Genomic DNA, 72089 nt, shown 5'->3' on the forward strand with positions numbered 1-72089 from the left:
TCAGGAGGGCCACTAAACCATATATAAGGTCCTCTGCAGGCACATATTGACTTAGAAAACCACAAATGAGCAACATCCATGTTGTATTATATCTCTATTTATTTTATTAAATTTACCTAATTGCTCTTTAATCTAGTTTAGGGCCCTACTCAGGAGTATTGGGGTTTTTAATATGTCCTATAGGCCATGTGTTTGACACCTCTGCTCTAGAGGAAGATCTGTAATGCTGAAAACATCTGTTTGCTTTTCCAGAATGATCAGACTAGCTCATAGTCCCACCAACAGTGCATTAAAGTAGCTGTGCCTTTTATTCCCTAGCCACATCAGCACCATGGTGAAGCTTGGGTAGGCTACTGAAAATCAAGATGAGCCAAAGAAAATTAGAAGGCAGTGAAAATGGGTGAATGTCAGAAGATGAAAAAGAAAGTAGTGAGGAAGAAGCTGTGTTCCCTCAGAATAAAAGGGCAGAAAGGCTGTAGCTATACCAACAAAGAAGATACAATCAGTCAAAAAAGCTGTTGTTGCCACAACACATACCAAGAAAGTACTCATGACTCCTGGTAAGAAGGTTTCCATGGCCTCCGTCAAGAAAGTAGCCACTCTAGCAAAAGCTGTCATCATTATAAGCAAGAAGGGAGCCATTCCAGTTAAAGCAGCACATCCTTTCTCCCACCAAAACGGGCAAATATTGGAATGAATGTCAAGAAAGATGACAGTGAATATGAAGAAGAGGACAGTGAAGATAAGGAAGATGAAAAAGCCACTCAAAGCCACAAAAATGGGACCCTCTCCAGTCAACCAAACTCTAAAGATGAACAGGAAGAGGAAGGGGAAGAAGTCAATAGTGATGAGGATAAAGAACATGAAAAGGTCTCTGAAGAAGAAGAAATAGATACCATACCTGGCAAAAGGAAGGCTGTTTCTGTGAAAGTTGCCCTTAGGAAAGCTGGGAAACCCAAGGATTCCAAGAAGGAAGAGGAAGATGAAAATGAAGAGGGGCAAGATGAAGAGGAGAAGGAAGTTATCTGTCAAAGAAGCACCAGGAAAGAGGAAAAAGGAAAGGGACAAACAGAAAGTGTCAGCTAGATGACTTAGAGGATAGGAATGTTGGACCTGAAGTCAGGAAGACCTGAATTCAAACCCATCCTCAGACAGTAACTGTGTGACCCTGAGCACATCATTTAACTTCCATTTGCCTTAATCCACTGGAGAAGGAAATGGCAAGTCACTCCAGTATCTTTCCCAAGAAAACCTCACAGACAGTATGGCCCATGAGGTCATGAAGAGCCAAATACAACTGAATTGACTCAACAACAACAGCAATAACAATCCCAAACAGAAAGCCCCCAGCACCAAGAAGCAGAAACTGGAAGCTGATGCTTCTACAAAGTTTTGACAAAACTACTTCTGAACTACAAACTGGCATCAGGCAAAAAAGAACCTTTGTTTGTATTGCAGACCTCTTCAATGGCACCACCAGAAAGTTTGGCTATGTGGAATTTGGATCAGCTGAAGACATAGAAGAGGCTCTTTAATTCAGGGGCTCCAAAGTGCTTCAACCTGAAACTAAGATGGTAAAGTCAAAAGAGAACAACCAAGATCAAGACATAAAGATACTCTTTGCCAATAATCTAATGTAGAAAGTAACTCAAGAGGAGTACAAAGAAGTTTTGAAAGACACTATTAAGGTAAGACCAATCTGCACCAAAGATGGGATTCTAAAAGTAATTGCCTACATTGAATTTAAGACAGAAGCAGGCATGGTAGAGAAACAGGGAGCCAACGTTGATGGTCAGGCACTCATTCTGTACTACACAGAGGAGAAAAGTACAAGATAATTTGGAAGGAGGAAAGAACAATTCTTAGAGTGAGAAGAAGCCAATGGACTCAAAGACACTGGTGCTGAATAATTTGCCTACAACGCCACTGAAGAAAGTCTGCAGGAAGTGCTTGAGAAGACAATGTCTATCAGCTTGCCCCAGAGTGACCAACGCCAATCTAAAGGGTTGAATTCATTGAATATGTCTTTGTGGGAAATGGAAAGGAAGCTTTGAATTCTTATAAAAATATAGAAATTGAAGGCAGAGTCATATGGCTGGAGCTAAAGGGACAGAAGACAGCTGATGCCACACCAAGGAGCCAGTTCTATGAAACTTTGTTCTCACATGGTCTATCCAAAGACATGACAGAAGGAACACTTAAAGATCTATTTCAGGGCTCTGTAGGTGCCAGGACAGTCACAGAGAAACCAGGTCATCTAAAGCAGTGCTTCTTAAACTGTGGGTCATGACCCCATATGGGGTTTTGAAAAAAATTTGCCACAGTAAAAGGTTTCCAAATGTGTAATGGCCAAAAACTAATTAAAATCAAACACATAATGAATCCAAGGTTTTTCTGGCAGCCTTTGCCTATGTTGCATTTCAAGACTTCACTGCAGCCTTGGTTCTGAACACACGGCTTACCCACTTTGCACTTTGCATGCTTTCAGGCCATTCAATACCCATAAATGCTGCCAAAAGGTTAAAAGGGGTCAGGAGTGGAAAAAGTTTGAGAAGCCCTGATCTAAAGGATTTGGTTTAGGGAACTTTAACTCAGAAGAAACGGTTAAGCATGTGAAAGTAGTCATGGAAAACAGGGAGATTGATTGAAAAAAAGCAATTCTAGACTGGGCTAAGCACAGTGACTTTGGAGGCCAGGGGATGGTGGTTGCGGCTTTAGTAGCGTAAGAAGCAGTGGGGGAGGCCAAGGGAGCTTTGGTGGCAGAAACTGAAGAAACTTTGGAGGTGGGAGTGGTTTTTGAGGAGGTCAAGGAAGAGGAAACAACAAGTCACAAAGAAAGAAAATGAAGTTTGCAATATCTTCTCTCCATTTTCTTCCCCCTGATATTTGAATGGACTCTGCAAATTTCATCCTGTTGTCTGATCATTTAAAGATCTTTCTCTGGACATTCCAAGACAAATGTGCATTCTGGAGGTAGCTTTGAAAAAATCTGGATCACATTTCAAAGGAGAAAGCATGTTGGCTTTGATAGGATATATGTTCAATATAAATTTTTTGCAGTGATAGGTGATGGATGTGTTAGGTAACCATTTTGTCTATGTGTTGTTGAGTTTTTAATGTTAAGCCCCATGTACAAAACCATTTTTCTACCAAAAAAAAGATAAGAGAAGCACAGCTACCCATATATCAGAGCCCACACAGTAGATATCTGACAGACTAACATATTTAAAATCATTAAGAGGTTGGGCACACTGAGGCAAAGAGACGGGGAGAAGAGCAAATTTTTAAAAATATCACACCAAATATTTTAGTGCTTCAAGTAAACAGGGACCCATCAAGTGTAATAATTTTTATTAAAATCCTATAGGGAAGAAAGTACTAAGCATCATGTTGCAATTTGCCAGATGTTTCCATATTATTTTTCCTCTTCCCATCACAGTGGAATTAATCACTTCCAATGGGTCAAACTGTAATGAAAGGGAAAGTAACTTATGGATATAGGAGCTTTGCAATTAATAATAATAGTACAAACTTTTAAAATAAAATCATTCTTATTAAGGAATATTAACTATGAAGGAGTCATTGAATATATGAATTAGTCATATAAATGAAGAGGAACTCAAATCTCCTACACACTTTCATAGTATTTCCCTCCTACTTAAATTAGCATGCATTATGGTTTCTTAATTGGCAAAGTACAGGCATATGCATGGGTGCACAAAGGGACAATGATAGCTAATCAGCAAGCACTCATATGAAGGTAATGTAAAACATATTTGGCACATCTACCTTATGTTACTATCAACGCGACGGATGTAAAAGTAGCTTTATTGTATTCCATCTCCCTGTTATCCCTCCTGCCAATTCCTTTAAATGCAGGGGGTGGGGGATTTGATTCTTGAGTTGACAGGGGTTTCTACCTTTGCTCAATGAACAGCCACTTTACATTTTTTGCTAAATTTACAAGGCTTTCTGACAGGGGTGGACAGTGGTGTCTCACAGGAGGATATTGAGAATACAAATTAGGATAAGGTGTTTGGAATTGCTTCCTCTCATGCTCCCTTTCTGTTGGGAATCTCTGAGAAATACAGACATGGGGCCATGTCAATAGCAACTGACTTAGAGAACCCCCAATTAACTAGGCTCAAATTCTATATACATATCATGATCAGCTGATTGGGTAGTCTTGGGTTATGCTAGTTGAAACCGAGCCAAGGGTATGATCCATGGCAGAAGACAGAATCTTTCACTATATGGAAAGCAAAAGTCAACTTTGAGTTCAGTGCCCAATCATTTGCAGTAAGACCTATTTTTTCTCATTTGTTGAAGCCAGAAAGAAATTGACTTATGCTGGAAGTGGGACTTCACACAAGTAGAAGAGGGAGGACAACTGCATTACAAATCAATAATAGTCAAATGCATTCAAGAATCAGCCAATGAAGGGAAAGGCAGAGCAAAGACATCCTCCACCCCTGCAGCACACGTATACACACAGAATTTTCCTCTCATCTCAAATCACTGAGCAAGAGAAATATTTCACTGAACTCTAACCAGCATGAGCTCATACATTCTTCCCAAGTTTAAGAGACCTTCTTGATGTAGCTCTGATTTTATTTCTTTCCTTTTTTCTGGAAGAAGACCAAATCCTGGAATGTCCATTTTCTTTCAGAGACATCTAGATTCTGACAAGAAATAAATTTGAATGGTTCATCTCAAAGGGACATGTAGTTTCTTCATAAAGGTATAAGGTAGAGATAAGTACTTGCCTTTTCATGAATTTCTTTGAACACCTTGGATGACATGCCAACCCATTGTCAATGTTTGATTATTTACCTATCTGATTTTATGGCCTTAAGAAAATGCCTATTGAGATTTCATACCATATTTTCCCAAAAAGGATTATAATCCAAAATTATTTAATAAAAGAAAAAGAAAAATTCTCTTCTCAGGTGAGAAATTGCCTTATGGAAGGATACTTGGCAATTTTATCTTACTCTTGCCTTCAAGTTACAAAGCTGACTTTTCCTCTTGAATTCTTTTAATGATAGAACTAACAATGTTGTAAGTGGAGTTAGGGAATTGGTAAATTACAACCCTCTTGAGGACATTCACTGCCTCTTCCTCATTTTCAGTCTCTCCCTTAGTAATGACTTCTACCTTTCTGCTGCAAACATGTGCTATTTTCTCTTGATCCTGCTGGCTTTAGACACTGCTGAATAGCCAGCCCCTGCATCTTGACATTGAGTCCTCCCTTGATTTCCATGACACCACTGCCTCCTGGCTCACCTTCTATGGTGATCACCCTATTCTATTGTCACTACTTCTCCATCTTCTTTGTTAGTTTAATTTCTTCAATACATAGCTAACTGTCCCTCCTATCCCCCAGACAAACTATCCTTAGTCCTCTTTCCTTCTCTCACAGTTCTTTTTTTTATTTAAATAGTATTTTATTTTTCCCTGATTACATATCAAGGAAATGTTTTAAACATTCATTTTTTCATGATTTTGAGTTCCAAAGTTTTCTTCCTCCTTCCTTCCCCTCTTCTAAAAATGGTAGGCAGTTTGATATAGTTTATACATGTGCTATCATGTAAAACATATGTTAACGGCTACACTAGGGGGAGGGGCCAAGTCAAGAACCAATCGGCCCTGGTCGTTCAGGCGGTGCTTGATGATGTCAAAAACTCTATAAGAGGGGAGAGGACAGCTTGAAGATCCTCTTTTCCTTTTCCGGTTGGAGCCAGAGACAGTTACAGCGACAGTTACAGCGACAGTTACAGCGACAGTTACAGCTACAGTTACAGCCACAGCCACAGCTGAAGCAGGAGCTGCCAGTAGCAGAGCTGACCTACGGGAGGAAGCTGAACAAAGACTTCAGTCCAGTGGGTAATCTTATTACCATAGAGGGGGAAACATGATTTTGCTTTACGCAATCATGCTTCTCTGTAGCCTCCTGGTTACTCTTTCAAGGCGTACTTATTGGGCCTGGAAGCTTTTGATCAATATATCAAAATGGGGTTGCTGGTTCATGGGTTGGTTACTGTGGAGCCTAAATAAATGTTTTGATTCTTCTGCCTTCTACTTTGAGAGTTTCTTATATCTGGCGGTTCCGAACCTTTCAGACATGTTTATGATCCTCTTTGAGATTATAAACTCTGCCCTCCTAATACATTTGGCGACGAGGATGGGATCGCTAGGTATAAGATCTCTATTTAGAAGCAGAACAATTCCAGAGGAAGAGATGAATATCCCAGGATGGGAGGATCCATTTTATTCCTCCCTAGCAAAAGAATTGGCTAAAAAAGCTGGACCCTGTGAAAACTGGGAACCAAGGCTACGGAGAGGAGATCCTAGGGATTTGGAAAAGTGTTTACGAGAAGTTGGGATTCAGTCAGGGGCATCACTATCTAGGCAAAGCTGGATAGTGTTATCAGCCTACCGGCTAGTATACGAAAGATTGAGATTAAGTGAAAGACATGGGGGCACTCCTACCCCACAGGAAGAAGGGGAATCTCAGATAGCAGGAGACCAAACTGACTCAAATGAGAACTTTTCTATTAATGTGGCTAAGAGCAACAGGAGACCAAAAAAGCCCAGAGTGCATTTCAACCCAGCCCAGAAAGAGCCTGACTGCCTGCTTCGTCCTAGCCATGGTGGCAGAGGAAGTGAGTGGGGAGAGAATGAGACAATGTTAGGGGCTGAGGCACAAAACACTACTGGGGTTCAGGATGTGCCTCACACAGAGAATAGGAGATGGTTAAATGATCAGACAAGGGCTTGACCCATACAAAGGAGGAAGACAGAAACCCGAGGTGAAGATTCAGTTACAAGGGAAATTCAGGAAGATTTCTCACCGCAAGAGGTCACAGATATTTTGAGTAGATTCAGCCAAAGAATAGGAGAACCATTGATATCTTGGATGGTAAGACTCAGTGATCAAGGGGCCAGTGGAATATCAGTAGATAGGACAGACTGCATGAGATTCATAGGTATCAGCCATGATCCTCTAGTTCAACAAGCTTTTAGGGAACATCATCAGCAAGGAGATGGTGATAGCAGGACTACTCTGTTGGCATTAGCCGCTGTGGGATGCAATAAGAGATATGCTACTGATTCTATGTGGCCCACTGAGCACAGACCCTGGTATTCACTTAGAGATTGTATCATGAGACTAAAGGAGGAGGTAATGAAGACTGCCATTATGATAGGAACTGCAGACAAATATTACAATGATCCAATGGAACTGCCTCATAGGAATTTAATAATTAGGACAGCTCCCCCTGCTTATAAACAACTAATTTTGAATTTATTACTTGGAGAAGTAGGGAGCCGTCTTACAACAGTGATAAATAAGATTTTACAGTTACATGACTTAGGTGACTGGGGAAGTGATAGATCTCCTCGAGAGAGAAGGGTGAATAACCAGCAAACTTGGCGCCAAAGGAGAGTAACAAGGAAAGAAATGTTTACTGCTTTATTGAGAGCAGGGGTAGGTTTTGAAATGATAGATGGAATTCCAACCAATGAATTATATAGAATGTACAGAGATAAAGGCCTTGATAACAGGAGAGATAGGGAAATAAGAACTGCTCCTGCAAATACTACAGATGTTGAACCTTCAAACCCAAGTGAATCATATGAAAGGGAATACTAGGGAACAGGCCGAGCCCCAGTCCAAATTAAGGAAATACACAGGCTGGATTGTAGACCTCACATTAACTTGACCATATATTGGAAAAATGGGTCAAGTACGGTAACTGAGGCATTAATAGATACTGGGGCCGAGGCCACCCTTATTTATGGAAATCCAGACAAGTTCAGCCATGGAACTCCTATTACCATCACAGGACTAGGAGGGACTGAAATATCAGCCAGACAAGTTAAATTGATGATGAAAATTGGACAGTTGCCCAAGAAAGAATATAGTGTGGTTATTGTGCCTATTCCTGAATACATCATTGGAATAGACATTTTGAAGGGTATGACCTTAATTTACCTGAAGGGAAATACCAATTTGCTGTGAGGAAAATAGGCATTAATGCAGTCTTAGTGGGGAAAATCAAGATGGATCCAATCACTTTGCCCGAACCTTCTGAAGTAATTACTTTGAGGCAATATCGTGTGCCAGGTGGGCAAGATGAAATTGCCAACACTATAAGAGAATGTGTTGAGGCAGGAGTGTTAGTCCCTACAACTACTCAATGGAACAACCCTGTCTGGCCAGTCCGAAAGTCAGATGGGACATGGAGGATGACAGTAGATTATAGACAGCTGAACAAAGTGACTCCTCCCTTGTATGCTGCTGTCCCAGACACGGTTACTTTAATAGAGAGAATACAAAAACGTGAAGGGACTTGGTATGCAGTTATTGATTTGGCCAATGCCTTCTTTACAATCCCAATAGACCCCAAGCAATGGAATCAGTTTGCTTTTACTTGGCAAGGCCGACAGTATACATTTACACGCCTGCCGCAAGGATATATTCATAGCCCAACTATTTGCCACAGGATTGTAGCTGAACATTTGGATGAATTAAAGTTACCTGGTGTACAGCTTACACATTACATAGATGACATCATGATACAGGGAAAGAATATAAAGGAGGTGGAGGAGAGTTTAGTATTATTAATTGACCATATGAAAAGCAAAGGATGGGAAATCAACCCCGCAAAGGTTCAAGGGCCAGCTCAAACTGTAAAATTCTTGGGGATACAGTGGAATAGAGGACTGCGAGAAATTCTCCCACAAGCTCGACAAAAAATCCAGGATTTTCCCACCCCTACCAATAAGAAAGAGGCCCAAAAGTTCATAGGGCTGTTTGGTTATTGGAGACACCACATCCCACATTTGGGACAGATTTTAAAACCCTTGTATAAAGTCACCAGAAAGAAATATGAATTTGACTGGGGACTTGAACAAAGTAGAGCTTTTAAGGAAGCAAAGGCTGCTATTCAATTAGCTCTAGACTTATGGCCTATGCAAAATGGGCCAGTGGAGTTACAAGTGACTGTACAAGATGACTATGCAAATTGGAGTCTGTGGCAAAAACAACAAAGCCGAAGTGTACCTTTAGGCTTTTGGTCAAGGAAACTGCCCTCATCTGGAGTGCAATATACACCTTTTGAGAAGCAGCTGTTAGCTGCATATTGGGCTTTAGTAGAAACTGAGCAACTAACTCTGGGTCATGAAGTGGTATTAAGGCCTGGAATTCCAATTATGACTTGGGTAATGAGTACCCCAGCTTCTCACAGAATTGGACATGCACAAGAGGCAAGCATAATCAAATGGAAGTGGTATATTCAGAATAGGTCCAGAGCAGGCAAAAATGGAGTTTCTGCTCTACATGAATCTGTGGCGAACATTGATACTGAGAGCAATGAAAAGCCCCTTGAATCTAAGCAACAGATGGTACCATCCTTAGTGAAATGGAATAATGGATATGACGGACTAAATGAAGAACAGAAGAAACATGCTTGGTTTACTGATGGGACAGCAAAATATTTAGGACAGAAGAGACATTGGAAAGCAGTAGCCTATAACCCCTGTACAAGGAGAACTCTGGAAAGTTCTGGGATAGGTGGAAGTAGCCAATATGCTGAACTGATGGCAGTGCATCAGGCCATCAGAGCAGAGAAAGGAGGACAGTGTCATATATTTACTGACTCGTGGGCGGTAGCTAATGGATTAGCTACGTGGATGCCTATATGGAGGAATCAGAATTGGGAGATTCATGGCAAACAAGTTTGGGGTAAAGAGTTATGGGAAAATATATGGGACATGTCTTTGGTTACAGATCTGTCAGTTTTTCATGTTGATGCTCATGCAACCCTGACCACACCAGAACGTGAGTACAATGCACATGCGGATCGACTAGCAAAGATTGCTACTGAATGTATTGTCCCTACTCCGACTCCAACTGATGACCCAGCCTTAGCAAGATGGGTCCACCAGACTGCTGGCCATTTAGGGGTCCAGGCCACCCATCGATGGGCACAGGATCGAGGTATCAGTATTTCTCATGCGTTGTTAAAACAAATAACAGAGGAGTGTTGTATATGCCAATTAGAAAAAGAACGAACTCTTCCTAGGATAGTTACTGGAGAAATAGCAAGGGGAAAAGTTCCAGCCCAAATTTGGCTGGAATATCGATTATATTGGCCCACTACCCCAGGATAAAGGATGTAAATATGTATGTACGTGTGTTGACACCTATTCAGGTGTACTAGTGGCTTGTCCTTATAAAGACGCAACTCAGAAAAACACCTGTAAAACTCTAGATATTGTAAGTTTATATTATGGAACCCCAATGCAGATTCAAAGTGACAATGGGTCACATTTCAAGGGCAAAGAAGTGAAAAGATATTGTGTGTTGAATAATATAGAATGGATATATCATATTCCATATTACCCACAAGCATCTGGGCTAATTGAAAGAATGAATGGATTGTTGAAAGAACAGCTGAGAAAATTAAGCTCAAATAATTCATATCGACATTGGAAGGATAATTTGTCTATTGCCTTACGTAATTTGAATAATAGGCCCTTAGGGGGAAGTACACCTCTAGCCAGAATGATGACCCCAAATCTGCAGATCAGAGAACAGCAAACATGTGAGATCCAAAACATTGAATTTTGGACTGTGAGGGAAGATGTCCCACTACCAAGTCCAGGAACACCTGGTTCAGCAGGATATGATTTACATTGTATAGAGAATTTTAGGTTAAATAGGAAAGAGATAAGAAAAACCCCTACTGGAGTATGTATGAGAATCCCCAAGAATCATCTTGGACGGATATTACCTAAACCAGGATTAGCGGCTCAAGGAATACATGTATTGGCTGGAGTGATAGATTCTAATTATCAAAAAGAAATTGTTGTGACACTCCAGAATATGGGTAAAAAACCTGTACAATTTTGTAGAAATGATAGGATGGTTCAAGTCATTATTATCCCCTGTGAAAAAATACCCTTTGTGAAAACTGACCCTCCTCCCAAAATAACTACTAGAGGGGCAAAAGGGTCTTGCTCCATTGATAGAATAAAGTCAGGAGCTAAGGTATGGGTAAAACGGAAGCCAGATGATATTCCAAAGGCTGCAGAAGTTATAGCCCATGGGAAGGACAACACTGTAACAGTTGTCTATTCAGGGGAAAATAATTACCAAATCGTACCCCTGAACCATATATTTTACCGTGAATAGGTTATAATAATAGATTCACAGACTCCACAGGTATGGCTGATGCTGGTAAATGCCATAAGCCACTCAGAGGAAAGGTAACTTTGTGTGATTAACGGATGAAAACTTGTACATTTGGGGAAAGGCTGGGAGGACAATCCTAGTCTCTGTCTAGGATGGGATCCTCTTGGCTTCCTCATTATGTTCCTTTTGAAAAGAAACATTTCCCACCTGAGTTTGGCTCTGATGTTGGATCTTTGCATAACTGAAATCTCAACCAAACTTGAGATGATTTTATTTGAAGAATTATAGTCCATACTTGTCTATTCTTTTTGTCCTTTGTTTTGGCTAACCTTGTTGCTAGTTTTGTTTCCTTCAGGCTTAAGCACCCTGCACTTTCCGGTGACTGCCTAAGCATGTAGCATTCTTGGAATTCCTGCCAGCTCGTTAAAGAAATGACCTCTGAAATGGGACTTTTTGGGGGCAGGGCCATCTCTACATCCAATTTCAGCATGAAGAAGCTATGGAAAATGAGACCTTCACCCCTCACCCCAAGATTTTGAGCCCCAATCGTTCAAGGGGGGTGGAAATGATGATAGTGTTCTGTTTACTTATTTTGTGTTATCCTTGCTGTGTTGTTTTATTGTTATGATATTATTGATCCTATGTAATGGATACAAGGATTTAGGGGTGGACATTTGAATTATTAATAATTATTTTGGGGATGATTGATTGAAGAGATTATCTTGCTGGGACCTAGGGGTGGATCACATTTGAATCGTAAACCAATATTTAGGAATGTCACCAAATGATATGTTTTGCTTTATAATGAATGATATGTTTTAGTTTCCTTTGTAATTGGATCACAATGTATGTTCTAGGATACATGGCTGATTAGATTATGTATCCTATAACAAGGGGTGGAGTGTAGCCAGAATGGCCTTTGTTTTCTTTGAATGACTCAGCTTACCTCATTGAGCCTCTGGACACTGTGGCTTGCTCTTCCGGGGCAGGAAGCCCAAAGAGCATTCCAGGAAGCAGACAACTTCCTGTGTGATGAGTCATGGGGCTGGCTGAGGGGAGGTGTTAACGGCTACGCTAGGGGGAGGGGCCAAGTCAAGAACCAATCGGCCCTGGTCGTTCAGGCGGTGCTTGATGATGTCAAAAACTCTATAAGAGGGGAGAGGACAGCTTGAAGATCCTCTTTTCCTTTTCCGGTTGGAGCCAGAGACAGTTACAGCGACAGTTACAGCGACAGTTACAGCTACAGTTACAGCCACAGCCACAGCTGAAGCAGGAGCTGCCAGTAGCAGAGCTGACCTACGGGAGGAAGCTGAACAAAGACTTCAGTCCAGTGGGTAATCTTATTACCATAGAGGGGGAAACATGATTTTGCTTTACGCAATCATGCTTCTCTGTAGCCTCCTGGTTACTCTTTCAAGGCGTACTTATTGGGCCTGGAAGCTTTTGATCAATATATCAAAATGGGGTTGCTGGTTCATGGGTTGGTTACTGTGGAGCCTAAATAAATGTTTTGATTCTTCTGCCTTCTACTTTGAGAGTTTCTTATATCCGGCGGTTCCGAACCTTTCAGACATGTTTATGATCCTCTTTGAGATTATAAACTCTGCCCTCCTAATACAACATATTTCCATATTTATCACAGTTGTGGCAAAAGAAACATATCAGAAGGAAATAAAACCGCAAAAAAGAATAAAGTAAGTGAAAAAAATATGCTTCAATCTTCATTCTGAGTTCATCAGTTCTTTATCTGGATATAGATAACATTTTCTTTCATGAGTCCCTTGTACTTGTCTTGTGTTGGACCATTGTGTTGCTGAGAAGAACTGAGTCATCCACAGTCAATCATTATATGCTGTTGCCAATACTTTGTACAATGTTTTTCTGGTTCTGCTCATTTCACTTTACATCAGTTTGTACAAGTGTTTCTAGTTTTTCCTAAAATGTGCCTGTACATAATTTCTTATTGCATAATAGTATTTCACTACATTCATATACCACAGTTTGTTCATCGATTTACCAGTGATGGGCATTGCCTCAATTTCTAATATTTTTCCAACATGGAAAGGGCTACTATAAATATTTTTGCACATGTAGGTACTTTCTCCACCTTTTTGTGATCTATTTTGGATACAGACTTAATAGTGGTATTGATGGATCAAAGGGTATGGACAATTTGGTTTCCCTTTGTCATAGTTCTAAATTGCTGTCCAGAATGCTTGAATCAGTTCACCCCTCTACCTGAAAAGCATTAGTGTTCCAATTTTCCCAAATCCTCTTCAACATTTATCATTTTCCTTCTTTTGTCATATTAGCCAATCTGACTTTTGCGCAGTGGTTTTTCAAAGTTGTTTTAATTTGCATTTCTCTAATCAAAAATGATTTGTCACTTCTTCACATGCCTATAGATATCTTAGATTTCTTTATCTAAAAACTGCTGTTCACATATTTTGAATATTTAGCATTTGGGGAATGGCTTGTATTCTCATAAATTTGACTCAGTTCCATAGACACTTGCTGTAAAGATTGTTTCTCAGCATTCTGCTTTCCTTCTAATCTTGGTTGCATTGGTTTTGTTTGTACAAAAGCTTTTCAATTTAATATGATCGAAATTATCTATTCTACATTTTGTAATGCTCTCTATCTCTTGTTCAGTCATGAATTTTTCCCCTCCCTATAGATCTGACAGGTAGGCTAATCCTTGCTCTTTTAATTTGATTGCTTCTTTATTTATCGTTCCTTTTAGCAAGATGTGGTTTCATTCCTTATCTCTTTTAATTAGTCTGATTTTACTTCTACTTTGTCTAAGATCAGAATTATTACCCCTTGACTTTTTTTTCACTTCCACTGAGACCTAAAGTATTCTGCTCCAGCCCCTTACCTTTGCTCTGTCTGTGTCTTTTGACTACAAGTGTGTTTCTTGCAAGCAACATATTGTAGGATTCTGTTTTTTTTTTTTTTATCTCTGGTGTCTGCTTCTGTTTTGTGGGAGAAGTAATCTCTTTCACATTCACAGTTATGATTACTACCTGTATATTTCCCTCTATCCTATTCTTCCTCCTGTTTGCCCTCTCTCTCCTTTCACCCTTCCCCTTCTCACCAGTGCTTTGCTTCTATCTACCACTTCACCTGATCTACCCCACTCTGTCAGTCTCCCCCTTTACTTAATCTCCTCCCTTCATTCTTCCCTTTTGGGTAAGATTGTAGTATTAATGTGATCAAAGATCTTCCCCACCCATTCAATAGGCCTCAGGTGGGGCTAGGTGGGAAAGCTTGATTATACCTTTGTTTATAAGTAGGCCTAAAGCCTCTACTTAGCAGGTACTAAGCTGATTTGGGTGTGAAGCCCTCAGGGTCCTAAAGGGAGTTGCTAAGATCAGAGCCAATGGTATGTGCACTGAGTTCTAGTCAATCATGAATTCAGCGAATCAGACACCTGAGTTCTAGCCAATCAGACACCAGCTAGGACTGTGAGGGAACCAGAATTGAAGTGGGACAGAATTGAAGAGAAGCAGAGCTTAAGGGAAGAAGAATTGTGAAGCAGCCATCACGAAGATATTGAAGCAGCAGATATCAACAGGGTGCTGAAGAGTAGAAATTGAGAGAGTTGACAGAGCTGCAGAAGAGAGTGGTGATCAGAGATTCATGAGTGATTGTTTACAGGAAGGACCTAGTAGAGGGAAAGGTTACAGGATGACTTGATTCCTTGTTATAATTCTATGTTATAATTTCCTTGTTGCTACCTCAAGGTGGGTTTACTGGTTTTGGAATAGAATTACTGCTATATCGAATTGGAGTAGTTGGTCCTGGGATTGGATCCTCTGGTGTCTAAATAAATGTTATAATTCCTCTGCCTTCTAACTAGAGAGTTTTTCATACTTTGTGATTCTGAACCATTCAGGCATGTTCACAGTCATCCTCAAGGTTATGAATCTTACCTTACTGAAACAAACATAGACTTCTATATTCCACTTATTGTATATATTATCGCTTCTTTGATCTAATACTAATGAGAGTAACGTTCAAGTGATTACCATGACCCACCTTCCTATCTTCCTCTCCATTGTAAAAGATCTTTATACTGTTTATGCTTTTCAAAGATCTTGATATTGGAGGTTACATTTTTGGTTTAATTCTGGTCTTCTCCTTATGAAGGCTTCAAGTCCTTCTATTTCATTGAATGACTATTTTCCTGGATGTATTATGCTTAATTTTGCTGTTTTTGTGATTCTTGATTGTAGCTTTAGCTCTTTTGCCCTAGAGAATATCATGTTCCATGACCTCCAATCATTTAATATTATAGCTGCTAGGTCCTGTGTCATCCTTATTGTGACTCCCCAATATCTGAACTGTTTCTTTCTGGCTACTTGTAGCATTTCTTCCTTAACTTCATAGTTCTGAAATTTGGCTATAACATTCCTTAGAGTTTTTCTTTTGAGATCTCTTTGCTAAGATGATGAGTAGATTGTTTCAATGCCTATTTGGCCTCTGCTTCCAGGATATCAGGGCAGTTTTCCTTGATAATTTCTTGAAAGATGCTGTTTAAGCCCTCTTTTTGATTATGACTTTCAGGTAGTAAAATGATTCTGAAAGTGTTTCTCATAGATTCATTTTCCAGGTGAGTTCTTTTTCCATGAGGTATTTTACATTTTCCTTCATTTTTTCTATTCTTTTAAATTTATTTGATTGATTCATGATATCTCATAGATTCATTAGCTTTCACTTGCCCAATTCTCACTTTCAAGGTATTGTTTTCCTCAATTAGCTCTTATAGTTTGTTTTGTATTTGGCCAATTATACTCTTTAAGAAGTTTTTTTCTTCAGTGGACTTTTGTATCTACTTTTCCATTTAGCCAATTCTACTTTTTAAAAAGTTTTCCAGGCCATTGATCATTTTTCCCCCATGATTCTCCTGCACCACTCTTTTTTTTTCTCATTTTTTCTTCTACCCCCTTTAAATGATTTTTAAGCTCTTCTATGAGTTCTTTCTGGGCTTAAGAGCACTTCCCTATTGTCATAATAATTTTCTATGGTCAGATTGTATTTTTTTGGTTGTTTTTGTTGTTTTCCACTCATTCTTTTTTTTCCTTTTTCCTTTCTCTTAAATTTGAGCTGTGTTCCCAGGGTTATAGGGGCACTATCTCTGGCTTTTTCTGCTAGTGGCTGCAAGCCCTTGTGGCTTACTTGGTGCTACACTTACGTTTCCCTGAAACCCATGGGGGATCCTTGTGACTGGTGCTGCACTGAGGGCCTGGGGTAGTGGTTAGCTGTTGCTTCTGGAATCTGTAGGGTTTCTGGCAGCTTACCTAGTACTAAGCTAAGGTCAGAGTGGTAGTGTCTGGCATGTGTTGAGGCCCAGATGGGTGTTTCTGTGTTTCTCCATGGATACACTGAAGCATATGGCAGTCAAGCCTCGGGAGGATGCCTTTTTACCTGGGGCTACATTGAAGCATATTGTGATTTTCAGAGATGGAGGCTGGTGGTTCTCCTGGCTATGCTAAGGCATGTGAGGGGTCCTGATGTTGGTGTTTGCCTGCTCTACCATCCTGGGCTCAGGATCTCCCATTGATGTGCTGAAGTGGGGCTCACTTTTGGCTTGCTGGGATGTTTCCTGTCCCATGTTGCCTCCCCCTTTTACTTGAGTGAGACAGACTTTTCTTCCTGATCCTTCAAGTTTCCTGGGCTAAAAGTTTGTTTTATCTCATCTTTTTGCTGGTTCTGCTAGTACAGCATTTGTTTTGGAGTTGTATTTTATAGTTGTTTGGAGGTGGGTATAGGAGAGTTGCAGCATTTTACTGCCTACTCCATCATCTTGGTTCCTGGAAGTACGTCTGTCTCTCATAGCTCTTTCTCTCCTGGTGACCTCATCCACCTCCCTGGTTTCAATCATCAGATCTATGCAGATGATTCCCAAATCTACGCATCTAGCCCCAATATCTCTCTTGGTGTTTCTTGTTTTTTTGTCTAGGTATCCTAAGAGAACTTCAAGCTCAACATGTCTAAAACCCAACTTATCATGTTGCCCATTAAAATACTATTCCTTCAACTTTATTATTTTGTTTATGTCCCAACAAGTTCAAAATTTCTCTCTCTCTCAGTCTCTGCATACCTAATCAGTGCCCAATAATTTTCTTCATAGTTTTTGTTTTTCCTAACTTCTATTTCATCTTTTCCATTTATAGAGAATGACCCAGACCCTCATCATTATTCATTTGGAATATTGGAACCATGTCCTAATTGGTCCCTATTTCTATTATCTCCCCTCTCCAATGAATTTTTCATACCATTTTCATGTTCATCTTAATCTGATCTGAGCAAAACCTTTGTTTCTTTGCTGCCTAAAACAGAGCTGTCCAAAATGCAGCCCATGGGCGGCATGCAGCTCATAGTGCAATTTATGCGGCCTGCCTACAAGCATAGAAATTTACATACACTCTTTAGTAAATGAAACCAAGCTACTGCAGAGCTCTCACTAAAATGGCAAATGAAAACATATTGTCTATTGTTTCAGTAAAACCTAAGTTTGGACAGCCTGGCCTAAAAGATAAATGACAAAATCTTTACCCTAGTATCTAAAATACTCTCCAGGACACTGCTTTGAGACAGCCAGGTTTCCCTCAAAATTGGAAGATGGAAAGTATGTCAATCAAAGAGTTCTTGGATTAAGGAGACAAAGAAGAGTAATCAGTGATTTTACTTCTCTCGTTTGTTATTATAGCATTTTTCTTTGAGGACTTTTTGTCATTTAGCACCTCTCTTTTTTTTCTTTTTCTTTTATTTTCTCTTCTTTTGCATACCTTTGGGTTTTAGTTGTTCTAAATATGTCTTCCCTACTACTCTATACATTCTCTCCTCTAGTCACACCTTCAGGTAGTTATAAAAAGATGAATGGCTAAAATGCTTGGTCCATCCTATATGCCTGCAGCCTTCCTAATGTTGAAGAGATTGATACTGATGTAATGGGGCCTCTGGGCCCTTGGCTTGCAGTAACCTAATTGTACAACCATATCAAAACAGTGGCCCCAATTCAGGGCACTGAGTTTGATCACTATAGATTATACTTTATATTCTGTAGAATGGAAGAAATAAAGCATGCTAAATCTTGGATATGCATTTCTATTAAGCATGGGGCAATAAATATAACTCAAATTTGCCTATGGGAAAGTTTCAAGACATGGTGTAATCTCTCCTAAATTAAAAGAATAATTGAGTAATAGAGGGGAAATTGAAGGTGTTTGTCCAGTAGGAGATAAAGAAAGAGCATGGAGGAATATCCTTCCTCCCCACCCCACCCATACTCAGAAGTAAGGAAGAAGCTTACATGGTGGTCAGAAGAAGCAATATAAGGACACTCTTAAAGCATCTCTAAAGAACTTTTGAATTGATTTTGAGACATGGGAGATACTGGTAAAGGACCGCCTGACATGGCATGCCCACATCAAAGAGGCCACTATGCTCTATGAGCAAAGTAGAATTGAAATAGCTGTATCAGTAAGGCAAGATTCATGACCTCGATGATGACCATGAGTATGCCCATTTAGTTCAGAATCACAAAGTATAAGAGACTCTTTAGATAGAAGCCACAGGAAGTATAGCATTTATTTAGACACCCGAGGATCAAACCCCAAGACCAATAACTCCAACCCAACATAGCCACAGTTATATTCCAAAGCCAGTAAGTCCACCTTGATGTAACAGCAAGGAAATTATAACACAGTATTATAGCAAAGAACCAAGTCGTCCTATAACCTTTCCCCCAGCTGTGGTCTTCCCATAAACACTCACTAATCCCAACTGTCTGCCTGCCTCACCCCTTGCAGTCTTCTGGATACTCTAGTCTGTGGACTCTCCATTCTCTAGTCTCTGGATTCTGTAGATTATCAGTTCTCTGTTCTACACAGCTCTCTGGTCTCCACTCTCCACTCTGCACTCTCTCTTCAGCTCTCTGAATTCTGTAGCTCACTTATCTCTGAGTGCTCTGCACATTCTGAGCTCTATGGCTACCTTCTGGGTATATATACTCTCCTTAGGGCCCAAGGGCTTTGCACCCAATAAGTGAAAGGGTGTAGGCCTTGGGTTTAGTACTTACTAAGTGAAGACTGTAGGCCTGCTTCTAATCAAGCCTCCCTTAACTAGCCCCAGTTAAGGCTTATTGAATGGGCAGGAAAGAACTTTAATCACTGATTGGTATCACAATAGCTCAAAAGAAATTTAGGATATCCAAATTTAGAGAATCCACCCCAAATATTCACATGGACTATTTGTGCCTTATCTGTAGTAGAACATTTCCAGCTCATCTTCATCCACTCAGCCAAGTCAGACACACTGTAACTTGGCTCTAACATAGTGATGTCACTTTGGTCCTTTTCAGGAATGAAGGACAACAACCAATAGTACACCCGGAAGGACTGAGATTTGGATTCAAATGGAGCAAGTAAAAATCGCAGGAGAATAAGTTCCATAGATTTGCACTACATATTTACTTAAAAATATCAGCATGGTAAACTTGTCCTTGACCTGCCATATTTATTAAATTGAGAAAATGGATATAGCAATGAAAGTTTTATGTGTTTACTTCTTTGATACCATCCTTCCATGTTAACCCATTGAATTCTAAGGCCTGGGGAAAAGTATCTCCTCTACTAGGAATTTTTTTTTATCCTATACCTTCCTACCTCTAGAGATTTGTTCACAGGATCCCCTCTTGTGTGGAATGATCTTCTTGATGAAATCCTGGCCATGCTTCAAGATATGGCTTAAATGGTATGTGCCTTAGTTATACCGTATCTCCTCAGATCTCTCATAACATTTTCTGATTCTCCTATGTTAAAATCAGACTCTATTTCATATCATTATATTATATACATTTTATTTCTCTGTCCTAGATTATAAGTCCATTTAAGGTATTAGACTGTAACTTATTAATCTTAGACAGTGCCTTGGACATAGTACACAATTAGTAAGTATTTTATTCAAGCTAATTCATCAATAGAATTGAATATCTCCTGGAAAATGAGCCCCCCTTGTTCTATTTTACATTAATTATTCTTTTATTGATATTCTTTAGAATTTTCCTCCTCCTGCTTTTAACTCAAATGCCATAGATTTCTGTGTAATCACTCGAACAAGTCATGAAGTTCTGCAGTGCCCTCCTCATTTTGTTCCTTTTAGAGGTTACAATATTAATTTTCTGTATGGTAGCAAAAGGCCCCAGACACCTTCTTGAGTTTCAAAGGTGGTACCCCTCCGGTGAGGTTACTAAGCAGCATTCTCTCATTTTTAGCCTGGTGAGTCCAGAATTTCTGTGCCACAGCACAGATAGAATTGTAATGTTTCCAGACTTCCAGGCTTGATAATGAAAATCATTTATAAATGACCAAATACTGCAATCAATTAGCACATGTAATGCATATTATTATAAAAATTGCAATAAAGCTTTTTAGCCAAACAAACCAAAAGAAAGTTTTCCTGAACTTGACAGGCTCAAGAGGCTGCACGAGCTTAATTAGTTAGAGGAAGAAATGGGGGATGGGGAAGCACTTAACAATGCTTCATTTGGGGCTCCATCTGTCTTCTCATTTTGTTCTCACATACTGACACATTTACTGAAAAAACAAGGCAGTGAAAGTAAAGCCAGGAGTGTGTGAAGAATTTCAAGCATAATATGAAATCAGTGAAGGCCTGTCTTTTTTGCTGTTGTTTTGTTTTGTTTTATTTTTTTTCCTTTCTTTTCTGCTTCTGACTGAATTACTACTCTGGAAATGTTGCTCCTGAAGGGTTTAAAAAATTAAGGATATATTTTATTTTGAATGTCAGTTGAGGCAAATCTTAAAGTTTATCATGTTCAGCAATAGCCTAGTTAGTTAACTTTCTTCTTGAGAATTTGTATAAGCAGGTTGAAGAATGAATTGATCTTATTGGAATAATTCTGCTTTCCTACATACAAGCCCCTGTTCACAGACTCAGAGGACAGAATTGTAATAGCAAGGGCAAATTGGAATGGGATCAGGGAAGCAACCTTTGGTTTACCTCCTAAAAAAAAACAACTCTAATTTGCCTTGGCTGAAAAAATGGAAGTTTCTAAAAACAAACAACAAATAAAAAAAGTGTCATGGAGAGTTAAGCAATTGCCTAATGAATTCAATCACTAAACACAGCCAATCTGAATTTTTCAGCTAGCAAAAATCAGTAACAATATACTCTTTTATTTGTGTTCACACAACCATAAAATCTTAGAGTCAGAAGGGATTTTATTATTGTTCCCATCTCAATGGTAAGGTTTTCTTTAGGACCAGATTATTTGGATAATTCTCTACTTGATCATCCTTCTATTGACAAACCCAATATACTTTTGAAAGATGTCAATGAGATGAGAAGATAATATGATTGAATTCTTTTAACAAATATATACTCTATACAGACAAGACTTAGACAGAATAAATTGGAGATAATCTTATAGGGAAGGCCATAGCATTAAAAGGAATCAGGAAAGACTAAAAGCTAGAATTTAGCTGTCAGTCAGCAAACATTTTTAAAGCACCTATTATTTGCTACTTTGTGCTAATTGCTGGGAATACAAATATGAAAAAGACAGTCCCTGCCCTCAAGTACCTTACAGTGTAATGCAAGGAGGATGTATGCAAAAAGAATTCATGAAAAGAAGGAATGAGGGAGAGAAGGTGCTCCAGCACAGGAGAATAATGGATAATTCTAGTGGAGTACAGCTGAGTGGGGGTAGAAAGGATGACTGGCCATGGCCACTCTCCTCAAACAGAGGTTCTGGGAAGAACTCCCCATCTGTCGATTAGTGGAAGGGTCCCCAGGGACAAAGGGTAATGATGAGGTATGGGAGAGATGAGGAGGGAGAGAATTTCATGCTTGGGAGTTAGCCAGTAAAAATGCCCAGAGTAGGGAAAATAAAAGTCCTGTGTCAAGAATGACAAGGACATCAGTATAACTGTATCAAAGAGTAAATGGAGACTGTTTGGTATGAGAAGATTGAAAGGTTGGAAGGAGCCAGTTTATCATGGGATTTAAAAGTCAAACAGAATATTGTATTTGTCACAAAAGGCAGGAAGTTACCACTGGAATTTATTTTTAAATAGGGGCATGATATGTGACAAAAACTTTAGCAAAATATATTTGACTGTTGAGTGGAGGATAGGCTGTAGCAAGGAGACATTCAAGGCAACCCAACATGCTATTGTAATAGTCCAGGTGTGTGCTGATTAAATCTTACACTAGGGTAATGATAGTGTCAGTGAAGGGAAGGAGGAGTATGCAAAAGATGCTACAAAGGTAGAAAAATCAAAACTTGGAAGTTGGTTACATAGAGGAATTGAAAGAGAATTAAAAGTGTGATATCTTGGTTGTTAGCCTGGGTGAGTAGGTCAATGGTGGTGGTGAATTAGGAATAGAGGGTGGTTTGGGGGGGAATGACAATGAGTTCAGTTTTGGAGATGTTGAGTTTAAGATGATTACAGGAAATCTAGTTCAAGTTATCTAGTAGGCAGTTGGAGATGTGAGACTGGTGGTTAGCAGAGAGGTTAAGGCTCAATAAATAGATCTGACAATCATTTTCACAAACATTTCATAGACATTCATACACATAGACATTGAATCCATGGGAGCTGATGAGTTCAACAAGCCAAATTGTATAGGGATAGAAGAGGACTTATAACAGATCTTTGGGGGACATCCATAGTTAATTGTCATGACCTAACTGAACGTCTAGAAAAGGAGAATGAAGGTGAATAGTTAGGCACAAGAAGAACCAGGTGAAGGCAGTGTCACAAAAACCTGAAGTGAAGAGGATATGGGGGAAGGGCTGATTGAAAATGTTAAAGCCTGTAAAAAAGCAAAAGATGAGGTTTGAGAATAGGGAATTAGATATGGCAATAAACTAATCATTGGTAATTTTGGAGACAGCAGTTTCCATTGAGTAAAGAATTTAGAAGTCACAATTTAGAGTTGAGATGTTAGTGAGAGAAAAGAAGTGAAGGCACTGTTTTGATGGTTTTCTCAAGGAGGTTAGCCATGAAAGCGAAAAAAAAATATATAATTGCTAGCATGAATGGATGGATCAAATGTGCATTTTTTGAAAATGAGGAATCAATGTGCTGGTATATAGTCAGTAGAGAAACAGTCAGTAAACAGGGAAAGATAGAAGATTAGTAAGAGAATGGGCATGATAGAGAAGGAAATCTCCTGGAAAAGATGGAAGAGAATGTTGTCACCTAGGCATATAAAAGGGCTTGTCCTTGAAAGGGGAAGGGCTGCCTTCCTGTGTGGGAAAGGAGTGAAAGAGGACATAGTAGAGAAAGGCATGCGAGTGATGTGAGATGAGAGAAGAATAAGAGGGAACTCTTGGAGAATAAGATTTTTTTCCATGGAATATAGGGCTATAACTCAGAGGGTGAAGAAGGCCAAGCTTTTAGAGGTTTGAAGAGGCATGAAAAGATTTGGAATAGCCACTGTGAAGATTGAGATAATGAATCAATTAGCCTGATATAAAATGATTGCCTTGCTGTATTGAAGGCTTATATGTGATTATGTAACTAATATAATATACCTAGTCAGTACCATTTTAGGATTTTCATCACCTTTGCTCAGCAGCACACAAGTAGAAATAAAGGCATTGCACATAGGGAGTGATTCAAAGCTGAGACTTGGTCCAGAAAGATAGGAGAAAGGAGGCAAGGAACTTGAGAGGAGGGGAAATGATGGAGTTGAACTGGTTCATGAAAGAATCAAGCTGGGAAAGTGCAGCTAATGTAGGAGTGATAGCCTGGGAAAGAGCTGAAGGACTGAGAGATTGGAGGTCATGATGAAGATGAGGGATAAGGTTAAGGAATACAAGGCAAAGAGAGAGATGGAATGATGCCAGATTGTGATCTGATAATGGAATTTCAGAGCTCATGATCATTGAAGTGGAATATTTATGGGTGACAATATAATCAAGGTCATGACCATGTCTTCTGAAGGCAAGTGAAAGTGGAGGAGTATGTCATGTGAAAAGAATAAGTTCATGATCTGGGAGTTTATAGTTTTGGAGAGAGTATCAATATGTATGTTGAAGTCCCCTCGTATGAGGGCAGGAAGTGAAGATGAGATAAAGACTACACGTCAGACACTGAAATCTTTGTGAAAGGAAGGGGAGAGTCCTGAGGTCAGCTCCTACAAAAATCTCAATTAGGTGATAGGGACGTAGTGAACATCTGCATAATGGTGGTAGAGGGAGACTCTGGAAGTGGTGAGGGGGAATAAGAGGTATTCTACTTCCCCTCCCTTACCTCCCTTCCCACCTAGATGTGTTAGGAGTATTAGCAGAAGTACAAGTGCTAGAAAGGATGGCTAGGGAAGTTGTGTCATCAGGAAGGAAACATGTTTCAGTGAGTACAAGTTAGTAAGAATGACAAAATAATAAAAAAAAAATAAGATGAAATCAGACATTCCCAGAGCATAATGACAGAGGTGTATAGCTTTAGAGTGGAATGTGGGTAGATAGGGGGTGTTGAGGAAGATAGGCATATAGTTGGAATATGCATAGCACAGTAGTGCAAAACCTCTATCCTTTGAGGATGAATTTGGGACTAAGCTAGGAAAATAAAGTATATGAACAAACTGGGTAACTGAAAGTTGGTAAAAAAAAAAAACAGATGGTAAAGGTACTGATTCTATTTGGTTGCTCATAAAAGTCCTTTGAAAAGTAATTACAAAAATATTTGATTAATGTCAGTATTATTAGACTAAATGTGTAATAACCCAGGGAGATTGCTTCATAAGCATCAGTACTTATTTGGATATTTAAGTTCTAAGAGATTCTTAGCCTTTCAAATCATCTGCAAACAGAGGAGGAACCTAGGTTTATAAGTCTTCTTACAATTGAGACTTTGAGGTATGATAGCTTATAGTTTGTGTCGATGATTGTGGCAATTTGAAAAATAAAGGCACAGAAGATTGACTTCTAGATATGAACAGGCATGAGTGATGCTTTCAAGTTCCTTGTCAATCAAAAGTGCATGTAGTCTTGTGCCAGTCGGTTGTCCCAGCCTGACTCTTTGGGGCACACTTGATTGTTCTATTCCCTGACTTATTTGTCTGAGGAAGCATACCCTAAGCAAGATACTTGTTAATGAGAATTTCGGTCATAAAAATGCTAATGTTAGGCTGTGGATTGTCACAAAGGCAATCTTATTGATGTTGTGCAAAGCAACAGGCCCTAAGTAAATTGTTATCTGATTCCTGTATTCATTTTTCCCCTCCACTAAACTACTTACAGCAACTCATATTTCAGATTTGTCGCATAGGAGAGCAGTGTAATAGATGGAGGTATGCCAAAATGTAAATTCTCTTGCCCTACAGCGATGCTAAACTGATTCCTACTTTTTAATGTATCAAGTTAACTAGTTTTAACCTCAGTACATATGGAAAATTCAAACTTTTAAAAAGCATTAAAACATGTAATATAGCCTTGTTCTTTAATCTTGAATTTAGACATTTTTAAAAGTATGTATAAGAATAGTCACACACATATATTATATATCTCACCTTTGTAAAACCATGAATTTTCATTAATATTGTAGATATGTGTTTATCTGGTTTGATTTTCATATCAGAAAAAAGAATAGTTTATCTTTCAATTTGGGGTGACCATCTTCAGACCTATTAGCAACATCTCAAATGTCCCTTCCTACTCCTAAGTTCCAAAACATACCATATAATATCTTGTTCCTTGTAGTAATGTTTCCAGGGATATCATGCTGCAAATATAGCTATTCTCACACATGTGTTGGATATTAGATTATTCATGGAATCTTGTTAAATAAATTTCAGAATAAGACCCAGAAGTTTCTACAAACATCATTTTATATTCCTCTCCATCCCCTACACTCACCGTCTAAGAGATAATGGAGAGATACCATGTTCACTCTTTTGATTTATCACAGATTGCTTCTCTCCAGGTGGGAGAAGAGTTGTGCTTCATGAATGTGTTTATTTCTTATTTTAATTTGCCTTCAAATGGATATGCAAGCAGTAAGTGAATTGTACATCCTATCAGACATATCACTTCAAGCTCTTGTTTCCTAGCTTACTGAAATATTGACCTGCATCAGGATACTTTTAGGTAAATTGACCTAGTAACTTAATTTGTTTACTAAGGATCCTTGATAACATCTTCACCCCCCAGTTTAATTATCTTCAATAGGACCCTGACAGGTGTGCATGTCACTCTAACAGTGTGTCAGGTCTACTGGAAAACACATTAATGATCTCAGGTTTCTAGGGTGCCATTTTGTGGACTCTTGGACTGGCTGTTTAATAAATAGAATCCCCATGACCTGAAAACTTTAATGTGCTTCTTTCAGTTTATCACAGATTGCTTCCCTCCAGGTAGGGAGATAGTTGGACTTAATGAATTTGTTCCAATATTCAGATGGGCATTGCCTCCTTCAAAGTGCTCACATCAAAAGGCTACAAATTAGTCCAACGATATTGCTATTAATCCAAATATTTTGAGAATTCCTCTTCAGAGACTGTTCTATGAGCCACAAAGGATAATAAGTATCATTACTGTTTGATTTCCCTAAATTGCAAAAATAGTGATGAAACTAGATGATCATGTCTGCCTGGAGATATAAACCATCAAAGTATGGAGGATGCCAGTGATCCCCAGTGTTTTAGGGTCTTAAGATTACTCTAGTGTTGAGATATTTATTTTTCTGTTATTCAGTGTTTGATTTGTAGGAAGTCACAGATCTGGACTTTTTATGCGATCACTTCTTCCTTTCTTTGTAAAGAATTCTGAATAGCTTTACACATATCCAAAATTCAAACATTTAACTAAACAAGAATTTTAATGAGGAAACATTTTCAGCATAGTACGTTTGTTCCATTGCTTAGACAATTGACTGAGTGTCAGAGAGACACTCCAGTTCCTCTATCTCCTTTGATATACAAGTCTGAGGAAGAGAATTGATGACAACAGAGCAAAGTACATACAGAATCCAGCAACTAAAGTTGGACTAGACAAAGAGATATGAACTTGGAATCAGAAGAGCTGAGACCCAATTCCAGTTCTGTCACTTAATAACTGTGTGACCTTAGGAAAAACACTTTACCCTTATAAGCTTCAGTTTCTTTATCCAAAATATGAGATGATCTCCGTTGCAGTTGTTGATTTAGTTTTTTGTTACTTGTGTCCAACTCTTTGTCACCCCTTTTGGGGTTTTCTTGGCAAAGATATGAGAGTCATTTGCCAGTTTCTTCCTCAGCTCATTTTACAGAAGAGGAAACTGAGGCAAACAGAACTAAGTGACTTGCCCAGGGCCATACTACTAGTGTCTGAGGCTGGATTTGAACTCATGAAGATAAGTCTTTGTCATTCCAGGCCCAGTGTTCTACCCACTACTCCACCTAGCTGCCCTTCCAATTCTTAACATTTTCTATTTCAGAAAAAGAATTCCTTGGATACTGGAAACAGGTCTATATCTGGGGGTGGGGTATGAAGCAGATGACTTTATCATGGGCCCTCTCCCCTGCTGGCTACCTTTACAAAGGAACTCATCAGATTGATAAGCTTCCCTGCTAGGCAGCAACATAGTATGATGGATTTAGAACTGCTCTTGGAATCAGGAATACCTGAATTCAAGTCCTGCCTCAGACACTTAATTAACTTTGATTCTGGGCAAGTCAATTATTTCAACTTTCAAATGGGAATAGCAACAACACTTATGTCACAGGATCTGTTGGCACCACTAGGGGTCAGGGGCTGTTGAGGATGTAATAAGCTATCCTATAGAGAGAAGATGCCATCACAGGAGCTTCAAATAACTTAAGAGAGTTAGAGAAGAATAAGAATAAGATTGCATTTGGATTGGTATGGATTTGGATTGGATTTGGATTTTGATTGGTATGTTGCATACCAATTCCATTTGACATGCTGAGACACCAAATGCTAGATGGTTCCTTCTCCTTTTCCTGCAGTTGTGCCCACCGGTCTGGATTTCACCCTCTTTATCACTAAAAAAATGTGGACTAGAACAATAGATCATATTTCATGTATCTTAATCAGTCATGTGTAGCATCCCTTAGTGGTTCACAACATTTAAAATCCTAACTTGGAAAAAATCTATTGAAATGAATGCTTACAAAGATTTTTGGATCTTCTTATCAAAAAACAAAACAATAGAGATAACAACAAAAAATTTTTAAGTTATATAAACTTGCATTGTAATAGTTAAAGTTGGTAATTTACTTGATGTGAGAAAACAGTCTAAAATCATGAAAATATATTATCTGCACACACTCAGAACTGGCTTGTCTTAGAATGGCTCCTTCCTTCCTCCAAGAACCATGTTGTAGAAAGGTTGTACTTTGGGACATGAAAGCTGTCAGTGTGTGAATCACAAGGTACTTCTTAGATCTACTATGCTGTTAAGGAATCAGAGAGGGTGATCCTTGGGGGAACACCCACCATTATTAGGAGTGGCATAGATGAAGAACTAGTGAAGGAAATGGAGAACAAAGAAAAGCTAAGATGAGAACCATGTGAGACAAGTGTCATGAAAACTCTCAAAAGAGAATATCCAAGAGGAAATTTATCAACAGTGGTAAAGCCTGGGGAGAGGTCAAGAAGGATTAGGGCTAAGAAAAGACCCTTAGATTTAGCAACTAAGTGATTGCTGATAGGAGGTAGTTTGGAGAGGGTAGTTTAAATTCAACAAGATGAGAAGCCAAACTGCAGAAGTCTTAGAAAAGACCAGAGAAGTCATAGAAGCATTAAGTGGTGGACAGATGCCTAAATTTCACTGCACTGATAAAGTGATAGAGAGATAGAAAACCTTGATACCACCCTGAGAGTGTGCTGGGCAAACCAGCATGCCCTACAAACAATCAAGGGAACTCTGGCCACTCCCCATAGTTGATTCTACCTGTGCTGCTCTCCTTTTCTTGGGTGTTCATATCTGTATACTATCATTACTGCTGTTGCTGCTTCTGCCAACAACCTTGGTCCTACACAGATGCGAAATGGTTCTGTCACCTATAGTCTACCCTGATCCCCAATAAATGTGGCAGAAGTGGGGAATCTGTGGCCTTGGGTGTGGCCTTTTGAATGAATGCAAGTTTTACAGAACAAATCCTTTTATTAAGGGGATTTGTTTCTTTTGAAATTTGGATTCAATCAAAGGGACCCATTTGAGGACCTAGAGGGGCATATGTGGCCTCAAGGCCATAGGTTGCCCTCTCCTGGTAGGGACATATGGATCAGATCCATTCTTAGGTGTTTGACCCCAAATATTCAGTTTTTTCTTTTGCTTGAACCCCTACTTTATGCTGCCTTACTCCCTGAAAATCTCTAAAATAAAAATATAGGCATTGTGCACTGCCTCGTTTTCCTCAAATGTGGGCAATAGAATCCCCAAATGCCTTCATAGACACTCAAAGTACAATATTAGAAATAAAGTAGTCTTTATTTCAATATAATAGAAAATTGGTCATAAAAAGGGCTTAAAACTTCCCATATAAACGCAAAAATTCAATATATTAAAATAGGCTGTCAAATAGACCCTGAAAGAGAAGAGACTTTGGAGTAGTTCGTTAATAAATACTCCTGCATTTGCCTCAGACCTGCCTTGTCTGAGCAACTTGAAAGTTCTCTTCTTTTCTCCCTCGCCTGTGGTGTGGCCCTGATCCTCCATCTTCAGAGACCATTTTGGTGATCTTTTTTCCTCCCTTATCCCTTCTCCAGAGAACATTCTAGGGATGAAACTCAACTAGGGGCTCAAATTCAATGGCTCAAATTCAAGAGAAACTCTAAATCTCTTGAGACCAGTGGAACCCATTACTTCTCACAAGATTACTCCCAGAGCTAGGAAGATGCATTCTCAGGAATTGTGAGTGCTGACCCATTCTCAGAAAATGAAACAGAAAGTAGAAAATGGCCAACATGAAAAAGGGGCCCAGGAACTTCCCTCCCAGATTGTCATGTGCTTCTCCTACAAGTGGGCATTTTCTGTACCTGGGAGGGGGATAGGAAGAAGAGAAAAATCCCCTCCTTACCCCTTCTACCTTTCATTTATGCCCTTTGCTGTCTTTTTGTCTGGAATTCCAAGGCAGAGAAAGCACAGGAATAAAAGTGGCCGAGCCACTTCATCACTCACTTTCATAGACCAAAAGAAATGGTTGGCTCTTCTGACTAGTTTGCTTCCCCTGATTCATTATCAAACATCTTGGAGATAATCCTAGTCAATGGGAAACAATTAAGGAGTTCCCAGAGTCCTCTCAGCAAGTTGCTAGAGGATAAATCTGTGCGCATGAGAGGGTCATCTTCAGAAAACAGTCCTGGCCCTGCAATCTCAAAAAGTTCATTAGGGGCACTCACCCAATGAATCCAGAACTCCCTTATCAATCCTTCTTCTCTACAGTGGCTGGAAAACATTTTTTGCTGTATAGCTTCATCTTTTTTTTTTAAATCCTGTGCTCTTAGAGATGTCTTTACAATATATTTCCTATTCATGGTACTTTCCAATAGGCAAAGTCTCCCTTTCTGAAAGACTTATGGACTTTTGGAGCAGTTCTCAAAGAGGTTCCTTCCAAATGGTTTAAGACCATAAGCAATATTGGTGGCAGTCATCATATTACCTCTTCACCTGTAAATTATTTTGTATTTACTTATCATTGCATTTATGCCATTATCTCTCAATAGAACGCAAGCTCATAGAAAATAGAGACATTTTTCTTTTGTTTTTTTTCAGTGACAAAATAAGTGCTTAATAAAAGCCTGTGGAGTAAATAAATGGACAAGCAAGACTGAAGAATGGATTGCGTTTTCTAGAACAAAGGTGTTAAAAAACATGACCTAGAATTCACAGAGTAAGTAGGCAACACTCCCCAGTGTTGCCAACCAGATGAAAATATAATTAGGAATTTTAACAAAATAAATAAAAATACAATAAAGCACAGACAACATTACATTTAAAGCTGTCAATATGTGGTCCTCAGGGATCCTTATATATGGATTAAATACTCCTGTTACTATTTGAGTTTGATACCAATTCTCTAGACCACATTTTTGTCACAAATATGATGCTATCAAGTGCAACCTTGAATTTCAGAAAATTCAAAGTGAAATGTCATTAACAAGATAAGATTTAAAAGTCTCATTTAATAAAAGTGAGGAACTCCACCTTCCCCCTCTAAATACTGTAGAATAACCTTCCTCAAATCCTTCTCATAGTTCATGAGCCCAAAGTTACTTTTGCTATTTAGTTTGAAACTTATTTGTAAAAAAGCATGCCATGTGCAAATCTTATTGTACATTTAGATACAAAAAAAGTAATAGGAAGGCATGGAATTTAGGATTTCTCTGCTGGGCATCTCTCTCTCTCTCTCTCTCTCTCTCTCTCTCTCTCTCTCTCTCTCAGTAGCATTTTTTCCAATTACATGTCAATATAATTTTCAACATCCATTTTTAAAAGATTCCAAGTTCCAAATTTCTTCTCCCTCCCTCCCATCCTCTTTTCTCAAGACAACAATCTGATATAGTTTATAAATGGACAATCATGTAAACATATTTCCACATTAGTCACATTATAAAAGAAGAAACAGAACAAAAGGGAAAAGCCAAAAAAAACCAAAAAAGTGAAAATAGTATACTTATATCTGCATGCAGACTCCATCATTCTTTCTCTGAATGTGAATAGCATTTTCCATCATGAGTCTTTTGGAATTGTCTTGGATCCTTGTATTGCTGAGAAGAGCTAAGTCAATCCTAGTTGATCATTACACAATGTTACTGTTAATGTGTATAACATTCTCTTGATTCTTCTCATTTCACTCAGCATCAGTTCATATAAGTCTCCCCAGGTTTTTCTGAAATCTGCCTGCTTATCGTTTCTTATAGCACAATAGTATTCCATTACAGTCATATAACACAACTTGTTCATCCATTCCCCAATTTCCAGTTCTTGGTGACAACAAAAATAGCTATTTTGAATATTTTTGTACATGTGGGTCCTTTCCCCTTTTTTATGGTCTTTTTGAGATGCAGATCTAGTATTGGTATTGCTGGATCAAAGGATATGCACAATTTGATTGCTGGACATCTCTTAATGAAGAGATGAAAATGGAAATCACAGTAGAATAACAAAGACAAAGCAGTTCAAACCATGACAGCTCAACAAACCTGAATTAAATCAATCTAATCAGGCCTATGGGAATGACTGATTTGTTAAATTTTCAGTTTATGAAAGGAATATTAAAAAATGATTTGACAGACAAGATGGTCCCTTAGCACTACATATCAGAGTATGAGAAGAAGTTGTTGAAATGTCAGTAAAAATTCAGTTTTGCAATGCTGCTAAAAAAAAAAACACAGGCAGTTACTTTTGGCATAAAAAAATTAGGAATGAACAGCCAAAATAGGAAAATAATCGACTTTTATTTTTAAATGTAATTTAATTGATTACTCAAGGTCCATCTCTGACACATAGTGGCTGGGTAACTCTTGGCAAGTTATAAGTTCTCAGTGCCCAATGCAACTCTTTTAAGCTATGTTTTTAAAAATGTACATATCTACAATGGTAGAGTTTTCTCGTCTAGAGTTCATACACTTGTGGAATTGCAGGCCCAATAAAACAAAGAAACAAGCAAAAAGTCATCAAAAGCAGCCCTAGCTGCTAAAGTAACTTCTATTCTAAGATCCTCTCCGAAAACAGTGACAACTCACTTATCTAATAAAGCATCGGTCAGAAAAATTACCTGGTGCCGTAGTTAGAAAGGCAAAGGCTCTAGAGGATGAATCTTACTGTAGTTCCATACGCATTTCAACAATAATATCAGATTTAGAAGTGCTGAATTTTAGAACTAGAAGAGACTTTAGAGATCATTTGTTCCATTTTATTCATTTCATTTACTAATTGACTGTTGTCTGATAGGACATTGAGTATACAAAGACAAAAATGAAAGAAAAAAAAAAACCCTGACCTCAAGGAGCTTGCACTCTACTGGTAGATGTAGGGGATAGAATGTATATATGTACAAGTAAATGTAAAACATAAACCAAAGCCTACATAATCATTTTAAGAGGAAGAGTATAACTGACTGAGATTAGAAAAAATCTCTGATAGGAGGTACCTAAGAAAGCTAATGATTCCAAATGATGGAAGTAAGGAAAGACTGTGACTCAAAGATGGAGAAACAAGCATTCAAAGAGATAGGGACAAGGGATGAAATACTGATTATAGGAACGGCTCATAGGTCAACCTGAATGAAATAGAGGATTAGTGAAGGTGGGTAATATGAAATGAAATTGGGAAGTTAAATGGAAGTCAAATGGTGCAGGGTTTTATGAGCCAAAAAGAGGAGTTTGCATTTTAATCCAGAAGAAAGATGGAGACCCTGAAGATATTTGAGTGTGGGATGAAAAATAATGTTGTCAGAGCTGCATTTTATAAATAGCAATTTATCAGCTGTGTGGGGGGTGGATTGAAACAGAGGAATTGAGTCGAGGAAGCTATATAATTATTTTGGTTAGAAGAGATAAGGGCCTAAACTAAGGTATAGGCTGAATGAAAGCAGAGGAGAGCTATTAAAAGACTTTGTAGAAATAGAATCAATAGGATTTTTCAACTCACTAAACATGAGTGATGATGTAGAAAATCTGGGTGAAAGAAAGGATAGTGTAACCCACATCAGAAATGGCCAAATTTGGAGGAAATTTTTAGGAAGCAGTTGGATATAGTTAATTTCACTTTCGACATATTGAGTTTGTGATAAGTGTGGGACATCTAGTTTTATAAATTATGAAGGCATTTTATTGATTAATTAAATCTTTACATCAGTATTTCCTCATTTTCCCTATTCAGATTAAACCCTCACTTGTTACAAAGGAAACAATTAAGCAGAAACACCCCAAATCAAAATCTTCTCTAACCATGCATACAATTTTTCTGCCAAAGTATTCCCCACTAATTGCTGGAATGGGAGAGATGTGTTTAGCTGTCTCTTTTCCAGGACCTTCATTGGAATAGTTAGTAAACTGAATTCTATCATTGTTCATTTGAGAAAACTAAGGCCATGAAAGTGAAGTGAGTTTCCAAGGGTCACATAATTTATTTTTAAGAAAGATTTTTATAAGAAAAATTTATATATTTCAGAAAGAAAAGGAAATTTTTTTTCATTTTGTGAATGAAGAAAGTGACTTGTTTGATTTTGTACAGATAGTGTTAAACCCAGGATTCGAAACACATCTCTTGATTGCAAGTCTAGTACTATGACATTTTTATCAAGGTAAAATGATTGTGAGTGGGTGTGTTCTTTGAGTGTATGGGTAGGGGTAGGGCCTCAAGGATTACAGAAGGGATCAGAGACTGTAATGACTGCAAATTCCAACCCCTTCATTTTATAAATGAAGAAATTAGAATGTAGAAGTATAAAATAATTAATCTACCCTACTGATTTGAAAAAGAGTGTCTTGTTTCTGCATCTAGTATTCCTTACATTAGATCATAAGGTCTTTTTAGATTAACCCTATTTTAAAGTTTATTGTATTTAGTCTATCACCTAGTTACTTGAGAATAATAAACATATTCTCCTATCTACTATGAGCAAAGTCAAATATTTCATTTCTCTACACATCTATAATATATTAGCATCATGTCACAAACCTCTTAAACTGTCCTATATCATTATTCAAAGGTGGGACCTTAAAAAAGTTTGGCAAAAATTCTCAAAAGAATTGTATTTGTCCTTATTCATAGATGTTTCCTTGTAATTTGTGAAGAGATTAAACAGTAGACTCAAAGCATAACTTGGCTTACTTGTTTCTATCAGATCCTATGTTTCATTATTCCTCATTCTCTCTTCTTTCCAGAACCTCAACCTAAAAACCATTAGCATTCACATTGTAAGATTAAGTGTAACTTATTTCTAAAGCCTCCTATTAACCTTTCAGAAACGTCTGACATTTCCTGAGTCGCCAGACAGCTAAGCCTTTTTCTATCTGGGTAGACAGTCTCTTCTTAAATCACTTACATGTGCCAATAATGGCTCCTTTCTTTGCTGGATAGGGGAACTCAATCTGAGCTGGGGCCCCTGCTGTCCACACTATGGGTTTGTGTTTTCTGTGGACAAGGGAGATTTTAGAGCCTGTTTCTATTTGCACTGGAGATAGATGCTCATTAGTTCATCCAAGTGTATCCCTTGAAGTCTCAAACTATGATGTGACTGTTAGTTACACGAAAGCACCAAGTAAGCTCCAGTACTATTCAACATTATATAAACTCTGGCAAAATAAGAGACAGACGGAGAGAGAAACCAGTGAAGGATAGCATGTGATGATTAGAGCAAAAAGCTACAGGATTCCCATTCAGAAGGTATTGTTTTTGTTGGTTTTGCTCTTATTCCCTTTAGCTTCTGAGTTGTAATAACAAAACCCAACAAACGACTTTTTTTTGCATATTCATCTATGAAGAGGTCCATCACAAAGTTAAACAGAATTTTATCTTCCATACAAAATGATGGAAAAAATCTGTTTTAGTTGGGAAAACACTATAGGGTCACCCAGATTTCAAAGCACCCTACTTGGGGAGCAAGAGTAATGGAACTAATGATGAAAAATATTATCCATTGTAGATATGTGGTAGATTTCCAATGCGAACTGAGGTTTTTTTTTTGTATTGTTTTGATTTTACAGCACTGGGGATATTTGTTTTTCTCAATTATAAATAATGATTATTATTTTTCTTCTTTTTCTTTCTTTTTAATGAGGTGGGATTAGGACAGAAGAAAGATTTATGGCAAATTGAAAAAAAGAGAGAAGTGGGAGGTGCTATAGATATAAAATGTTGCATGCACTTCCAGATGAGATCACTGTTTTACTTAATTGTTTTACGTTGTTATGAGAAGCCTCTTAAGAAATGGGAATAACCTAAAAATGTATGTAATGAAAATATAAAATATAGCAGTAAAACCAAAAGTGACCAAAAAAGTTGTTTCATATGATGGTAATTTTGTTGAATCATAAATCATCAAGACAAAAGAAACTTAGCAGCTGACTAACACAATCCCCTTTTAGACACATGCTAATTAAGGCCCGGGGAGGTTAAGGGACTTATACAATGTTGAGTTAGGAAACATCAGAGTCAGAATTTGAGCTAGGGTCTTCTGAATCCAGTCAGTGCTCTTTCTCTTATATCATACAGCTTTGACTTGAGTTGAACAGAATAACAATTTGGCTCAAAGTGGGAATTAGACTCCTTGGCTCTCCAAAGTTTATAAAAAACACGTCTCACAACAGCCTTTGAATGGGTTCATTGTTTAGTTTACTTTGCTTAGGTTGGGACCACTTACTTGGTATTTTGTAAAAATGGTTTTTGTTTTGGTATAGGTTAATTTAGATGTTCCTCCCAACCCTGGGATTTGCACTATTCTCAGAGTTCACTCAAAGTGTTTGAAATTGTGATTGGTTTTGAATGTTTCTAAATGATTATTTAAACAGAGGTTATTGGGCCTTTCAAAAACAGATACACTTATTTGCAAATGGACAGATTCTATATATGGACTCATGTTTCCTATTCCAGAAATAGATTGAATTTGTAAGGAGAAGTCAAGGAAAGCTGATTAATTCCCCCTAGGAGGTAGGCCTGCAATTCTGGTATCCATCAGCATGAGAATGATAGTTCCTGTTTATAGATTGGTAGGCCTAGCAAACAGACTTCTCAGAATAACTCAGAAATTTATAACAACACACACTCTCAGAGTGAATTGTGATATATGTATATATATATATATACATATACACACATATATATATATGATATAATTTTATTAAAATAACACTGAAAACATTAACTGCACACTAAAATTGCTTTATAGAAACACAGGCATATAGTAATCTTAATTTGATAAATGGATAAATGAATGAATAAAATCACCTAGGTATGATAAGTGTTATCTCCCAACAAATTCAAGTAGTTCATTAACTACTTAACTAAACCTAGGCTTCCCTGAATAGAAAGCTGCTTCTTTGCCTACGGCCTACAGCTTGCCTACTGATTTTGCCTCCAACAGTGGCTCACTGATACTTTTCCTTTTATATCCTAAATAGAAGAAAAATATGGCAAAAACATCATCTCCATTTCAGTCTCTTATTTTTACATAAAATCTTTTGATGCTTTCCTTACAACCAGGACACCTCAACCCAGATACAATGTTCTTAATTAAATTCCTCCTCACATCTTTGTCACTACTAATTTTTTAATGAATTGCTTCTAAGTTTCCTTATTGTTTTGCTATTGTTATTTTTATAATCTGGGATTCTGGTAATACAAAATTTCTTAAAGAGTCCAGTCACTTTTCTCTCAACATTTTAAATGTACTTGAAAATACATTGTTATTGAAAAAGTACTGAACACTATAGAAAGTACAAGTACAAGTACAAAAAGTACAGAGACACTAATCCTCATATTAGTAAGTCTCTGCTACTCTTTACTCCTGTGATCTTGAGAAAACCTCAGTTTCCTCATGTGCCAAATGATGATATGCTTCTTTCACTATCTACCTAACAAGGTGATTGCAAGGAAAGCACTGTAATCCTGAAAATGCCCTAGAGATGAGTTATTATTTCCTTTTTGATGCGAATGACAGTATTTGTGAAATATAGACATATTTTAAAACCTGAGCAGTCCCATCTATCAATAGTCTCTGGGATCTCGGATCAAAACTCTTTGAAAAACTGCCTCTGAGTAATTCTGTGTACAAAAGTTCATCTTACCTTTGTCATTACTACCAAATCTCACTGAATCTGCTAACAATTTCAGAATAGATGCTTATATAAAATTTGTCCTTGGTTGTTAGTTCATCTTGTGATGGTATCAGAGATCAAATTTTAGGTTTTTCTTAATGCCTTTTAATAATGTTCCAAATTTCTTTAAAATCAGTTAAAATTTTCAAAAGACTTAGTAACAAATTGGCAACATTTAATAAATATTTCTTAAAGGAATTAATGAATAATTATTTTTGTGTTACTCCTAAGTACCACATATCTACATATAACACCTTAAAGACCTCATTTTATTTATTAGATCAATAATTATTCTTTAAAAACCTTTCTTATTAATTATAAAAGCTAGGGACAATATTCTGAAATCACAGTTTCTACGTGGTTATTTAATAAAGATTCCAAAATTATATAGGTTATAAAACTAGACCTAGTCATTTGTCTAATGGACTCATAATTCAAAAATCCAAATTTGAAAAATAAAAAGAGCTGTCCAGTTATAGAATGGCAAGGCAATGGGGTGACTCAATGAGGAAGAGGGCTCTTAGAATAATGGCGGTATGTGTATGGGAATTCTTATATCTGATACCCAGTTACAAAGGGAACCAGGCAAATAAAGACCTCCCTTGGTTCCTCCAGCCACTATTGCTATCACTTGGGAAAGGGACTAGGAATTCCAAATTGCAGGCCTACTCAAGTAGGGGAGAAAAAGAAATGAGTCTGATGTCCTTTTCTATTTGACTTCCTCTGCAGCTGACCTTGGGCAAAAATTTTAAAATTAGAAAAAAAAATGATTTATGTTAGACCAATCTCCCATTTCTGTACTTCTCCCAACCCTTACTATGTATGGTATATGTTCCCTGTCTCTTCTTCCCTTTCTTCCTTCTTCTCTTTACTCTTGAATCTTATGTTTTCTCCCTTCTCCCACCATTCTCAGGGAAGTTTTGTCTATCAGTAAGTAATAATAAATAAAAATAATTTATTGTACTATATGCCAGGTACTGTGCAAAGTAATTTACAGGTATTAGCTTATTTGATCCTCACAACAACTCTGCGAGGTAGGTGCTTTTATTATCTCCATTTCACTGAGGAGAAAATGGAGGTGAATTGACTTGCCAAGGGTCATGTAACTAGTGAGTGGCTGATGTAGAATTTGAACTCAGGTCTTCTTGACCCCAGGGGCCCAGGAGTCTGTCCACTGTTCCACCTAGATGCCCCAGATGAAATAAAATGAAATCTTCAGTTTGAACAAGTGAAAGCCATTTTGTGATTACTCGTTGGGGTATTTGTTTCTTTTTTTGGAGAGGGGACATGATTTGGTATACTTATGATTTAGCATTTGACTCAGAATCATAAGACCGGAGTCCAATTCCTGGATTTAACAATTACTGTATCTGTCATTATGCAAAATACATAAGCTCTAAGACATTCAATTTTCTTATCAAATCACATAGATTTTAATTACTTTATAGTTTTGAGGAAGAGGGTTTTTTTTAGTTTGGTTTGGTTTGGGTTTCAGTTTGTTTTTTTTTTTTTTTGGTAAATCTTAAAGCAGAATATAAAGGATATATGAAGGATCTGTGGTTCTTTAAGTCTCAAGAACTCAGGAAGTGGAGTCCCTCCCCTAACACTAATTCAAATTTTCCATGAGTAAAAGAGACAAAGAGAGGGTCAGATTCAGAAAAAGGCTTTGAATCCATTTCTAAGCTCAACACTTTTCTACCATGCCACACTACCACAATAATCTTCAAATACTCAAATAGATAGGTGATCTGATCAAATTTTGAGTTCTATCCAGCAGTACAAGTGATAAACCATCCATGCCCATCAACCTCATGAAATGTTTCCTTTTTTCCCATAAGTTCGCTTCTGGATATCCACTCGATATTCTGGAGCCCCTCATTGCTTTGTCCCCACCTTGCCAGTGTACTGAATAGAGTACTCTGGTTATCAACCTGTCAGCCTTCACTATTCCCATGTGGCCAATCCATCTTCCCTTTCTTTCCTTCAATTCTGTGGTGTCATCCTTTACTCGTATTATTGAACTTATTGGTTAGATGTTGTCATCTTCATCATGTAACTTTCAGTTCTCCCCTCAGTGATATTCAGCTTTAGTTCTTCAGAAGCTATGGTATTTCAGGTCTCACTGCCATATAGTAACAATAGGATAATTTTTTTTTCCTTGTTGTAGGAAACTTGGGGCCACTAAAAAGTATTTTGAAATTTTCTGAAAGCAATTCAGACCTCTTTGCTCTTCCTTTTCAACTCATTGTCTATCCATACCATCTATTTAAGATATCAGGGTGTGTGTGTGTACATATATATGTACATATATGTATACATTCATACACACTATTGGACAAGTTCTTCGAAGCATTCGTTCAGATGCCTGCTAAAATACAAACAAAAGACATTCTTCATCCATTTGATTTTCTTGTGTGGATGGCTAAATTTTTTAACTGATCCCACATTTTTCCAGTACACATCAAATTATCCTGGAGCCTGATGAAATCATCACAACATTGCCCACAAACAGGAGCTTTTGAAAAACTTTATCATGCACAGGGAATCCCTCTTCGACAAGTTCATCAGGCTGGCATTCATCTCTGTGTTTTTGCCTCACTTGATATTTATTATCAGAAGGTTATTGAAGAAGATAATTACTGTTACTAAATTATGCAAGGAATCTTGAATAATATTTACTTATATTTGGAATGAAAGAGCTTATAAAGTAATGTTTTGGTTTTTGGAAGGTTTTTTTTGGTAATCAACAAATAAAAACATAGTTGGAACTTATATTCTTCATATTATTTAGTCAATTGTGAGATTGTAAAGGTGTGTTACATTTTGACTATAATTTGTGAAAGCCTGCTTGTTCCCTATGAATGTATTCATCAAGTATGCCCTCAGTTTGGTTCCATAGATAATCCTAACATTTTGTGCGGATGAGAGACTACATTTATAGATCAGTAATGGTTGATATTTTAGGTCACTTTTTTTTAATCAGTAAAGAATATCTGAGAATTATTTTCTCCACACCTTTGATATCTTTGCCTCCTTTACATACCTTCTAAAATAGGTATTCAATTTTCTGACAATTGTATTGGCTGCAGCATAGAAAATATCTGACTGCTTTTCCCATATTTGTTCTCTTTAGTGCCTTTTCTACTTCTTCTAAAAGCACCTCAGAAAATGATGTTGAAGTTCATATGTGCTGATTCCACTCTTCTTGATGGAAAAAAAAGTATTCTAATAATTTTCCAAATATTTTCTACTTGCCTTCTTTTTATAATTTATATTTTTATCCTTGAATGCCCTTAGGAAGGAAAGAAACAGTCATTTATTAAGTGTCTACTATGTGCCAGGCCCTGTGCTAAGTGCTTTAAAATATCATATCATTTGATCCTCACAACACCCTGGGAGGTAGTTGTTACTAACCCCATTTTGAAGTTGTGGAAACTAAGGCAGACAGAGGTTAATTGGCTTGTTTAGGGTCACACAGTTAATAAATGTCTTTTGGATTTAAGTCTAGGTCTTCCTGACTTCAGGCCCATTGCTCTATCCACTGTGTCACCTAACCACATTTGCCTTAGAATGACTTTGATTAATTCATTATCTTGTCTAATTTTATTTATAATGGTTTAGCCCTCCACTATCTTCTGATTTATGAGATAATAGTGTTCATAATGTTCCGTCATCCTTCTGTGTAAGACTTTGCAAATAAGTTTCTATTATAAAGTGGTGTTGCTTCTCTCCCTCCCTCCCTCCCTCTCCCTCTCCCTCTCCCTCTCTCACTCTCTCTCTCTCTCTCTCTCTCTCTCTCTCTCTCTCTCTCTCTTACATCAAATGTTTACTAACTAATGCATTCTAACTTCTTTTGGTCTTCCTGTTATATTAATTAATGTATATTGGTTTAATTTCTACATGAAATTATTCTAGTTTTTGTTGATATCATTTCTATTGTCTGTTTACCATTAATTTTTTAAATAGTCGAAACTATTTAGGGTTAATTTTTCTTAATTCCATACCATTTTTAAATTATTTTTTTCTTACTGTTTATTATAAATTCTAATATTAGCTTAATGCATTCATTATGTGACTAACCTGACAGCTGATTTAGAGATAACTCCCATGTGAGTAAATACATTTTTTCCTGACTGTTAAATGTATTTTTAAAAGAATTTCAATCTGTGCGATGTTATGTGGTACTTGCAGTGTCCAGGGCCTACAAATTCTTCCACCACCACCCCACCTACTCAGAAGCGCTCTGCGCTCCTTGAAAGCTGAGGGATTTCACTGTTTATTTTTGTGCAATTTATACTATTAAAAAGTTGCTTAGAGAGACATCTAGATTGTGAAGTGGATAGAGCACCAGCGCTAGAGTCAGGAGGACCTGAGTTCAATGCTAGACTCAGACACTTACTGGCTATGTGACCGTGGGCAATGGTCACACAACTCCATTGCCTCTTCCTCATTATGAGACTCGTTCTTTAAGCATGCCTCGGTTACTCTGTTCCCTCTCTTTCTCTACCCTCTCCCTTTTTTCTGTCTCTCTCTCTCTCACCCACAGAGAAGAATGACAAGAAAGTCCCTTATTCATCATACTTTCAATAAGGTTTTAAATTCATTTAATAGACTTACTCCTGTGTATACCCCCTTATCTCAAGTATAGTAAATAATCTGAGAAATGAGAAAGCCCATAATTTCTCCATTTTCATAAAGAGGTGCTGCTAGTAGTAGCCTTGCACAAAGTTCTTTTGTCCATTTCATAGCTCTGTATATGGCTAGGATGGGATTTAAAATAGTAAAAAGCCCTAAGCTTGTGGTCTAAACTTAAAATTTAGAATACAAATTAATGTATATTTTTGATCACAAAGCACTATATGAATCTAAGTTTTCATCCTTTGATCTTAAGATAAAAGGCTAGATCTTTTAAAGAATTTCGGATGTTATTTGGGAGTTTGAAGAGGAGAGGAGTTTTCCTGTTATTCTAAAATCACATCAAACAGGTAACTGCCTATTCTATGTGTAGAGTTGGCCCTAGTGTCTTTATTTTTCTCCCTACACCAATATCATATAAATTTTATCTAGTATTGGTCTTGTGATGTGTATTTTCTAAAACAGATTTATTGCTTCTCTGTGTGAGTCAGTGTCTATACACATACATACACATATATGTATATATATATATGCATATACACACATATATACACATACAGACATAGATGCAAACATATGTATATAAGCATATTGGGTAGGTATCTGTGTGTGTGAAAGAGGGCACCATTCTCACTTTGCGTATATTTATGCTGAAGCAGATTTAAGTTCAGACTCTGTCCTTCAGAGTGGATCATACCTTTGTTTTCCTTCAAGGATAAAAATATCCACACTTTCAAGGAGCAAGAAGCATTCCTGGGGGTTTGGGGAAGAAGAAAACAAAGGAGAATCTTCTGCAGATCCTCCTTTGAATTTACAAGAGACATTATATTGAGATGTCATTATGATTTTTTATCTGCAATCCAACATTTCCATCCTCTCTGAGTAACTTACCCCAGTACCTACCTCCTTATCCCAAGTATGATAAATAATCTGAAAAAAGTATACGAAACCTGGTAATTTCTACATTTTTATTTTTATATATATATACATACACATATATTTATAGGTGCATGTATGTATATATATACACATATGTGGACATATATATATACATATATGTGTAGATGTATATATTTATACATCTATACATATGTACACACACACATATATATTTTTATTTATACATATATATTTTACATTTATTTACACCAGTTCCTACCTCCCTATCTGAAGTATAATTAAATAATCTGAAAAAAGTATGGGATACCTGGCAATTTCTACATTTTTTAAAAGAGATGTTGCTAACAGCAGCATTGTTCAAAGTCCCTTTGTCTATTCCATAACTTTGTATATAGTTAAGTTGGAGTTTAGGATAGGAATAAGCCCTAAATATGCAGAGTTGTCACCGTTTATCAAGTATCTTCTTTTGAACTGCAAAGTTGTACACCAAGAAATTTCAAACCCAATATATCATATTGTGTCTGAAAAATATCTCTATGAAAAGAGAGTCTATACTTACAACAAAGGTACCAAGATATTTGCTATATTCTGCAATTCTACAGATCCTGTCTGTTTTAAGTCATCTATTTTTTCCCTCTCTCTTTGCACCATTATCCTTCCAAATTCCCCCTAATGTTCTTAGACAGAATAGTTATGCTGTGTTGCCCATGCAACAACATGAAAATAACATCAGAGCCAGAAGCTAAAGGAAAATGTGTTATCATAAGACTGACAGCCTACAAATGGACAAAACTGGTTGTAATATTTTTGTTGCTGTTAAAATCTGTGTCAAAGGCAAACACGATGACATTCTAATATCCTAATACAGCAAATTCAATTTGATATCTCTGAGCATATTACATATCTAGCTCTAGAAGGGACACTAGTTTAAAACCAAACCTTTTATCTATCATTTTCATCATTCACTGGTTACAGACATATGATGTGGCAGATCGCTCTAAAGAAAAGGGGAAGGAAGGAAAGATGGAAAGTTAAAGAGGCTTTGAGCTTTACATTTTGAGTCACAGTTTCATGGCTGAGATCCACCTTAGAATATTCTAGAAATTTAATATAGTAGTGGATAATCTTTGGAAATAGTTCATAGGATTATAGATTTAGAGATGGAAGGCACCTTAGTGATCATGAAGGCCAACAATCTCATTTGGTGGAAGAGGTAACTGAGGCTCATAATGGTGAAGTGACTCACTTAAATCTCACAGGTAATAAGTACCAGAGCCAGGGCTAGGCCCATGGTTATCTGACACTAAATCTTGTGCTCTTTTTCCATAATTCCATTCTGGGTAATCAAAGGAGCAAATTCCAGCACCAGTGATGCTCCCATCTGTCCTCCTCTTTAAGAAAAAGAATGGTTTGTAAAGGTCTGGGATTGTTTCCTACTGTTTCGTAAGGATTAACTCCTATATAGATATCATTTTACTTGACTGTGGCAATGGGGACTTAATATGCTGAATGACTGACTGTGGAATACTTAGCAAAATTTAATGTAGCATGTTACAGTGGAAAGATCCACAGACATTGAGTCTAAAGACCTGGGTTCTAGTTCTGACTTCAATATCTGTTAGTCATAGGACCATGGACACAACACTGGCCTTTCCTAAGCTTCAGTTCCCTGAAAGAAGTGAACAATATAACTTGCATTACCCTTTTCCCAGGAGTTTTATGGGAAGTGTTTAATAAACTTCAAGATACTTTGGAAGTGTAAACTAGTCCTGTTGTGGCTGCTACTATAATACAAGCAGAGGTAAAAATAAAAATAGCTGTGCAAAAGGACCACATGTGCTTAAAGAAATATGAAAATCAGTTATTAAAATTGAAAACTGGGGCATAATATGAAGGAATCATTTTCTAATTCTTACAGTTTTTCCTCTTCATCATCTGATGCTAATTCTAGAGATTATGAATATTTTGCCATAGTTTCCCAACGACAAGTGAAATCAAATTAGAAAGCATTTTTAAGTATAACCTTCATCTCAAAGTTCATTGGTATGGGACACTCGCCTGTCCCATTGGTGGAGATTAGAGTAGGGCAAGAGCCTTTTTCAGTCTTCATTAGGACTCTTCCAACTTAAGTTCCTTTGGTCACTTCTGTCTTCCAGTTTCAAGAGGGAAGGAAGATGGAAGAAGCCAATCCCACTTGAGGTTATTGAAGGAAAAGATTCTGGGAAGACATTAGAGGAGCTGACAGTCCCCATAATATCCCTACTCCTAGCTTGCTACAATAGAGACTTCATGGGTTTCCTCTAGGGTGAGATCCAGGAGTCTCTCTCTTGGTTGGGTTGAGTTATCTCCATCTCGATGGGAGAACTCCTTCACTTTATATTTTGTGATATGTATTCTCCTATGTATTCTTTCTATGATTTGTTTTCCTTATGATTTGGATAAATGAGTTTCTTTGCTGTTCACTATATGTGATCATTGTAGAAATGGTATTTGGTAGGAAAGGGGTCAAGCTTTAGATATAATATTTGCAGTTCTCCTTCTCCCTATTAATGGAAGTAATCAGAAGTTAGATAGAACCTGTTCATACCATCCACACTAACAATATTTAAGGGAGTGAATAGATGTAATTCTATCCCAGTACCTCTTCTCCTGTCCTGTCAGAAATTGAAGCCTCCCTTGGAGAGAAGTTTGGGGGGCGGATGGGAAGGAAGCTAGAGATGTAGATTTTGTCTCCTTTCAAGCCACACGATGACACTTGTACTACAAGTGAGGGAACAGTCCTCACTGTACGTGTTCTCACTACATAGCCATTTACTATGTGTCAGGCACTGTGCTAAGTGATGGGGATACAAATACAAAAAACTGAAGCAACCTTATTATCAAAGAGCAGTGAGAACTGGGAGTACAGTAGAAGCAAAGAGAAAAAAACTGCCCTTGCCCTCAAAGAGCTTACATTCTGATGGGGGACAATAACATATAAAAGAGAGACAAAGGGAAAAGAAGAAAAAAAAAAACAAAATTTATGTATACAATAGCCATGTCCAAAAATATTTGTATCTTTTGGCACCCCATCTTCATTACTTTTTCGAAAAAATGAGGTTTGCTTCATTTAGGTCCTTTGGAAGCATGGTTGGACATTGATTAAAAACATAAAGTAGTTTTAAGGGTAAGAGGAGAAAATTACTAAATGTAGGATTAGGAAAGTCTTCATGTTTAGATTGCTTTTGGAAGTTTCAATAAGATAGTTAGGTAGCAAGTATTCCTTTGATAAATATAGACTGTGAAATAGTTAATTGATCAAAGGCCCCTCCATAGGGGAACAAATCTTCTAATTGGTGAGTTCCAGGTGGAACTTCCATTTTGAATAAGTACCTAGGCCAGCCCATGCTCACTCCTTCACTCCATTTCTGGCTTTAATCCTTACTCTCCAGACTGCTGCCCTATGACTCAATGGCCTTCTCACCAGGGAAACTCATTCTTCTTTTGCAGCCATGTCCTCTGATTGGCGAGGTCCTCACAAATCTTCCATTTTGAGAAAGTGATGAGGCCAGCTCCTTTCTTATCTTACTATATTATGGACTCTCCAGACTTTCCCATTTTACCCCATGTTTATCTACCCCTTCCTTATATTCCACCTCCCACCAGCCACCTACCTCTAGTTTTTCTGCTCTTTTGGTTGGACATTGCATTGATCAGAATTCTTAAGTGTTTTTTCTATACAATATTGCTGTCCCTGTATAAATTGTTTGCCTGATTCCCCTCATTTCACCCTGTGTTAGATAATATTATCCAGGCACAATAACATTCATTTCATGCATACATATGTTCACATACATTTGTTCAACCATTCCCCAACTGTCTAAGAGGAAAGGTCTAAGGCAGCTCTGTAGACTTGAGTTCTTTCATTTTTCTTTCCATCAAGCCTTCAGGATCAGGAAATTTGCTTTGCTTGCAGGTGTTCCCTTCCAAGTATAGCTGGATCTGGAGGTGCCCCATTCCCCGAGGCTTGAGAGCTTCTAGCTGAGTTTTTGTTTAGTTCTGGAGTTGAAGCTGTGACGTACCATGATTTGTCATTGGATTTCTTGATTACAATGTGGTATGGTGCAAATTTCAGAATTTTGCTGGTTTAGGTATGTGGGAGCTGGACACTCTAGCTCTCATTTAGGCTCCTATTTTTATGGTAAATTAATGTTAAAGGGAATAAAAACTCTCCACTTCACTCCATCTTCATTTGATTAGAAAATAGAGAAAAACTTGTGTAGATTAACAGATGACAGTAAAAATAAGCATTGTATTTCTGAATTCTGCAGCACTATATAACCTGGATCACTGTTTTAGCTGAATCAGAAAGATTAATTAGAAGATAGATAGAAGCAGCAGCCATCTTGTGAAGGTAATTGGCTAGCACTAACATAGTTGTTAGAACTCTGAGAGTATTTCTCATGTGTGTGTTTATAAGATCTGATTACATCTTTCCCTTTAGGAAAAGCATCAAACCTCCCTGCACCTTCCAATCCGAGACCCAGGCCTCATATTTCCCTGGGAAAAAACCAAACCAATCAATCAATCAATAAAAATTTATTAAATGCCTACCATCTTGCAGGCACTCAGTAAGTGCTGAAGATACAAAAAAGAGGCAAAAGACTGTTCTTTCCCTCAAGGATTTTGCAATCTAAAGGATTGTATTGACTAAGAGCTCCCTCTAATCTCCTCTTCCTCTCACATCACTCAAATGTCTTTTCCCACTATCTCCTCCATTACCCCATTCCCATATAAAGAGATCTTGTTGCTAATGTAATCCCTCTATATAGACAAGTTATCCCATTCCATCCTACTTTCTTTGTAAGATTGTTCCCTCAATCTTTCTCATTCTCTCAGTAATCTTCAGTTTCATCTTCTGTACTAGCTACTTCCCTTCTGCCTATAAAATCTTCTCCTTCTGTTTCTCCTTTATCCTCAAAAAAGCCTCATTTGATCTCAGATGTTCTCAAAGTGGGTGATAGCACCCTCTGGGGGGGGTGCTGGAGCAATCCAGGGGGTGGTAGTAGCCTCGGGTACAATGGGGCAAGGGGGGCATTGAATAAAAACCAGGGGTCCATGTAAGCATAAGGAAAGAAGAGACAAATATTTAGAAAAATCCATCATTTGTGTTTCATCTGTTGTATAACAGAGTTAAAGTCATAGTGATTACATTATTTTCCGAATGAACACACAAATGCGAGTTATAACCAATCAGTGTTCAAGTCTTCCAACAGGTCTTAACAAGCAAGTGTTGGCAGGCAAGCAAGTTTCATACTTTCAGCAAGTCCAGCATACATCAGCAGGAATATGTGCATGTGATGACTTGTTTATAATATGATACAATACAGTTATATGACACAATATTGCATCATCAAAATTTCAATGCAAAAAAAACCCCACAAATTTACAATAATTTATTAAATTTAAGATGTACCATTTAAAATAATTTATATTTTTTGAAATGATGCAAATTTCAAAAAAAAAAACATAAAAGGGTTAAAGAAAGTAGATTTCCAGGGGGGGCTTTAAAAGATTTTTTTGAAAAGGGGGTGGTAGGCCAAATAAGTTTAGGAACCTCTGATCTATCCCCACTAGCTATCATCATATATTTCTCCTGCCTTTCATGGTTAAACTTTTAAAAAGGTATCTAAAAATCAATGCACCCACTTTCTATGTGACTTCCAACCTTACAATTCAATTAAAACTGCTTTCTCCAAAGTTACCAATTATCTAAATTTCAAATCTAGTGGAATTTTCACCTACTTGTCTTCTTTGCAGCTTTTGGCAGTCTACATTACCCTCTCCTCTATGGTGCTCTAATTTCTCTGTTTTGTGAAAGTACTTTACTACTTCTCTTGACTGTCTGACTACAACTTCCCAGGCTCCTTGTTGAGTTTTCATTGAGATTGTATTCACTAACCATGATTATCCCCCAAGGTTCACTCTTGAGAGTCCTCAAGACTCTATCCCTCTATAATATTCCACTTGGTGAACAGCAGCCACCACAGATTTATGATTCACATATCTCTGTATCCAATTCTAACCTTTTACTTGACCTCCAGTATCACAACTCCAAATATCTATTAGATATGTAAAACTGGATGTCCTATAAACATCTGAAACTCATCATGCCCAGAACTGAACTTGTTTTTCACCCAAAACCTTTTCCCCCCTTTTCCTAACTTTCCCATTACTGTTGAGAATATCATCACCCTCCCAGGCACCAAGACTCACAACAAATGTGTCTTCTTTGACTGTCTACTTTTCTCTCACACTCTATATACAACAATTTTCCAAGTTTTGTTGCTTCTACCTTCATAATATCTCTTGTACATGTCCCCTTTTCCCTTCTGACACTGACACCACCTTGTATTATACAGCCAATCCAATATCACAAATTGTCATTTGGGGCAGATTGTAACAGAAGCAACTCCAATAATAATTGGATGGCCTTTTCTAATATCCCTGGACTCAGTTTTGTTTTTTAGAAATTTTCCAGGTCTCTCATTCCCAGGAGATGTGTACATCAAGGAAGCAGGATGGCTGTAGATGAAGAAGAATGGCAGCTATTACCAACATGAACCCCTCTCCATATTAAAGCAGTATTGGAAATGATGGCTTGCTATGTATTTGAGGGAAAAGAACATTCTGATACTTAGGAACATGAGTGGTTTTGTTTAGTCATGATTTACTATTCAATTAAGTCCCAATAAAATATTTTATCATTTCAATATGTATTCCTTTCTTCATCTGTTAGCATGGTGAAAACCAAAAATTTTTAGAAGTTGTAGTAAAAAAGAATGGGGCAATGAATGACCTGAGACAGGTCATATTACAATTTTGCTGAATTGTATAATTGAAAATATCATTAAGAAGTGTACTTTAAAATCTATACATTCCAAAGTGAGTGAACTACAGGTAATATCTGTGACCATATTTCATGGATTGCATTGTTTGTAATCCTTTCTCAAAGTAAGGTTTAAAGGGCCTCTTCTTCCTTCTGACTGAAGGCACAGACTAAAGACACTCCAAAGATGTTTGGACTAAGGCAATGTGTGTTTCTTATTTAAATGATAGGAAACTATCTGGTCAATATTCATATGAGGTAGTCATGTTCTACTTCTTGTCCTTGAAGAATTATTAACCCTTAAAAAATCAGATCATAGTCAATGTGTATAGTTGATAGACTAAGCTTTAAAGGCAGAGAGTCCTGGGATACTACCTCTGTGACTGGTTTCATGACTGCAAACATATTACTTGACTTCTCACTGCAGAGCAAATGATGCTCTTCAATAATAGAGGTAGTTTCCCCACAGAATGAAAGAAGACAAGAAAAAGAAGGAAGGAAGGAAGGAAGGAAGGAAGGAAGGAAGGAAGGAAGGAAAGAAGGAAGGAAAGAAGGAAGGAAGGAAGGAAGGAGGGAAGGAAGGAAGGTTAAAAACACTAACTTAAAACCAATCTGGAATTTGGCAAAGTATAATATTTTCAATGGATCACTCCCATTCCCTTAAGGAAGAAAGGAATAACTGGTTAAATGTGGCATTTAATGAAAAATGAAAGCAGTTTTGCTTTGTCCCTAGATGCTACACATGAGAGAGAGAGAGAGAGAGAGAGAGAGAGAGAGAGACAGAGAGAGAGACAGAGAGAGACAGAGAGACAGAGAGGGACAGAGACAGAGACAGAGACAGACAGATAAAGACAGAGACAGACAGAGACACAGGGAGAAACAAACACAGAGACAGAGTGAGAGAGTGACAGAGAGAGTAAGAGAGAGATACAGAGACAGAGAGACATATGGAGAGACAGAGAGAGACAGAGACAGAGACAGAGAATCAAAAAGAGACAGAGACAGAGAGAGATAGAGATAGCAGGTATATGCTGTTCTCTTGCTCCTTCTGTTTTCTCTCCTCTGGATGAGGGTATCAGCTGTGGTCTGGCTGGAAGGGGAGCTACCACTGTTAGAGTAGAGTCCCAAGAGCTCCTAGACCTCCTCAAACTAGCATTCCTTCAGGCCACTGATAGTAAAAAGAGCTATACAATTAAGGTCATTTATTGTTACATAAATGTCTATAATTGCCAAAATATAGCATATTTATTATTTGGATGAATCATGATTTTAGGCTTTTGAGATATTTCCTCAAAGATGATGATTATTGGGGTTATAATGACTGAAAATAAACTAATATCAATACCATAGGATTAAAAAAAAATCAGGAAGTAACATCAATCCAACTAGTTCTTTTGACAAATGAGGACACATAGAATATTTCTGTGTTTACAAGCTATGATGGTAATCAGGGCAGACTTTTTTGGCTGTTCTCTTTTCGGGTGCTAAGTCTATCAAATGGCTTTAATGAGTCTCACCTTTTTTTGAATGGGGCAGGTAAAATGGACCCCTTTTTGTTTTGGAGTTTTTCTCAGCGCTAAGACAATCGAGAGTCATTGATTTGAAACAATGTATATTATGTGGTACTTGTGATTGAAGAACTTTCCCACACCCTAAATGGTAGACCCGAGCCCTCAGGGTCTTGAACAGCATATATGTACTGGAAGGTTAGTGTTTGACTTTTCCAGGTACATTCATTGAAAGAGGGTGTTGGTGACGAGATTCTGGGTAAGCCATTAAAGCAGCCCCACCCCAGCTTTGAAAACCCAGATGTTGGTGCTTATCTTTTTGGTAACTATGTATAATGGTTTCTTGATCAGAGAAAAGCCTATCTGTTTATATGATCTGTTTATAATTTCTGTTGCTATTTGCTCTGAAGTTCAGGGGCCTAATCTTTTCCCCCTGAACTAAGTGAATGGTATATGTATGTTTAATCAAAATAAGATTGTTAACCCCTTAAAGTTGCTTTCCTTAGAAAAGCACACCAAAGAACCTTTGTTAGCAGCCCTTTGTTTCCTTGATTAAATTAGGAGTCCTCGATGACCTCCTTGCCTCAAGGCAAAGCCTAGTTTACATGGGCTTGAGTGACATATTTGTGACATCAGAGGCTTTTTAGACCAATTGGGTTTAAGTCTCATTTTTGTGACAATTTTAGGTCACGTGGGTGTTTGACCCTGAACAAGATATATAAACCCAGAGGCTGGCTTTCTCTTTTGGAGCTCTGAGCCACAGCAGGAGTTGTGCATGACTCTAGGCAAGCTGTTGTTATGAGCTCCCCGGCTTTGAAAAAACCCACATGTTGATGCTTCTCTGGTAACTGTAAATTTTGATTTTGTCAGACAGAAATCTATTTGTTGATTTGTGTTTATTTGCTCTGTTTGTATTTGCTCTGAAGCTCAGGGTGCTGGCTTTTCCCCCTGAGCTGAGTGAATGATATTTGTATGTTGGATTAAACTAAGATTGTTGACCCCTTAAAGTTGCTTTCCTTAGTAAAGCAGATCAAAAGAACCTGAGCTTGCAGAGTTCTTGTTGTTGGGCTCATGTTGGTTTTTAACCCCCACAGCAACAGCTAGCTAAATTGTTGAAACATCATCTACCTAGTTTAGATCTGTTTATGATAAAGTCTTGCAACTCCAGAGGATCTGGTTACCTGGGTGGTATCCCCTGCTTTGGGTGTGTGAGTTCCCATTTCCACTTGATGTGTATGTCTAGACAGAATTTTATCCAATACGCTATATTTTGAGCTGCTAAATGTCTTCAGGTAAAGTTATTCATCAAAAGTCAGGGAGTATACTGTGTCTTCAACAGCACCTTCTGAGATCCATTTTCCTAGACCTGCTACTGCAAAGGTCATAGTCCCCTGTGTGATCTCTGACAAAAATAATGAGAGAATCTTTCATGAGGGATGTTTTATAAAAGTTTATGTTACCAAAAACAAATATATTAAATTTCACGTTATGAGAAAGAGAGAGACAGAGAGAATAGAAGAGAGAGAGGGAAGGAGGGAGGGAGAGGAAGAGAGAGAGAGAGAGAGACAGAGAGAGAGAGAGAGAGAGAGAGAGAGAGAGACAGAGAGAGAGACAGAGACAAAGACAGAGACAGGATGGAGAGAGAGAGAGAGAATAATATGAAAGTCACTATGGTTCACAATCTTTGAGAAATCATAGATAACTGAATACATACAAAAATAATGTGAAAACAAAAGTGTCTATTAACCCAATTTCCAAGAGTAGGAACCTGCACATTGACAAATCTTTATGTCACTCCTCATTCAAATGGTAAAATTGATTATTTGAGAGATCTGTAAAAACTTAAAAGGAATGTGGTGACCACTCAGATCCAGCATGTTTTCTCTAACAGCAAGGGTTAGCAAGTAACCTACTTTCCTCTTTAAAATTAGGGTTATGTGACTAATAGTCAAAGATAATGTCATAGATGCAGTAATTCTTGATTTTACCAAGACATTTAACAAAGTGACTTATTATTTCCTGTAGAGAAGATGGAGAAATGTGTTCAGAGGACAATAGCATCCATTGAATTCACAGCTGAATAAATAGGCATTTTGCTTAATGGAGCAATGGAGAAAGGTATGTGTTGCTATGCCATGGGGCTATACCTTGGCCCTCTACTGCCTACCTTTTAAAATCAATGACAAATGGCATGCTCATCAATTTTTAAAATGACATAAACCTGCAGCAGATAGCTAATATGATCCATGAGAGAGTCAAGATGTGAAATTATCTTGACAGTCTAGAATTTAATGATGAAACCAACAAGACAAAATGTTAGAGAGATAAATGTAAAATTCTGCACTTAGACTGTTGGAGCCCTGACTTGATAGCAGCTCATATAAAACAAGCGTTGGGGCTTTTCCTGATCACAACCTCCTAAGCAAGCAGTATCATGTAGCTGCTAAAAAATAATAATAGAATCTTAGGCTCTGTAGAGTGAGGATCCAGATTTCTGAAGGTAAAAGTCTCACATAGCAGGATAACATACCAGACACTGAAGTGCTTTCTTGAACTAAAATGCCAAGCATTCAGAGAGGGCAAGTCCGATGAGCTGGTCACAGTGTGGTCACACAATTGCCACAATTTTGAATTAATACCATAAAAACATTTAGAAGAACGCAGCTATGGAAATGGGGTGTAGGGAAATTCTGTTAACAGGAACTTCAGTAAAAAGATGTCAGCTTTGATATCACTCCTCTTCTGAAACGATTGAACTTTACCTGGTGAGGCTACGTGTGGGGAGTCTGGCTCAGTTTTGGCTTTCACGATTTAATTTGCACATGATAATTTGTTCAATATATACATGTATACATATATACATACACAGGTATAAATGTATGCATGCATACATGAATATGAATATGCATATAGTTGTTGAATGAACAATAGGATTAGGAGCAGATCCAAAAATAGATGAGGATACTGAAAGTGTCATAAATCTATTATGTGCAATTATCCTTTTTTAAATTATAATATGCTGTGGAAATGCTTGTTTTATTCCATAAATTAAAAATAAATACATGTGGGGGAAAACAGTAATAACAACCAAACTCTTTGACCTGGAAAAAAGCGATATTTGGTTCTTAGTAGGCTCATAGCAAGGAAATTGAATCACTTCTATTTTAATTGTCTTAGGAAGATTCTGAAGATCGCCTGGCAGGATAAGATATCAGACATCGAGGTCCTTTCTTGAACCAAACTGCCAGCCATTCAAACTCTACTGCAGAGAACTCAACTCGATGGGCTAGCCATGTTGTTTGAATTAACACCATTAAAACTTTTAGAAGAACCCGGCTGTGGAAATGGGGTGGAGGCAAAATCTATTAAGAGGAACTTCAGGAAAAAAAAGTCAGCTATGATGTCACTCCTAATCTGAAACAATTGAACTTCCTCCAAGAGCTCCTTATTGGACAGAAATCTCTTTGTTGGGAAGATTTCCTAATGAAAGATTCCGGTGGCCTGAATAAATCCTTTCTTTACTAATAATTCTTAATTTGTTTAATGTTTGCCTTGGATCAGTCTTTGCCTACAGTGTTTGTGAGAGCTTGCTGAAAGTGTGAGCGATTATTCAATCTAAACCTTCCTACCAAGAAACATTTCTATGACTTTCTACTTCATTATTTTCCTGGTAAGCTCCATTATTAAGCTAAATCTCTGAAAAATAAATGATATGGGATAGTGGCAAGGGAAAAGATTTCCCAGCAGTATTTGTTTAATAAGTGAATGGGTCTTGAAGCTTGGCCTTAGTATTTTTTACCTATTAAAGTATGTTTCTGAGGCAAAGGGAGTCCTAGAGCTGTTTAAGAATCTTATCATTTGTCTTTGCTGCTTTGGCAGTGTCTGTATTAAGAAAGAGGATGCATTTCAATTTGTAAAAGCAGTGGGAAGTCCATTCTCAGCTGCATTTGGAGTGTGGACCCTGGAACTCTAGATTATCTGGACTAGAGGGAACCTTAGGCACTGTCTTGTTCTTGTTTGTGGGATGGTGGGACAGGGGTGGGGGGAGGAGAAGTTAGTTGGAACTGTTATTTCAACAAGGTAGAGAACTCCTAGTGTGGAAACTCCTTTCACTGAGGCAGACCAAGAACTTGTCTATTAATTTAACACTTAAACCAGCCTTGGTCTTCTGGGTTCTAAGGCTACTCCCTCTAACCACTAAACCACCCTCACATACTTAATATCCTTTAGGGGCTATTCTTTCAAATTATTTACCATTATATATTTGTCATTCAGTAGCTTCATTATAAATTACTTACCAAGCATAAAAATCAAACCATGCCATTCTTCCTCCTGGGACTGAATTCAATTAGTCCTATGCTGGCTGATATTTGTATTATATATTGGTGTAGGTTTCTCCTGTTTAAACTGTGTATGGTATTGAAATGCCAACAACATTTGATTCTGAGCCAGCTGAGCCAGAGGTTTTCTCCTAATTTTAATCTTTCTTTCCCCCTTTTCCTCCTCTAACATTATGGAAATGTTCATTTCATTCCAAAAATTAAAAATAAGTACATGTGGGGGGAAAAAAACAACAAAACTCTCCCCTCCCCTTAAGTTTTTTCTTCTTAGGATCTTAATTCCCCAGTAGAAACACCAGTCCTGAGAACCTTTCCTATGGAAGCAAATAAGACAAAAAAGATTCTGGGAATCAGAGAAATCACCTCCCACCTAGTCCAAATGAAATCAGAATCTACAGAGAGTAGATAATTTTGCTTTCTAATTGCTGCTATTTGTCCTTCTTCCTGAAGAGGACCATGATCAAGGAGGTGATGCCATGACAAGCAAGTGAATTAGATTTAAATGAGGGAGTGCTGTGCAAAGTTACCAACCTCATTTTCCACCTGGGTCCAGTGGCCAGATATAGATCAGTACAACTGGAGATGACTCCAAATTCAGTCAGGGACCTTTGACCTCTTCAAGCTAAGGTCTTTAACTGGTCTCAGTTTGACTGAGGTAATGCCAATTCAGTGATTAGGGCTTAATAAGAATTGGGGCAGAGAATGGTCTCTTTACCTAGTCAGAAATTAAAACTAATTAATTAATTTTAAAAAATCGATCTTGGAGGGGGAGACCCTCAGGGTTTCTGGCCCACACAGAAGCAATTGCTATTTACATTCACTCTGAGCCAATCAGGGGCCAAATGATGACCAAGTAGGGCTTGGCCTGGGACCTATTGTTGGCCAATCAATGAGAGTCAGAGTGCTTTAGGGTTAAGGCTGGTGTTTAAGGAAAAAAAAAAGCTTCAGAGGTTAAAATTTACATTCTCTTTGGGCAGAGCACTTGCAGGTAAGGGTGTGATACCCTATGTGGATAGTGGGAAGGGAAAGAGAGAGAGATAGGGAGAGGGAGAGAGAAAGAATAAAAAAAGAAGAAAGAATAAAAGAAAGGAAGGAAGAAAGAGAAAGAAAGGAAGAAGGAATGAAAGGAATGAAAGAAAGGAAGGAAGGAAGGAAGAGAGAGAGAGAGAGAGAGAGAAAAGAAAGAAAGTTGTGCTGCCCAAATGGCCAGTTCCAGTGTGGTTCCCAGTGGGCATCTCCTTTTGCACTTACAGAGGCTGCTGTTTGTCCTTCATGGAAGAGGACCATAACATCAAGGAGGTGATGCTATGACATGCAAGTGATTGCTTAGAGTTGTTATGGTATACTAAGGCTGGTTCAAAGCCTGACTCTTGGATGTGTGATCAATCAGTCAATTATCAGAGGATAATTCCATAAAAGCCAATTGTGAGACCTGCATCCGACTTGCAACCCCACTTTATACCCCATTCCAACTCCTTCTCCCCTCCCCCATATCACAGCACCTTCTGTGTGAAGCTCCCCACCATGCTTTCACATGATTAGAGGCAGCTAAGTAGCCCAGCAAATAGAGCACTGGCCCTGGGATCAAGACAATCTAAGTTAGAATCTGAGCTTAGAATCTTAGTAGTTATATGGCCCAGGACAAGTTATTTAACCTCTGTTAGCACCTCTTAGAATGTGTTATATTAATGCTTATTTCCTTCCCTTTCTCCCTTAGCCAGATGTTGGCCATTCACAGTTCCAACCAAAATGCTACTTTGGCATTTCCAGCAGCAGCTGGGAAGATTTCACAGACTTCCCCACAAGCATACCAACACTGCACTGCAATAACCGCCTCCCCACAAGCAGAGCTACTCTTTCTCCCTCAGATCAACACTCAGGTGCAGTAAGTGTAAGTTCCATGCTTCTGCTAAATAACTAGCAAGTAAGAACCAATTTTTAATTTGGCTGGGACAGGAGGAGTGCTATAGCAAAAAACAGGCATAGATTTTAAGTTTGGTCACTGATGTCATTACGTTCTCTTTCCCTCAAAACCTTTTCATCTTGTAAAATTTCCTGTTGCTGTCCAGGACAACTTCTAATCACCTAGGTTCACAACCTGCGTCATCTCTGAATCTTCACTCTTCTTCACCCTGCCTATCTTATCTATTGGCAAATATTGTCCTTTCTGCCTCTGCAATGTCTTTCACATCTTTCCCTTTCTCTCTACTCCCATATCCATTACTCTAGTTTAGGCTCCCATCACCTCCTGAAATAGCATCCCAATTGACCTCACTGCCTTATTGTTTTCCTTCTCCAATCCAACATCTACATAGTTGCCAAAGTGGTTTTACTAAAGCATATGTTGGACCATTTTTCTCCTCTGCTCAATAAAACCTAATGTCATCCTATTGATTCCTTCAGGAGTCAGCAAATTATGACCCACATGCAAAATCCTGCCCACCACATATTTTTTTTTAATTTTGTTAGCTAAGAATGTTTTTTTTACATTTTGGTATTTTTTTAACCTCTAAAGTATAAAACATTATTTTATCTTTAGCTTATCCTTTTTAATTTCTATTTTTATGTTTCATAAAGTACATAAGTAATATACTTATGTATGTATAGAACTTATTTAAAAAAAGCTAATATATATTCAGTACACTATAAACAAAGCCCTACAAGAAAGTAAGGGAAAAGGGGATGGGGGGAGTGATAGAATGGAGGGTAGACCAGGGGAAGGGGTAATCAGAATGGATGCCATCTTGGGGTGGGGGGAGGGGAGGGATGGGGAGAAAATTTGGAATTCAAAATCTTATGGAAATGAATGCTGAAAACTAAAAATAAATAAATTTTTTAAAAGGAAAGCTTCAAGGCTGCTAACAGAAATTTGGGGACAGATGTGAATGTAGTTTACAAAGAGGGAGATTAGGATGTTTACAGAGAGGCCAAGGCCAATTAAGGTCTAAATATCCCACTGCCTAGTGGAGACTGATTAAGGAAAACCTAAGTCATCACAAATGAAAGGCCATCCATGTTTAGTTACAAAATCTTATTAAATTAAACACCAAATGGGGGCCCTCTCCGGTGCTGTCTCATCTTCTGTCCCCAGCTTCTACATCATTGTCTCCTCCTCTCCTAATGTTAATTTATTGACCAAGTAAGATTGACCCTATCTATGACCAACTCTTTCTTTAGCTTCAACACTGCCAATCATTTTGACCATGACTCCTGCCTATCTATCCACCACTTAGGCTCCATAAATTATTTAGCAAGTGTTAATCCCTGATATTTTAATAATGCCCCTTTTTAAACCATGATGGCACCACATCCTATCTCAGTTCTAGGTGATCAGCTGGCATCTCCAGTTTTAGCCCCTGAACGCACATATAGGCCAGCACATATAAGACAGAGACAAACACATGGCCTCATGGGCCAACCATATAGCTGGTTCTTAAATACAATATTCATTTAAACAAGATACACATTTTCCTTTATATTTACCTAGTGGGTACTGTGAGGTGAGCCAGTTAACCTTATTTGAACATCAGATGCAAAAATATAAAAGGTTATTACTCCAATTATGGTATTATAGTTCATTTGATTTGACCTACAATATTTTCATTTATGAGAGACAGAATGGGACAAGGTTAAAATTAAAACAAAACCTGCATAGAATCTCTTATTCCAAGAATAAGGGTTACTGCTCATAAACTTCTTAGGATTAAATTAACTTGGAAAAGATCCCTGTAAAGAAAACCCCCTTCTCTCAAATGCATGCATGTAATGCCACTTTCTTGCTGAGACACCTACCAATCGAACGTACATGTGAAGTTTAGGCATACTCATTTTAATACTATGTAAGAGTTAATCCATATGTAGTTAAGGATGAACTTTCAGGGAGAAGGAAAGGAATTAAACCTGAGAAGCAGATATTTTAAGAAGTGAACTGCTCAGAGAAACTGTATAAGGAAAAGCAGAATCATTTGATTAAAGGTAGAGGAGTTAAAGTGGTCAATGAATGCAATAGGGATGAGACAGACCTAGGAGGGATATCTAACACATTGAATAACAGAATCTATCCAGATTATTCAGTAAGTATGAAGGATGCCTGGACATCTGCCCCTTCTTCACTAGGTGAAGCAGGAAGTTGTATTAATTTCAGATTGTTTGAGGGACTTTGTCCTGCTCTGAGAGTGGTGTCTGTAAATCCAGGGAAATAGATATTTGAATGTCTGGCAGAACAGAGGAGAGAGTCCCTTCCCTGAGAAGAAATTACTTTGGGTTAGAAGAGAAAAGCCCTGGCCTCAGTCTTTGCCTTCTTTTCCTAACCTACATTTTAGCATTAAAAGAAACATATAAACTTCAAAGGACCGCATGATTTAGACTTGTAAATTCTAACCCTAGCAGTTTCACCAGAATGGCTGACTCTGTTTCTGTATTGGGATCTGAGACCAAATTAGATACACAGAGGAAAAGCAACTTCAAGATGCTATAGGATGTCCATTAGAAATCTACCATAATAACTAAGGTGATCATCATGAGTACTCTGTGGAGGGAAGGACTGGACTTCCAGCAACCAAAGGTTGAGAGTTACCCCATTTCCCACATATATTATCTAAGCTTGAGTCTATTTTCTCCTGGAGTAAGCAACAGAAGAATATTTATATGAATTTTTCCTTCTATACCATCTTAGTAAATATTACTTTCTAAATGCTAATTAAGTCTGGCAAATTAATTGATATCAACCAATAATCATGATAGAGGGAGGAGAGGAAGAACAACAAAGGGTCATAGCTTCACAAAACTACTTCAAACCCCTCTGGACTACCCCTAGAAACCTTAGTGGAAATATGGTGGCCATCCTTCTGGGAAATTAACTTCCCATTGTTGGATGCCTACAACCCACTAAAACCTGAGGGTGTGACATAATAAAAAAGATCCATTGTTAAAGCAGTAATATGTACCAAAATCAGAAACCAAAGTTCAGGAAGTGTGAATGAGTTGACCACTCTTTAGATTCAAAGTGATTTGATCTCATTTGACAAACTTTTAAGATGTGCAAAAACAAAAACACACAACAAGACTTAAACAAAGCATATAATTGTTATCTTTTTTATACAGAAGTTGAAAACACTGAGTCCTAGGAATAGTCATGGAAGTAGTCCCTGCACTCAAGGAGTCTACAGTCAACTTAGCTAAGCTAGAAATACAATGTGAACACAGGTACGTATAATACAGTGTAGAATGTGACATGGTCATTAGAGAGATTCAGACAAGCTACTCCAGGAAAAAATAAGGTAAAGGCAAGCAGTTTCATTTGATGGAACATAAATTATATGAAAAAAGTGCTGTGAAAGTTGAAATAATAGGTAGGTGACAGAATGGAAGGTCTTACCTAACATACTAAAGAATTTGTATTTTATCTGAGTGGCAATAGGGAACCATTGAAGTTTTGAGAGCAAGGAAATTATTTATTCAGCTATGAATTGGAAAATACTATTTCTGAAGCTGTGCAAAGTATAGATAATATAGGGAATGGATGATGAATAGGGAGATCACTATTGTACATGACAGGAAAATATGTGCATGTCTGATGTTTGCACTGATTGACTAAAAAAATTACCCCATTCAGGCTAACAGAAATGGATATTTTACACCTTTCATGGTCATATCTCAAAATACTTATCAAAATTTAATTAATGACCTTAGGATAGGCAGATAATCATCTTTCTCATTCAGTAATTGGAAAAAGCTAAATCCAAAAAGTTATGAGAAACACTGAGTATATTATAAAGGGGGATGACCTACCTAAAAAAAGAGAGTGCCTGACTTGTAGTAGACATTTCATAAATGTTTGACATCATCTCTGAGACTCAGTTTCCTTACTGATAAATGATGATAATTATGCTGTTGTCGAAGAGGTGACATGGCATGGTAGATAGAGAACTGGCCTTGGTGTAAGGAAGACCTGTGTTTAAATACCATCTGACTTCTAGATTTCCATTGATACCAATCGAATAATTGACCTATTCTATGACCTTTGGAAGTCACCTATGTTTAAAGTCTGAGACTTGTGTTCCCCTCAATCCTCATATGTAATCATTTGTGAGGATTTTTATTCTACCCCCATTGATCTTTTGCCCCTTCCCCTATCCTGTTGCCATCTTCACTACTCTAGTTCAACAAGCCTTCAATTCAAGAAATATTCAATAATTATATTCATTCATTCATTCATTAAGCAAGATCTATTGAATACATGATCTACTTTTTGAGGGTCAAGCTGGCTTAAACATACAGAATGACATCATTGATTGGCTAACCACTAGGAGTCAATTATTTGGCCATGGCAACTCATAGTAGTATTTTGTCCGATATGGCTTTCTTCTGCTTTTTCAGTGATGGGAATAGAACATCAAAGTGCAATGAACTCCAGTGACTCCCTTATGCCAGCAGGACCAAATATAAAATCCTGTTGGGCATTCAAAGTCCTTTATGACCTTTGATCCACTGACATTGGTTTCCATCCTTTTCCTGGCATAAAACACTTCATCTTTCAGCTCTGGTCATTTTCACCAGCTCTCCCCATATCTGGAATGTTCTTCCCCCTCATCTCTGCCTCCTGGCTTCTCAAGCTTCCTTCAAATTACAGCTAAAACCCCACCTTCCACAAAAAGCTTTTCCCAATGCCCCTTAAAGCAAATGTTTTCACTCTATTCATTATCTCCAATTTATCCTGTATACATCTTGTTCATACATAAGTGTTTGTTTGTTGTCTCCCTCATTAGACTATAAGCTTCTAGAGTAGGGACTATTTTTCTTTATTTTGTTTTTGTTGCCTTTCTTCATATCTCTAGTGTTCAGCACAGTGCACTTCATATGGTAGGAATTTAAAATGTTTGTTGACTGAAAAAAGTCACTTAAAGTATTAACAAAAAAAACCAGAAATATCACAAATGTCCATGATATTAATGTTCAATCCCTATCTAGTGATCAGTAGGTGGATGTACACTATTAGATGATATCAATGTTGAAATTCCTATTCTAAATGGGATCAAAAAGTAGGATTAAAAGGAATTTGAAGCTAAGTAGAAGAAAATTACAGAAGTCATCCTTAGAGAAGCTAATTCAGGAGTTTAAAGAATTGATTTTATCATGCTATATTGTTTCATTATCAGTTCTTTCCAAACATGGATGGTTATTGCTTCGAGCATAGTTCATATAGCTTTCATCTCCTTGCTAATAATTTTCCCTTACAATTCCTATTTAGGGACATCAGTATTTGCATTAATGTCCCTTCAAATATCCAGGCTTTTAATTTTTATTAAATTTATCAGTTCCCATGGCCTACATCTTCATTTTATTTCAGCTTTTCTTTGAGGTGGTCACATCTTAGATCTGTCACTCAAAAGTGTTCAAACGGAGAACTCAGAAAGATCTTAGCTTTTCTTGAAAAGGTCATGTCCCACTGAATCCAGGGCCATCTCCAGTCATCCTTATCTATATCTTGCCATTGCACCCAGATGCCTCTGGAGGAGAAAGTGAGACTGGTGACTTTGTGCAACTCTCATTCACTTAATTCCAATTCATTTGCAAGTCATGGCATCACCTTCCTGTTGTCCTGGTCCTCTTTGAAAACAAAGGACAAACAACAAAAATACTAGGAGAAGTTACTGAGATGCATTTGATAGAGAGTTTTTTTTTTTTTCCTGTAAGCGGAGCTCCCACAGCAATTAAATCACATATCTGAATAAACACACACAAAAAGTCAGCTTTTTCATCTTTAAAATGAATGGATAGAAGAACAGACATTAACATTGACTATTGGTAGCTTAAAGAGACTTTAAGCAATGAAAATCAATTACCACAATGAGGAAATCAAATGAGCCTAGTAAAGATTATAGACAATAAAAACTTAATCCCTTACTAAATGGAAAAATATGGCAACTGTGGTAAATACAAATTTAGAGAATAAATGTGTTTCTAAAATCTTACCAAAGAGGAATTTAGAATGGTATAATTTCCCAAAGTAATGGGAAGTGGGAGAAGAAAAATCAAATCTAGAGAAAGCTTGTCAGGAGAGACAATTAAGTTGCTCATAATTTAATGATGTAACTGGTCAGACATAAAAGAAAGGAGGAAAGATTTGTCAAGATTATTATACTAAACTATTTTCTCCATCAATGACAGAGTAGTCACTATATTTGGACTATATATCCCAAATTCAAATATGAGAAACTAGAAATGGTTCTAGAGGAAACAAAAAGAACAGAAGAATGGACTAGTTTTAGTATAGACAAAAAAGGCCTTTAACGAACATGGTACAATTTGGACAATGTTGACAGGTAATTTTTGAGATATCTGAAAGAGGAGAGAGTATCAGAAACTTGGAGGGGGGGATCAGGGTATAATGACTGAAAAAACAAAATCAAGAAAATATAAATAACTTGCATATTTACTCTGTACATAATATTTACATGAATAATATGCAAATAAATCAAAGGCATGGTGAATAAGTTAGAGAAGTCGCAAAGTCAGATAAGAAAGGTAGAGGAGAAATGAGGGGTAAAAGATAGTGAAGAGTCGAGGATGACTCTTAAGTTTCTAGGCCGAGGAAGTAGGGGGGATGGTCCTGCCCTCTACAGTAATGGGAAAGTTTGGAGTGGGGGAGACGGTTTGGAGAGAAAGATAATGAATTCACTTAGAAAAATATGCCCACTAACAACGATTGCCACTGTCATACGGTACGTGGAGTTTAGAGTCCAAATGGAAGAATGATTCACTATATATGGTAAAGTACTCCAAATGTTTCTTTTCAAGAAATAAAAAGTATTGTCATGATAACAAGATGATCTGTAACATTTCAAAACTTCACTTAGTGAAATACATAATCACTCAAATGAGTTTGGACTAAATATGCACACAGGAAAAAAAAATGGGTAAAGAATGCCTGCTGCCCAGAGTAAGATGTGCAGAAGAACAAATAACCCATAGATCTTGTTCATCAGATCATAACTCTTATAGAAACTCTGCTTACAGACCATTAGCTGGTATCAGAATTGAAAAGGAAGAAGACTGTGAGGTGGATTGCATCTGGAAAGTTTTGTGGTACATAAATTTGTGCATTATATTAAAAATGATTGTAACTTATTTCTGAAACAAATGCTTATCTTTTTTTACACTAATGTCAACACCACTGTATGTATGTATATATATATATATATATATATATATATATATATATGTGTGTGTGTATGTAAGTATATGTATACATATTTATGTGTATATATCTGCAAAGCATTGTATACCATAGTATCTGAAGAATTAGAGTTCCAAGCCCTTCAAAGGACCCTGGAGATATTCGTGGTGGGAAAGACAAGGAATTAATCACTTATCTAGGATATCTATCTATCCAAATATGTGTATTAGATATGTAAAAATACATGCATGGGCATATATGTATATATAAATGCATATAGGTTTATATGCATATATATACGCAAACATGTATATACCTATAGTTATAGTTACATGTAAACATGTGCATATGTGTATGTGTATATATGTGTTCAGGTGTTGCATGTGTGCATATAAGCATGTGTATCTGTATGTGGTTAGATAGATTCTTCATTAGAGGATGTATCTACTAGTCATATTGCCCTGTGTAATTGTCACCTCACTGACCTTGTATTGATGGGGGGGGGAGGGGTGCACGCAATTGAGGAGTGTAAAGAATAATTCTGGCTAAGGGATCAAAGTGCTATTCGTAAGTGGAAAAATAAAAATAAAATACATTATCCTGTGAATATTTTGACATGTAAAGATGAAACCTTATGTCATTTAATGAATTCCTTAAATCTCTATATGATAAAAATATATAAGCCTAATTGAAATATTTGTTGACAGATGAACTATATTCAACTGAATTTTCAGTGGTGGGAAATGTACTAGGACCAAAATCTCCTTTAAATGACATGTAAGGCACTACAAAGATAAAATACTGAGGAGAACCTCAAGTTATAGAGACAGTAGGATGTATCCTTCTGAGACATGAAAAAAAAAATATTACAGAACATTTTAAGGCCTGTGACCCTTGGCTGAAGAACAATAGTAATTAATTCATTTCCATACATTTGAGTTTGGCATTTTAAAGTGGACCTAAAGTAAGAAGCAAGAGATCCAAGAGCAAGGAGAGATCACAAAAACACTTCAACTGAGTTTCTGGAGGAAGGAGGGAAGTACTTTCATATGGTCCCTCCAGGAAACCATGTAGCCTGCCGAGATACACCAAACAGAGGCAGAAGTGAAAGAGGACACCCTTAGTCAACCCAGAAGCATTGCAAAAGCAATGGTCAAGAACAGAACAACTAATTAATGAGTCAAGAGCCAGAAGTGGACAACACTTGGTCCCCCAGTTATTAGTGTTCTCTATCTTTTGAAATCACTTATTCAATAATAATAATATTTTCAAAGCACTTTACATATATTATCTCATTTGATCCTCATAATAACTCTGAGATATAGGTTCTATTATCACCATTTTACAGAAGCAGAGGCTGAGAAACAAAGAGGTTAAATGACTTACCCATCCTCATAAAGCTAGTAAGTGTCTGGGGTTGGATTGGAACTCAAGTCTTGACTCCAGGGCCAGTGCTCTATCCACTGTGTCACCTAGCTACCTCTTTGTATATACTTTGTTATATGCTTATTTGTATATACATTGTGTTATCTCAGTAGAAAATAAGAACCTTGAGGACAGGGACAATTTGTTGTTGTCATCCTCATCACTGTTGTTGGATATGCAAAATCTAGCACTATTTCTTCATTCACTCAAAATTTATTTATTAATCTCTTACTATGTGCAAGGCACTGTGCTGATCTCTGGGATACAAAGACAAAATTGCAAACAGTCCCTAGGCTCCTGGTGCTTACATTTGGTTGATGGGATAAAACTCATTCACAATGTCTGCTAAATTGAATTAAATTGCACAACAAAAGAGAGGTTGTATTTGACTCCTTAGAGGAAAAGCACTCATGCTTTTCCATGTCAGTCAGGAATACTCTATAGGTCCCTGGGAGTTGGGAAACAAGGGGATTTCTATATCATACTTAGTAGCATATGCTGCAAGACCTTCAAAAGTTTGCAATGTTCTTGTTTGGATCACAAAAACCTAGTCCTATATTCAATTTAAAAAAATTCTTAGTGTTTACATCATACTTGAGGGATATTTTCATTTTGTCATAATGTCTTAGGCATGAGGCTAATTCTCTTGTTTCTGGAAGAAAACCTAAATGGAGGCCATTTCCAAAATATGCCTCTTGCACTTTGGTTATCCTCCCCATCTCCATACCACTGAAATTCAGAATTTGGCATTTAAATAAAACTTTTGCCTACAATCTCTGGGCTATGTGATTTCTCAGAGGTACTATGTCAATATACATTCCTTCTCCCTCCAGGGAAATGAATCCAAGTCCTATTGAAACCTTTCCTCATTCTTTTGTTCCTGTTCCCCACCCTCCAGTCTCCCTCCCTCCCTCACCGCCCCCATCTCTCTCCCTCTCTCTCTCTCCTTTCCTTCCCCCTTTCTTCCTCTCCCTCTCTCCCCCCCTTATATAGATCAGGCTAAGGCATATGAATGGATAGTCAATCTTTTCAACAATCACCCATCATTTTTGGTATCAATCAGATAATTACTCAGGACAGGGCAAGAAATATACAAAAGGCATCATTTGGTGTCAGAACAAAAAGGGCTTGATTAGGGTAGCAATATAGACTAGGCCTCTTGTCAAGGTGATATCATCAATGATAGTGCCAGTGGGCCAATAGGAGCCTAGAGCAATGCCTAATCATAGTAGTTAACAATTATTGTACCAGTATATATATATATATATATATATATATATATATATATATATATATATATATATATATATATATATATATACCAATACACACATGCATGTACACACATATATAAGTATATATACACATATGTGTCATATACATACATACATGTGTATGTAATGTTCTAGCCACATGTCTGGCAATCATAGGATACCACAATTTCTGAAGACGGCGAATTTCAGGCCTTTCAAAGGACCATGGAGTGACTAATGGTCACTACTGAATACTCCCAAAGAGTGAATTTTATGTAAGTGATATAAATGACAACATTAAGGGCAGGTATGAAACATTAAAAGAATGAGAAGAAGGCTCCTGCACACTTCATAGGTGCTCCATGGAATTGTTATGGAAAGTACAAAGAATTACACAATATAAGAAGGTGTGGGTGGGTTATTATCTAAACCAGCAGAAGGAATATCAAAACTGAAGAGATCCTAAAAGTACTGATGTATCAAAGAAAGATGGTTTATAAACTTTGTATTTCTTAAATCTAATTTATACCAACTTTTAATTAAATCTCACTCAAATCTTAGCCTGTCTTGTTTTTTTGTACTTTAATTGTCTCCAATAATGAGGATCTTCTTGTCTGATAAAAGCAGTGCCATTTTGATGTGTGCTTTGATGAATATTCAACTCAATGCCTCCTTTCACCCTTAACTAGCTCAAGGTCAGGAGATGTGTTGTGCTGATTCCCACATCTCTGGTTATTTCTCAATACACTTGAAGATAACATGTATTGCTGCTCTATTCAATCTGTCACTAAATACATTTCTCTAAGTACTACCCTCCAGCTTGACCCAGAGGGACTTGAGACTGTTGTATTTCATTCATCCTGAAAACTTTAGCCAAGGTTTTTCTTGAGCTGACACTGAATTCCATGTAGATTCCCTTCTGCTATGGACCTCACTGAAATCAGCAAATAGAATTGACTTTGGACCTCAAGTCAAACTTGAATCACAGTCCCAGGTGAACCAAAAAAAAGCCTACTGTAGCATTTTAAAAGAAACCCTAAAGCTTCTTTGGTTAAAAGCAGTTTGCCGGGGAGCATCAAGCCACTGGCAAAAATACAGCACAAACATCTACTATTTAACCAATTTCTTGGGATAAAATATTACCTGCAAATAATGGAGGGAAATCCTTCAGAGGGTAGATAATGTTTTCAAATGCTGGATTTCTAGGCTTTATCAGGGGAGATGCTCAGAAGATAGATTTTTTTTTAATGGTCTATTCCATGCCCTATGCCAGAGCCCTATGGCAGCAATGCATCTCCTTTTAATGTTTTCATATGCCACTTTCCTTTTCAATCTTTTTCACCAGTTGATGGAGCAATTCTTTAAAAATAAGCCCAATTTTACCATCACTTTGTTCTTTTTACTATTCTCTGTGGCCTTCTGTGCTTCACCTCACTTCCTCCATTCCAACTGTCTTTTGTGATGTTTTAAGGGAAGTGTCGTGTAAAAATTTGGGAACTGATTGTGGCTTTTTAGGCCACAGGAAGAGTGATGGTGCAATTTGTTACTTGGTTTCATTTTTATGAATTGAGTTTAGCCTGGGTGGCTGGCAAGGGCTTATTTCATTGGAGGGGAATAAGACAGTGAAAATTAGTAAGGTTTTAGAAAAATAAGTAACCAGCTAAAGAAAGAAGTCCTAGCTACATAAATTTCAATAGTCTTTTTACCACTATAAAACTGAGGCTGATTTTATTTCCTCTCTGACCCAAGGTAGTGGTCCAGGACAGATAGGATCAAAGTTTCAAAACTCAAATAAAATTCCACTTTTACCATGAAAAAGTGGCTTTTTTACCTTTCTCAGGCTCCATTAAGTATTTTGTTGTTTTTGTTCTCTTTTCATATATTAATTTCAATCATAGTTAGTAGACAATTTTGTAATATGTGTGTATGTGTTTTACATCCCTTAATATATAGTGAGTTCTGCAATGGCAGAGATCATGTTTTAATGGTTCTTTTGTTTCTTGGGTGCTAAAAACAAAGATTTTTTCATATACTAGCCATTTGATAAATGAGAAATATAAATGAATGAATTTACAAACCAGCAGCTTCATCTAGTATGAAGAACACAAAAAGAAGTTGGCTATAACCTAATATCTTTAGCTGTAATTTGAGAAATGTCAAAGAGGGTCAAAGAACTCACAGTCCACATACTCAATTCATAACAGATGGTTCAGCCAAAATGACTAGAGAAAAGTGTTAGGAGAAGGTGACAGTGATGTAGTAGGAAGATAATTCTCTCTAGATTCAAGAAACTAGATGTCTTACTTCAAGAAATCTTAAAAGAAGATTGCCCAGATCTTTTAGAACCAGAGAGCAAAGCAGACAAGGAAACAATCTCCTAATCGCCTCCTGAAAGAAATGCCAAAATGGGAACTCCCAAGAACGTTATAGACAAAATCTAGAGTGTCCAGATCAAAAAAACAAAATATTACAAGCAGCAAGAAAAGAACTACTGAGGAAAATAGTAAGAATCACAGAGAAATTAGCAGTGACCACCCTAAAGTAGACAGCCTGAAATACAACATCCCAACAGGTGAATGATAGAGGCTTGTTACCAAGAATAACTTAGCCAACAAAACTAAGTAAATCATAGAGGTAGAAAAATAAATGTTTGATGAAATAGAGGCCTTCCAAGCATACCTGATGAAAAGATCAGAGCTGCATTGAATCTTTGAAGTTCAAACACAGGAATTGAGAGCAACATAAAAAAGATAAACACAAATGGACTATCACAAGGGACAAGATATGGGTAAAACTGCTTACTGCTAAGTTGATATATGTGTCACCTCTGAACCCTGTCATCACTGGGATCACAGAGAAAGTCTAATTAAACATAAGGCTTTGGAGTCATTCTGTAAAGTCCTGATGATCTTCAAAGAAGAACAGAAAAAGAGAGAGAAAGGAATACACTGGGTGGGGGGAGAGAAAAGAAGGTTAAAAAATTATGTCACGTTATCTATGTGTTCAAATAGATTATCTATACAAACATGTATAAAAAGATATTTATAGAACATTTGGTTTGGCTTCTGAGCCCTCTTTAAACGGGGCCTTTGGGAGAAGGTTTTTGCTCCTCTTTATAGCCCTCCAATCAGAAGGGCAGAGGCTACAGGGAGTCTTGATGTAGTATAAATACCAAAGCTGATGATATCTCCATGATAGGGACTCCTAAATCTTATATTAGAAAACATAATCCTTCAGGATTAACCACAGAACTCTGAAAGGAAAATTTAGTCACTTTCTCTAAGACCCACTCTTCTAGTCTAAGTGAGGGTTGTGGTTGCTACATTCCACTCTTTGCTTGGCCCATTGGAAGAGAAAAGATAGAGAACAGATGAGTCCCTGGATTCCCAGATTCAGCCAGAGCTGTCTCCAAAAAGGAATTCTTTTTCTGGCTTCCAGCCATGTCTAGAAGTCAGACAACTAAATGAAGAACAAAGCTACTGACCTCTAAGAAAGTAGAGGAGAGGGAGAAGCCAGTGCTAGTGATCGCACCCTCTCCTGTATGCAAGCAAGGCCTTGGGACATCCTGACACCTCTGTGAGAGGAGTAGCCTGACACGTCTCTGAGGTGGGGTATTCTGACATCTCTGTGAGGTGTCCTTGAAACTCTAGGACCAAGAAAACTCCTGCTTGATTGATTTGTTTATTTAAAATTTTAGCTTTGTTAAGTTTCTGGGGATTTTAAGTCTAGGCTCACAAAAATAATATTAGCAGTCAGGGAGTTAAAAAATGTGACTTTCATTTAGTGCTTTAGGTTTTGCGAAGTACTCTGTATAGCTTTCATTCGATCCTCACAATAGGTCTGTGTGGCAGCCTCTATGATAATCTCTGCTATTACAGATTAAGAAACGGTGGTACAAAAAAAAATTAGGTGAGGTGCCTAAGGTAACACATCTAGCTTGTATCTGATGCAGAATTTGAATCCAGGTCTTCCAAGCCCT

General features: G+C 37.5%; 1 pseudogene; it reads left to right on the top strand.

Annotated features, from left to right (window-relative positions):
- Positions 1 to 331: 331 nt before the first annotated feature.
- On the top strand, positions 332 to 58143 carry LOC118835508 (annotated as a pseudogene).
- Positions 58144 to 72089: the final 13946 nt, after the last annotated feature.

The sequence above is a fragment of the Trichosurus vulpecula genome, chromosome 1 (assembly GCF_011100635.1).
Source record: "Trichosurus vulpecula isolate mTriVul1 chromosome 1, mTriVul1.pri, whole genome shotgun sequence".
In the NCBI taxonomy this organism is placed as follows: Eukaryota; Metazoa; Chordata; class Mammalia; order Diprotodontia; family Phalangeridae; genus Trichosurus; species Trichosurus vulpecula.